Source organism: Manacus candei, unplaced genomic scaffold (assembly GCF_025592945.1).
Source record: "Manacus candei isolate 608988 ecotype Guabito, Panama unplaced genomic scaffold, ASM2559294v1 h1tg000043l, whole genome shotgun sequence".
Taxonomy (NCBI): Eukaryota; Metazoa; Chordata; class Aves; order Passeriformes; family Pipridae; genus Manacus; species Manacus candei.
This window is the reverse complement of record NW_026138091.1, coordinates 5,750,977-5,823,065: the sequence shown is the minus strand read 5'-3', so window position 1 is coordinate 5,823,065 and position 72,089 is coordinate 5,750,977. Positions and strand designations below refer to the sequence as shown.

General features: G+C 41.4%; 1 protein-coding gene across 3 annotated transcripts; it reads left to right on the top strand.

Moving 5' to 3' along the window:
* Positions 1–34,183: 34,183 nt before the first annotated feature.
* Positions 34,184–49,607, top strand: DYRK2 (dual specificity tyrosine phosphorylation regulated kinase 2). Of its 3 annotated transcripts, XM_051795800.1 has the most exons (4): positions 34,187–34,228; positions 34,662–34,721; positions 35,435–35,571; positions 43,891–49,607. In XM_051795800.1, exons 2-4 carry the CDS (start codon positions 34,667–34,669, stop codon positions 45,490–45,492), a joined length of 1,794 nt encoding a protein of 597 aa, XP_051651760.1. In that variant the 5' UTR covers positions 34,187–34,228; positions 34,662–34,666; the 3' UTR covers positions 45,493–49,607. The 3 variants fall into 3 exon arrangements, with proteins under 3 accessions (XP_051651761.1, XP_051651760.1, XP_051651762.1); XM_051795801.1 differs by lacking the exon at positions 35,435–35,571 and having other exon boundaries at positions 34,184–34,228; XM_051795802.1 differs by lacking the exons at positions 34,662–34,721; positions 35,435–35,571 and having other exon boundaries at positions 34,198–34,228.
* Positions 49,608–72,089: the final 22,482 nt, after the last annotated feature.

The window sequence follows — 72,089 nt, the reverse complement described above, 5'->3', positions numbered from 1 at the left end:
AATAGCGACTGCTTCCAAGTATGAAATAACATTGCAAAGTATCACTGGGTTTGCTGCTTCTGCTTGTGTACCTTCCCTGATCTCAGCCCACACCACCCAGAGCCCCCAGTGATACACTGGAGGCTACATCTGGGGATCCCCACTGCCCTCTCACAGGGAGTGGAGGCCTGTGTCGGGAGGAAAGGTCTGAGGAGCAGCCACAGTGTGCCAGACACTCAGGCTGCACTGGGGACATCCAGGGTGTATTGATTTTCCCACGGACCCTAAAAGCAGGAGCTGACATTAGGACCACAGCCAGCCTCAGTCTCTTAGGTGCACATACTTTGCTTGCACAGTTGTAAGCTAGAAAGTGCATGGACAAGCCAGAAAGCCCCTGTAACACAAGATAAGCTCCCAGGATGGGACTAAACTTTCTATAAACACACAAAGAGAAATAGCTGAGTGAGAACCTGCAAGCTCAGTCCCAAAAATGCCCTCTTAGTGAGCAGTGATAGAACAAACACCTTCTTGAACGTGTTGGGGTTCTGACAATACCAGCCAGGGCAAGACTGCCTGGGATCTCCAAGATCCACCTTCATGAACACCTTGCTGCAGCTATTCGATTCACAGAACACCAACTCACACCATTGTTATGGATGTCCTGTGTCACTTTTTACTTGTTCAGGAGAAGTTACCCAGTCCCTTGACACTGTGCAGGATGCTTCATGTCACAGTGCATTGCCATAGGGAGAAGATGGGACCTGGTCCACAGTCCTGGACCCTATGGAAAGACTGGGAGTGCCCTACCTGGGAGCAGCCTTAGTGCAGGCATTGCTGAAGTTCAGTATTGCAGTGTGATTCAGGTAGAAGTACTCACTATTCATCTTTCACAGACAGCACATGTATAGGAAGGGGAAATGCAAATAAGCCTATCCAGTTCTCTTCCTTCATGGAAATTTACTTCCTAAATGCAGTGGGACACTGATTGATGGTTTGGGTTCCTTTCGAGTGAGAAAGAGAATACTGATCTCTGGAACTCTCCATAAGAAATGCAGTACAGCTGGGCCAATTTTCTTTTAAAGGCATAAGATTGCTGCATGTAAAGGATAATTTCTGCAGACACCATCGAGCATAAAACAGCTACAATGCCTCTTAGGAAGAAAGGGAAAATATTTTGCTGTGCATTTTTAATGCAATTCATCATTATAAAGAGATACACTCAAAGATAAGGTATTGTTCATAATACTTTCATATGCCATACAGAAAGGTGGACCCATTATCAAAAGACAGCTCCACTTAAGAATCTGCCTATCAGACTGTTTTCTTAGGTGAGAAGATAACAGGATATATTTTTCCTGGTTATGCTCCTTACATAAATCTGATCAATGAAATTGCTACTGACTCTGAAGGTGTCAGAGACTGAAATAGTTAATGATTTATGCATTCCAGGAGTTTGCAGGTTTTGACTTTTGCCCTAAAAACGCAAGGAGATACCCCAGATGGACAGTTGAGCCCATCCCCTCAGTGCTAAGCCCTAAAAAGGCAAGGAGATGCCTCAGGTGGACTAAGCCCTAAAAAGGCAAGGAGATGCCTCAGAGGGGCTAAGCCCTAAAAGGCAAGAAGACACCTCAGGTGGCCAATCGGGCCCATCCCTCCCTCCAGTGCTAAGCCCTAAAAGGCAAACAACCCCTCATGCCAGGGAGGTGCAAAAGCATGCTGAGGGGATATAAACTGACTGGTGACTTTGAAAATTTGGGTTCTCCTTCTTCCCCACCGCCTGCGAATCAAGACCATCGCTCTCAAGCATCAGTGGATCCAGTGGGTGGTGACTATGTCCATTTCTTTTATACTCTCAGCTTCTCTTTTCCCTTACTCTCATCCTGGTTTTCCTCTCCCCTAAAGAGTTTCTCCCCCCTCCCCTAAACAGTTTCTCCCCCCTCCCAAAAGTTATCTCTATGTTACATTGTTTTATGACAACACCCAAACTGCTAGCATGCTTGTTGATACTGAGTTGTTAAAATAAACCTTGTCAGTATATGTTTTCAAACACCGATTATTCAGTGTCGTTTCACTCTAATCCACCCCAAGGGAATTATTGATAAAAACCTGGGTTATCCCCCCTCCCTTTTTCTGGGGTGGGTCGTAACAGAAGGGTATTAAATACAGCTTTGCCCACAGATGTAGCAGCAGATCTCTGGCAGAAGAACCAGTGACAGATTAAATTAGCATTCCAATTCAAGGAAATAAATGGAATTGCCTATCAAAAAATGGTGTCTGTATCAAGAGGCTTTACTGCAATATTTGTGCTCAAGATCAAATGACTTACTGTTGCTGAAAAGTGATGGCAGCAGCTTATTTTCTTTCAATCTTGCAGGTATGTTAAACAAATTACTGATGTCAGAACACACTCTTAGGACATGTATGTAGTTTATAGGTACAGCAGCACATGTGCCCTCATCTGTGCATCAATCCTGTCTCCCTTGCTGTGCTTCATACCACTTTTCAGGTGCATACTGGGGAAAAAACAGTCAAGTAATAGCTTGCTCCTGGAGCAACTTACACAGGAAAATGAAAACTTTCTTCAGAGCTATTGTTTAGGCATATACAAGAAGGTATATGCGGCCTAACTACCCCCAAAGGCACTTGTTTTCTGCATGAAATGTCCCAGCAAGGTTAGTTCAGAGGCTATAGCATTTTGAGTGCTTTTTTTAAAAAAAATCTTTTTCTGTAAGTGCCAAATCCAGTTTTGGAAGGCTGCAGTAATGTGGGTGGCTAACACCATCCATCAGGCAGATGCAGTCGCGCTAATTAATTTAATATATTATTTATTACAATATAGTATAATATCTACAATATAATATTATAATATTAATAATTATAATTTATTAATTTTGCATATAGTGAGTCTCAGCATCAAGTGACCCACATGTAGATTTAAATGTAGATTTAAATTTCCAGATCTTATTTTGGTCAGCTGGGTCAAAAAAATGGGGACAGCCAGGCTTATCACACTAACACATCAAGTCCTTGCTCCCAAAAGCTTCAGTGGGAGTTGTGCCCAGGAAAGGACTCAGTTCACAGTGGATGCTACAAATACTCAGTAGTACTACTTGCAGCCATCCTCCCCAGCAAACTACTGTGCAGCCCTGATAAGACCTAAAGAAATATCCAAAGCCGGATTCCTGAGAGGGTGGCTCTGATTTCGTGGCTGGTGCTGGAGTGACACTGGCAGAAAGGCAAAGAATCACCACAGACAAGCACCTTGCAAATCTATAACCCAGGCACTCTACTCTTCTGTCAAGATTGTTTGAAGGTGGCGTTCTCATCTAAGAAACTGTAGAAAATGTTGCAACGATAACTACAGCTGTTTGATTAGCTTCCTAGAAATAGATGAATGCATGGATTTGGTATTATGTGTATATAAATACAGAACACATGTAACATATAACACTATATATGCTATGAATAATCTACTTATTTAGAGTTTGCAGTGTGCACAATAGTTTACAAAGGGCATTTCAGAGCACTTAGGTTTGGGTTTGATTGACACTGTAGACATGTGACAAGACTATCAAATCTTTCTTCACAGTCAGTGAAGAGAATAACACTTTTCTGGGGTCCGTTTTATCTTGTCCTAAAGCAGACCCCAAAAGTAGGGCAAGCAAACTGCACCCCAGAAGTGCCTTTTCTCTTCTTTGACTGCAAAGGGAACACAGGGTGACTGCATTAAAGAGGTCAATGCCTGAGTTAAAGGTTTAAAAATAGAGGTGCTAAATTCCACCCATGTGGTTCAGATAAGGGTGACAAAGTGAAACAGGTCAGAAAACGTTTCATGTGTTCAGTCTGGTTGGTTACTTTTTAATATCACTGAGTCTGATTTGCAGTCACTGTGATTTCACAGCACTGTCAGTAAAGGGGTTACTAGAGTCTTAAATATGGAAGAAACTTTAATTAGGTATTGATACTTCAGAGCTTAGATCTGCAGAGATCACAGTTCCTTTGTGCCAGAGTCTGTGCTAAGAAATGATGGGAAACAACAGCAGTCCCAGCCAGTTTGTAGGCTGAACAATCAGGAACTGGGAAGGGAAGAAATCCGGAGAGAAGTTGCTCCCTCACTATTTTTGAGTGGGAAGTCAGTGAAACACTGCACTGGTGAGTGCAGTGAGATGGGGGAGGTTTGAAAGAAATGCATATTGAAATTTTTTACCAGCCTGCCCTGCACCTGACAAGTCCCAGAAAGGACCTGGCCTCTGGGAAGAGACTTGCTTAAGGCTTCCTTGGGCAAGAGCAGTGTAAAAAGCCTCCTTAACTGTGCCAAGAGACTGCACTGGAGGCAATGGTGGCCATGTACTGTGGAAGAGAATGAGATTGATGTGAGCAGCAGCTGTGGCGTGAGCAGGGCCTGGCAAGCGAGTGAGAAAGGGTTTGTGGGGCTGAACTAGTGCCGCGAGGACCAGGTATGACAGCGGGGAGAAACTGCTTACAGAAAACACAAGGACTTGATGGACCTCATGCATACACCTCTGGGAGCCTAAAAAAGTTAACAGGTATGGTGTGGTAAGAAGCAGTTTTGGTAGCAGAACTTTGGGCTGCGCTGGAAAAGAGTGAAGTGAGGATGTTACAGAGGAACAAAGCAGTGGTACTTGGTGGAGTGAGAGGCTGCATTTTCAGGCAGGTACTGGTCATGATAATGTTGATTATGAAAGCCAGAAGAAAAGCAAATACACACACACTGGTGGAGAAGCCTCCACACTTCTGACAACATTTCCTAATGTCTTAGGAAGTCTTCAATTCAAAGCACAAGCAGAGCTGGAAGGTGCTTGGCTGCAGTGTCACATGGCTGCAGGCTCTATCCTGCTCTCAGAGCCATGTCCCTGTCCCTGGCGTACCTGACTTAGTCACTACTACCAGGAGGGACCATTGCTCATCCTTGACACTCCAGGACCACATTTCTGGTGAGGCTGCTGAGTGCAGTACAAAATCCAGCATCTGCTTAGAAATAAAAATAAATGGGATAGTGTCAGTAACGCCAGCTCCAGGACACACACAGGTAGGAGCCCTGTCGGGAGAAAGTACACAGAAAGACCCTTTGATAGAGTGGGGTATTTGACACTGGTATCCCACACCCTGAGCCAGTCACCCAATCACTAATGTCACAATAAAACAGACATATTAACAGTGTTTTCTTAAAAGGACGATTACTTGATGTGGCTTTGTAAGTGACCGAAAGAGAAATTAAATACATGGGATCTGTTGTGAACGTGTAATTATTTTTTAGTCCTGTTTTGGTGAAAATCTAGGATTCATTCCAGTTTGTAATTTCTTATTCTGATTTTGCCATTCAGTTCTAGAACCAAAAAGAAAAAAACCTCCTATTATTCACACAGTCCTAAAGTCTACCCTTCATATGCCTTAGAGAAAATATAGCTTGAGAGCTTGTTTGATCTCTCTCAAATCCCCAACACTTGATGTCTGCATTATGGTCTCCTGATATGTTGGAGGTGACTAATTGTCTTTCATTTATTTTGCAAGGATGCTTTTATTGTTACATGATGTTGCCATCTGTCCATTTCGAAGGTGAGTCCCAGAAGATTTTAATCCTTAATAATTACATAGCTTCAGGTGCCTCTCTAAAGGACGAAGATTGGCCTACTTTCCTCCCTGTAGTATGCAGAGACTTCTCCATCAGGCAGCTTTTGAGCGAAAGACTCACCCTGAATTGCTAGATCACACTTCACCTCCTCTGAGAATGGGCTTTGTGAAAGATACATTCATTCAGTCAGATGGCCAAATTTAGAATATCTGACAAATTTAATATAGGGTCAGCTGCTTCCTTTTTTTCATTAGTTTCTTCTTCTGCACCATAAATCCTTTTTCTTAAAAAATAAAACAGATTGATAATAATGCAGATTTTTTCTTTTAAAATGAGAATTTGAAACACTTCATTTTGAAAATGTCTAAGTAAGGTATTTGGGCTTACCAGAAATTTTCCTTCTTTTTTAAAGTCAAGAGCAATTAGCTTAACTGGAACCATATTCGTGAGTAACATCCATTCCAACAGAACGAGCATTTTTCACCAAATGTTACATATACATATGCACACACAAAGTCATGTGAATCCCCAAAGGTGCTGCTTATATAGGGCGTATTTGCCTTCCTTCACTTGTGCATGGATAACTGCACTATGGGATTTTTTTTGTAATTGGGATAATAATTATAAGTAGTTTCCATCTGAGTGTTTTGCAACCTTTGCAGCCAGAACTAGAATAAGAAGGGGTGTGGTTTGGAGTGACTGCTGAACACGCCCTCCTGTTTGTATTTTATGTGCATCAGTGCAGACCTTGGGCTCTGATTAAAGCCTAAGATTAAAAGCATTTTGGACTGATTGGCTCAGCCTCACAGCTCTCCAGGTTCAACTGACCTCCCTATAGCCAGCACCAGCACTGCCTACCCAGCAGAATAAACTCCAATTGAAAAAAACAAAGGGAAAGTCCCTCACAGGACGGATGAGGAGATCCAAGACCATCCATAGGAACCGATTTAAGTCTGGCCTGGCCTGGCAGTGACCAAAAAGCCAGCACCATCTGAACAGCTGTCCTTGACTGTGAGGGGGATTACCTGTGTCAGCCTGGCTGGCTGATGGGCCCAGGGGGCAGCCCTGTGGCACCATTGATCCAGCTGGACCCTTTTATCTTGCCCTGGCTGATGCCATTCAAAGCATCCTGACATGGCTGATGGCACTGGTGTGTCACTGCCCCCTGAGCACCATCCTTCATCTCTGGCCAAATTCAGATGCTAAGAGTACATGTGTGAAGTGGTGGGGAAAAAAAAGACAGAATAAAGCAACATAAAGTACATAAAGAACTCTCCACGGGAAATATAAGGCAGACAGGAAAATTTTAATATTGCCTAATGTCAAATTATTATTGCCCAAGCAGTCCTGAAAAAGTACATTTCTAGACTGTCATCTTGGTGAAGCACACGCTCTAATTTATGAAGGCACAATCAGTACATTCCAATACAGAATCAAAAATGTTCACTGATTTCGCTGATAAATCTTCAATTGAGACAAATAGTGTAGAAATGAGACAATTGGCAAAATTCTGGCTGACTTAAATGACTCAGTTCAGCTACAGCCTTTAAAATGGACTTTGCTGAAGTTGTCTGCCTTATAAATCAGCATCCAAATCACCCATATGCTTCTGCCACAGGAGAATGGAAGGTCTAGAAGCAGAAAGCAGCACCTTCTGTGCTGTTATAATGCTGAACTGCATCAGCAAAGCCCCACTATCTCACTGCTGTGCAATGCCAGCCCATTGCCCTGACCCTGGGCAGCAGCATGGCCATCCATGGCTGGTGCAGACGAATAGTGACAGAGCTGCCCTAAGCTGTGCCTTGATGACAAGATGATCATGCTGCTCTAAATCCAGCCTGCTTAAAAACTGTGCTGCAATAGAGGCCCTGGGGATAGAGCACAAACACCGGGTGCTCAGAGCAGGTAGCTGGAAGAAGGCTGCTGATTTCTCCTCCAGCACTGCTCTGCTCCAGAAATCTCACTTCTCTGTGCCTCAATTCACTCATCTGAGTGTAAGAATGCTTAGCTACCTATAAGGGGTACTGGCAGAAGAATTTCATATTTACACAGTGTTGAGAAAAATGTTACAAGGGACTCAAGGTAGAAAACAGGGCTCTGGGTTTCCTGAGTTATTGAGTTCAGACAGGCTCTGAGTCACATCCAGAGAGAAAGATCAAGCTCCAGCTCCCAAAATGCCAAACCAGTGCAGGGCTTTGAGCTCCTTCCAGACCACGAATCCTAGTGTAATCATTCATGTTACTTTTACTTCCGTCTGAGTCCGTCCTGCTCACCCTTACACACATCATTTGGAGGAAGAGCATCTGAAATTTGGCATCCTAAACAAATTCAATAGCACAGCTTCAACCTTAACAGCCTTGAAGGTTGTGTACTATTCCTTGTGCTTTAGCCATACTCCTATTATAGAGACATTTACTTGGTTCGCTGGAGAGAATATGATCAAGTTTTACTCCAAGATACTCAGTAATTGTGACAGTGCTAAACTGAAGGGATTTCACCCAAGAATAAAAACAGATTCAAGCATGGCAGGAGGAAAGAGAGAATGAAGGGAAGAGAGAGAACAAATTTGTTGCCACAGCTGATCGCATATGCTGTCTCAGAGGACATACTATGAAAAAATGTGGAATATCATTTGCACTAATTAAAAGAACAGTGTCAACACAATGGATAGATTTCAACACATGTACTGTAGAGGTCTTCAGCAGAAGGCCTAAAGAGAGGAACATATCACAAGTGGAAGTGGCTGTTCCCACTCTGGTTTTCCCTGCAGATAATATAAATGACACTGATAGATTGAGCACCCTTCAGGGAAACCTTTCAAAACAATTTAAAAGACAGAAGGAGAGAAGACGATGAATTCTAAGACAGTGAACAAGTTCAGAGAGGAAAGTTTACTGTTACCTGGGAACATGTAAGGGCCAGAAGAGGTTACTGAGGCTGGTCTTTGGCAGGTACACTTCCAGCAATGGAAAATTAATGTGCTCCTTGGCATCTCCTACCTCTCTACAACTCATTATTTCTGCCTGTTGCTGATCAGAACAGCCTGTTTCAGGTTTTCCCCTTGGCACAGCCTACTCTATGTTTTCAGTTTCTCTTCTGTAAAGCACTTCTATCCAGCTTCCTCAGCACCACTTCTCAGCTAAATGCCAATCATTAACCCCTCTTTTTTGAATGTGGGACACATAACCACTTCAGCTCTAAGACTGTTTCTAGCTAACCTGGTAAAGTGGATTTGGTTTTACAAAGATTTGCCCAGCAAAATAAAGGACAGATGCAAAAGGCCAAGTTTTTGCCACATAGGTTTCTTTGTTACATTGTCCCCCACAGTTTCTGCCTCCAGCTGAGCCTGTTGCTCCATAAAAAACCAGTACTCCATAAAAAACTAAAGTTGAGGGATGGGAGGTAAAGTAGTCCACAATGGGTGAGGGAAGTAGATATCAGACTAAACAAATTGCTGAATCAAGTCCCTACACCTGTCTTGGCTCTATTTCTCACAAAACCCAACCATTGTTCATTAGCTTGCTTAGCCCAATGAAACCCCTGAAGAAGCTGATGCTGAAGGTGTGTGGTGAGAACACTGAGCTTCTACCCAGGGCTCAGTGCCCGACAGGATGCGCCCTGTCCTGCCAGCAGCATTCGTACAGCAGGCAGGGAGAGCTTTAAAGCAGTGTTTGCTGAATACCCATGAGGATACTTGTGCATCCAGCGAGGTCAGTGCTTATCTGAGGGCATGCTCCCTCCCTCAGGTGCTACAGTACATTGAATCCCTCCACCTTACTCATCTTAACACAAACACCAGAGTTGCCCTAAACAAAGTGTTCTGCATGGCATGGGTCTGCCAGCTACCACAGACATGGCAGAGGTGAAAGAAAAAGACTGAGAAGTTGAACTGGCTATAACTGGAAACTGAATCTAGGAAAGAGAACCAGGGTGTCTGTTTTGGTAGCTAGAATTCCCCCAAAGTGCAAGGCACCTTACCCCTCGAACAGAGAAATTTTTGTTTGTTTCATCAGCACTAGGAGAGACCACAAATATTTCTAAATCATGCAAAATCAGACAAAATAAAACTGGAAGTATGAGGAACAACCATGTGATTTCTGGCAGGTGTTTGTCTCATCGATTCTTAAAAACAGCAAATTATGGCATTTGCATAATCTAGTCTGACACTAAATTATCCTTAAGATCAGATAGTTTTCATCTGTATAATGCAATTTCTTTCTGTTGCAGATTAAGATTAAGAATATTTCCTTGTCTGTTCTTTTCTTTTTAATTGTGCATGTGGAGATTGGGTTTTCTTTTTCTCTTTGCCACAACTGATGGAAAATCTTCTGTTCTCTAAATAAAAACCAAAAAATTTCTGAACAGATGTTCTCTGTGTGCCTTTTTACCTTCCACAAATTGTGAAGAAAAATATACCAATTAATACATCTATTTGTAGACACAGGCCTGCTTTGTAAATGTGGTGGGTCAAGCACATGTTGCCTGCCTCAGCTGACTGCAGTTTGAGAAGGACAGTTATCTGATCACTTTTCATCATGTGAAAATAGGTTGTTTGGACTGGATTAGATCAAGTTTTCTCTGTTTCATCTCGGCTGTTACTCACTACTTTGTGTTTTTTGAGGTGGTCACAAAGACTCTGATTGTTCACTTTTTCCAGCTTGACAATTCAGTAGCTTGCTTGCCCGTTTGAGTAGGTGTTAACCTTGCCCCCTTTCAGTCTAGTGGTTGCTCACTGCTCTGCCACAATTCTTTTGGAACAATTGAAAGCAGTTTTAAGGCTGTCTCAGCCAACTCCTTCACTACTTTGGGGCAGATTTCGCCAGGCACAGAAAATCTGAACATATATAGTTTATCTAATTATTTTCTAACCTGCCATTTTTCTGTTTGAATTTGAGTTGCTGTTCCATTTTTTCCCCCCTGATAGTGTTCATTCTATCAGTCAGTTGAACAAGCAGTCTCTTTTAATTTTACTTAAATTTTGTCTTCTTCAGTGTACTGCCTAAACATCAGCAGTGTAATCCAACAGTCTAACACCCAGGCCTCTAATCTGAACAGTGGCCAAGGTGTAAATTGCTGAGACCTGAAATAGAACCATGCATCAGTCATTTGAACTATGAGCCTCGGATAGCTGTCCTGAAGCTAAACTTAACACCTGAGGTTCTTTGACTTATTGCATAAGTACAAAACACTTCAAGAGCTCACAGAGTGCAATATGTCTAGATGGCAAGTTCAGAGGAGGTCATACTGGCAGTTTCTATCTGAAGCAGCCTGTCAGGATCCAATAATTAGGCACATCTAAGGTTTGCCATATTTAAACCCTGAGAAAATCCAAATATACAGCTATCATAACTAATCCTTTTGCTTCACTGCCAATCTGTGTGCAGTTTCTGCTGACCTTCCCCAAAGCAAGGGCTTCCAGTAGAGGACACACACTGTTTTTCTGTCCACAGTACAAGACACACCTGCATCTCCTGTCTCCTGGATGTGGGTGGTCTTTGACCCTTGAATTCTACAGGCCATAAAGATTCCACGAAAGATTGTTCTATTAGAGTTCTTACCACAATTTTACTTCATTACTGTATGTGCTGGTTTAAAGGTAAACCAGCAGGGGAAATGAACTCAATTCAAAAGAGAGATTATAAGTCGGAATAACAATTTAATAAAATAATACAATAAATACGATTATGCAGACAAACAATTGGTTTTAACCCACAAACCCCAAATATACAACCTAGCACCCCGGGACACGAACAGAGTGGTGTTCTTTGGGCCCCCTGAGTCCAAAGGAAAAGGAGAGGGGAAAACCTGTTGGTGAGAGTGCTGTTGCAGTCTGGTCAAGAGTGGTGACTGCAGTCTGGTTGAGAGTGATGGTTGAAAAGTGGTGGTTGCAGTCCAGTCGAGAGTGGTGGTTGCAGTCTGGTTGAGAGCGGTGATCTGTAGTCTTCCTCTGGATCCCACAAGTGGTTCAAAAGGTCCCAAGACTCCAAGATTATATATCCTCCAGTTCAGGCAGGAATGCTCAGTACCTCCCTCAGGGCAGGGGGTTCCTTAATGGGTGTGAGGACAAGAGCAGGTCTCTTAGCACCTAGTTTATAGCCTGAGGAGTCAGACTCTATGTGCAGATGGTGTAAATGGTTCATTGATAACAGTTTCTGGGAAATGGCATGGAAGGCTATAGAATACACAGTTTTGGGTTACACCCATCCAGTGATGAAATGGTCTCAGCTGTCCTAACTAGGACACTGTTACATTATTACCTTGCAAATGTTTGGCACTTTCCCTGAAAGCAAAAGCATTCGAAAGAGCACCTAGATATCACCACTGATATCACCACTGTCTCTCTCTGCTACAATGTTCTTTATTATCACTCATACTTCTTTATCTGACTTGCTATGTGTAAGGGCACAAACACTGTTCATAAACAGGATCCCCTCCTCCCAACACAGTACTAAAACCACTAGTGAGAATATATCACTTTCTCTCTCCCTTGGGCCTTGAAGCAGGGGAGCGTGCAACGAAAGTGGAGTGGGTAGAGAAATTACGAAAGAGAACTGATTGTATGAGTTAACTATAGGTACAAAGTGTGGCTTCTATTTGTTTGAAAACCTTAAATGCACTGGTGGACAGGTCACCTGAACTATCCCTGATTCTCATCATATTCCCTTTAATTATTTACAACAGTGGATTGGATATAAGAAAGAAAAACTAGCAGCCATCTGGTTTGGGCTCTCGGTGTGATAGCTGTAACAAAGTCACAGGGACCTTTGCCAGGGCAAGTCAGATGAAAGGACACTCATGGCTTGAGCCCATTTAAAATAGAGATGACAGATGTATAAGGTAAAATGTGCTGATGAACAAGACCAGGTAAGGAGAGAGGAGCAGAACCATGGAGCATCTCAGTGGTGTGGTCAAGGTGCAATTTTTAGTGTAAGCCTGAACTTCAAGGGTCAAACACACATCTTTCTGCCCCCTGCAAAGGCTACTTTGGAAGTCAAGTATACAGATGCCTGTTACCCTGGGGTCTCCTGCTTGTTCTAAGAAGGCAGAATGAGGTCCCAGTTCTGAAACTGCAATCTCATAGACTCTCACTGCCAAAAGGGAGTGTCTCTGCTGATGACAGGGCTGCTTTGGAGGTGACAGGAATGAGTCAGTTTATTCAGTGGGGCTTTTTTGAAGGCACGTGAAACCATCAGTTACGATGTGGTCATATCTGCAGGCTCTAGGTTATACCCAGAAAAGCTGAATAGGTCTTTTTAAAATAGTTGTTTACTTCTCTTCTTCTGGCTTTGGTAGCTGAAGACTCCTGGTATGTAGGCTTCTAATAAATTCTTTTGGGCAAGTCCTAGTCTGTCTTGGGATTTTGGCCAACAAAAAAAGATACTGATCGTGATATCAATTGTTTCTACACATGAGATTTTATACAGAAACTTTGATGTTGGTGGATTAAGATCCAGTAGAAACAAGGCTCAAGACTGTGCAGTCAAGAGAAAAACACAAGCAGTTTCCTCAGAGTAGTCATCCCTTTGTGGTCAGGCTTCTAACATTAAGTCATTTCTTTTTTCTGAAGTAGTAGATACTTTTTTGGCAGCATTCCTGCAATCCAAGGAAAGGAAAAGGTTGTTGCCAGAATTCTGGCTGAATTAAAATGGGATTGGCACAAAAGTTAGGTTGAAATAACCTATGTGGATAACTTGATTTGGCAGCAAATGAGGTGTTGTTTATAGTCACATTAAGAAGCGTGAGAATGCAGGGGTGGAGCTCCTCAGTGGATTTTGTAGAGAAAGCAAGAAATGCAAGAGAAGAAGGCTTGCCTCTTGCCAGCCTCAGGCAAGGAGTCAATCTTGTGAGCGAGCAGACTGGAGAATAGAGCTGCTGAGAAACACCCAACCTTCTGCACAAAGAAATGCTCATATGTGTTCCTCCTTCTTTCCCACACCACAGCAATGCCTGTGAAAAATTACAGCATTTTGGCCACAGCACAATTTTAAAGCTGCATTTGACACACTTGTACTGTATTCAGCTGAGCTTTTTTTTTCCATCTAGTAGTAAGAGTTGTGAAAATCCTGGGACCCCAGAAGCTATCTGCATCAATTCTTCTCAAAAGTTATATTTTTAGAAATAATTTATTTTTAAAACATACTTTGCCAGCACAAGTAGGGTTTGGAGCCTTTTTGGGTAGCCCACAGGTATGAAAACCCAAACCCTGCCTCAAAAAAATGCAAGGGCTAAGGGAAAGACATGACATGAAAAGGATTTAGAAAAATTTGCTACAGCCAAGTCTATATGATGCATACTTACATGCAAAGGTGTAATTTTTCTCCAAAATAGATTTGGAACAGGCAGATAAAACTGGCGTGCCTTGCCTGTGCTTCAAAAAAGCCTGTTTATGTGCCCAGAGAGAACCAGGATGCCACTTGTTTCCGTGTGAGAACACAGAGGTGTATATATGCCTATGAACACGTGAAAAATAATATAAACACGTTTATATATGTAAGCCTTGTGCCTGTATACATATTTACAGGTAAGCAGGCATTTACAGTCCCCTGAGCCGTGAGTTGCGATGCCTGAGGGCAGCCGGGAGTTTCCGAGGCAGGAGGAGCCGTGGCAAAGCCAGCTGCTGGAGGAGGAGCTGGCAAGGGGCAGCGGCAGCTGCTGGGGACAGGAGTAGGAGGCTGCAGCCACAGCTCTGCAAATTCCTCACTCGCATTCCTGGCTGGGCAGGGAGAAGTGGAAAACCACTTTTTTCCCCTCTTAGAAGCTGATGGACTTTATTTCTTCTTGACTATGTCACTATAACAGTGAGAGAAAAGACATGGGCAAACAGATACGGCAAAAAGACATGGGCAAGAGCTTTTCTCTGGAAACGGAACCCCACAGCTGGGATCATGCTGAGGGGATGATGGGGTTGGCAAGATGTGGAAGGAAGATGATATTACCAGGCACAGTTTATTTGAGTCAGAAGAGAATAATAGAGGTATTACAACGCAGAAAAGATGAGGACAACGAACTAATGCTAAAGGAGAACACAGTTCAGCAGTCCATCTCTCCCTCCTCCCTGATTTCTTTCATCAAAGGAATCAAGAGAATCTTACGGGAAGGAGTGAGGGAATCAGTACAAAGCCATATTGCAGCAATTATATGGATGGCTGTGGTAAAAGAGAAGGGGAAAAAAAAAAGAGGGGAGAAAATGCACAGAGGAATAGACCTGATGAAATAAGAATGAAGAAGGTGTCAGAGGAGGGAATATGGAAAGTCAGCATAAGAGAGAGAGGAGGACAGTGGCAATGAAGTCATAGATTTCTGTGATTTGCAAACTCAATGTCTGAAAGAAAAAAGACACAACTCCCAAAAGTTGGAACAGGAATGGCATTTAAGGCATTTGAGTACCACAAGCCTGTCTGGGATCAACTGAGGAGTAAAGACCATAAGCAGATTGTTAACAGGTAGTAGGGATGTCCTGATGAGTGAAGTCAGAGATTATGATAGAAGCTACACCAGAGATACAGAAGAATCTGTATTTTTTGCTGCTTATTTCTAGATGCACCTCACCCCCATGATAAAATTTTAAAAAGATAATAGATTTTAATCATTGAGAAAAAAATGGAATTTATCTTAAGTCTCAGTCCAGAAATTACATATCAGGGACTTAAAATTGAAATCACTGGTCCATATTGGAAGGCCAGACCAAACTGCTAGCCTCAAACACTCTGGGATAATAAAAAATACGGTTCACACGACTATCAGGCTTATGCTTTAATATGCTTACACTTTTACATTTAAATGTGGTTTGTTTTTTTTTTAATTCAAACCTGCACTGTTATGTTTATAATTTTATGTTTAAAATAACTATGCACAAAGGTATTCAAAGCATTCTGTGCCTCTGAGATCTTAAACTGACATTCAATGCAGAATGAGCAGAACGAGAGAATTATGAATCTAATTCTTTTCTCAGGTGGCTATCAAGGAAAACTACCTGTAAATCCAGTGGAATTGCACCACTGTAAAATATATGTGAGTGAAAGGAGAGTCAGTTCTGGATGTCCACAGAGAATGGTTGTAAACAAGGTGTCAACACATTTCCTCCTGATGCTGATATGAAGGCCTTGTTAACACAGTGCCATGACACTTCAATTGTCGTGAAGCCACGTTACTCATTTTCAGCAGAGGACAGATATGTCAAGATTGTAGACAGGATGAAAGTAGCGCTAGATCTGCTTATAATCATGCATGACCAGCTGCTCTGAAGCAGTAACAACTCTATGTGTGGAAGCAGTGCATGGAATTTATGAATGTGTATAGCAGTCTGCAATTGGAGTACATTTAAATATTGACCACAGGCTAAACAGCTTGGACAACTGTTATGCTTTTACAAAATTGCTATCATAATGGGGAAATGGCTGATAGTGTCTTGCTTATCCATATAGAACAGTTATCAAGAATTTACATGCTACTGTACAAAGACGGCAGGACTGGAAGAATAGGTTTAAATGAAATGTCCCAAATAGCTTGTCCCAGAAAACCTACCTCAAACTTTAGATGCAATATGCTTAGCCTCAAAAACACAGATGAGAAAGAAAACAGTCTTCAAAAACTTTGTCAGAAACTTCATATGCAAAAATAGAAACTTAGAACTTCAACAAATGATTACTAGTTCATGATTTACAAGCTAGCAGCTTTAAAGAAAAAAATGCATTGAGCTAAATATATACTGTGATCTCAAACTCCTCAGCTAGCCTACTGAAAACCTCTCAGTAGTTTAAAAAAATTTACCATTCTAGGTATATGCCAAGAACTACTTTATCCTACAAAATGATTTGCTAAATTTCTTCTAATTTTTGATATTTAACTCTCTGAGGAACTGCTACCTTTATGGCTAGCAGACATTTCACTATGTCATGCATATAGTGCTAGAAGCAGTGCCATTTTCTAATCTTACAACCTCCCTCCAAGCCAACAGCAGAGTTATATTTGCAAACATTTTTTATTTACAGACTCTATTTTATATAGTTACCCATGAAGCTCAAAAAAGAAGACAGTCCTGTCATAAACAAAATTAAACCAACCTTTTCCTTCAACCTGCTGTTTGGAATGTCCTGATTCATTATACCTGCAGAGCCAGACTGGTTTGTTCACTACAAGGGAAGTTATCTGGATTTAGCCTATTGATTCTCTGCAGATACAACAATAGAAAAAAAACCCCAAAACAGTTCCCCCCCACAAAAAAAAAAAACCAAAACACCCCCACACTAAACCCAAAAAACCACCCACTTCTAAATTAGAAAAACACAGGCACTGGAGAGGTCCTCTAGAGGTGTCTATGTCTCTTCGTTTAAAAGGATAGAAAAATAAAAGATTCATTTATACTGGGAACCAAACTTTAAGTTGGCTAATGCTGGCAGAGAGAACTACTGCTCCTAATGACTAAAACTGCAGCTCTCCCAGCACTGTATCAGGAAGGTACAGCATATATTCCATGCAAAATTTTGCATTGTTGCTCAACAACACAGAAGCAATAAAAATAAAATTATTTCCTGCAGAAGAATCTGGAGAGAAAATGGTTTTCAGTAGATGGTGTCCATGACAGCCTGTAACTGTGACATTCTCAGAAAGTAGCTGCATAAAATCACAAAGCTGAATTTTGTCTATACCCAACTTTTTATACTTAGTGCCAAATATTTTTGCTTTATAAAACTAATTTCAATTATTATTCAACCAGTGTGGTAGGCTGACCTTGGCTGGATGCCAGGTACCCATCCAGCTGCTCTATCACTCCCCTTCCCAGATGGACAGGGGAGAGAGTAAGGTGGAAAACAACTCGTGGGTTGGGATAAGGCACTTTATTTAAAGCAAAAGTAAAGCTGGAGCTTGCGTGCACAAAAGCGAAGTGAAGTGAAAGATAACATGGTTTATTCTCTACTTCCCATCAGCAGCGATGGTTGGCCTGTGTGAAGCAGGGCTTCAGCACACGTGACAGTTCCTCAGCAGGCAGCCATTGGAGACAATGAATACCTGCCTTCCTGCTCCCTGCCTGAGCTTTGATATCTGAACTGACGTCATATGGTCTGGAATATCCCTTTGGTCAGTTTGGGTCAGCTTCAACCTTCTTGTGTCCCCTCCCACGATCTTGCCCTCGATTGAGGGAGGAATGTTACAGTGCTGATGCTGTGCTGAGCAGTAGCCAAAACACCGGTGTGTTATCAACACCCTTCTAGCCACCAATGCAAAGCACAGCACTGTGAGGGCTGCTATGGGGAAATTAACTCCGGCTCAGCCAGACCCAATACAACCAGTTACAAACATACTACTGCCATGCTCCAGTCAATCATGCTGGTTCTTCAAGCAGTGCCACTTTGTACTGACTGACCTAGACAGACTTTGGCACCACAAGAACCAAGGAGAAAGAAATTCCCTAGTCAACAACTAGAAAAAACTTGAGACTTGATAGCCATAGCCTGAAGCTGAACCATCATTGCTGTATATGTAGCTGTGATAGCTTAATCAGGCAAGATTTTAATTTTGTATGGTTAGCTTCTAGATATTAAACAAATTTAATAATACATAAAATGGAAGTGATCTCCTTGATAGTCACTAGTATCATCAGTGTGCCCTCATAATACTCTTCACTTTCAAGTGCAATATTCTGATGTCAATTCTATATTTCCCTAATTTTAGGACCACATTTTATCTACTTCTTCCCTGGATGACTTACAAGTGCACAGGGACAAAGCCCTGAGGACTAACTCAATGCTGAGCAGAACATCTTATCTTCCTACCCATCCCCAACAGACAAAATGACAGAAGTGCAGTACATATTTTTTACCTGAATGCCAACTGTCAGAGCCCATTACCACTTGCACTGGAGAGGAACCTACAATGTGCCATAGAAAGTATTTGTGGCAGTCAAGCAACTCATGTTCATCTTTAGACAACAAGGAAGCTGCCTTGGTGTACCCCTGGCTTGAGGTTTCTATCCAGAGACATATCAGAAAGTCTGGCCTGTGCACCACCGTAAAACAAGGCCTTCAAGGCTGTGCTCCTCAGTACTAAAACTCCTAGACGTATTTTCCTCTTTACCCCAGGAGCACATCCCCATAGACTTTCTGTGCCCATCTGCCAGAATGCCTCCAGGGCCCCCTGAGGGCTGAAAAGCCCTGCCCTGTATCCCTACCAAGCCTGGTTAGACCTGGACAGGCTCAATAAGAAACACTGAGACCTTTTAAGAGAAAACATGAGATTCCCTCCAGGAGACCTCTGGATCTTCTCATGCGACAAGTACCCTCTTCGTGTGTTAGCATGCATCATGCTCCATTCCTGCTCTCAGCCTTGCCTGAGGGTATGAGAAGCTCAGATGGGAAGCCAAACAGGTTCTGGTGCCTTTCTACATCTGAGGGTTTGCTGGTGCCTGGCCTATTGATAGGAAGAGGAAAGCCTGAGCAATCAGGAGACTGTGTTGTTTTTATCTATTTCCCAGTAAAAGATTGAATAGCCAATACCACATTACTAATTTGTAACTACCTGATCTGAAATGCTTTGTAACGCACCCATTTGTTTCTCTTCTTCGCATATCTTATTTCAACTCATGTTTTACAGTATACCCATGGCTACTTGCAAGCCTAACTCCCATTGATATTAATCTGTCTGCTGTCTGTGAAGAAAGGTCTCAATAAGGTAATAAATAATGGTTATAGCCTCTGTGACATTCTTTCTCACTGCTGTGGTTGTGTGAAGTCACGTGAAGTGGTCTCAGTGTACCTTGTCTGGTCCCATTCATGTCCACAAACACTGGCAAGCAATCTTGGTGTGCTAATCTATTGTTCAGTTGTGAGGCACTTGGTTTTGAATTTCACCCTTCTTTTAGTCTGCATTAAAAATGCTTCTGGAAGCATGGAGGGTAAATATTCTGTATTTTTGTTGCTGCTGCTGCTTTTGAGTGTTCTTAGCTTGTGTAAACCTACAGAGAATGCTTTTCTTATATTCTGATACTTCTTTTTACCTAAAACTCAGTGTTACATAGAGATTTTTCTAGAAGCAACGGAAAATCCCCTCAAAAACATAATACTTAACATAGAACTTAAATGTATTTTGATTTATGTTCTGGTGTTGGAAAGATGCTTGTGTCACTTATGTGCTCTTTGGAAAGATTTGATTTCTTCTCATTGGCTGGAATTTTAGAATGTACATCATCCAATTACATAGCTATATCATATACATCACATATCTTACACCTTTACTCACAGCATCTTTGTAGTCTGACTGTGATATATAAAATTATAAATACAAAATAGATACTAAACAGATACTTTATTTTATAGAAACAAGGATTTTATTTCACTGGTGAGGTAAACTGATTTAAAAGAAAACTATATCTAAACTCTTGACCTGGACAATATAGAATTTATGTATTTTCCACTGTTCAGCCCTGAGCATCAAACAAGTGAATTTACTCACTTTTTACCACTGCACTATCAAAAGTATTTTTGAATCATCCAGAAAAAAAAAAATAAATTCCATAACAGTCACATTTACCTGAACATATCTCACTTCATCCAAAAGAATCCAAAGTAATTTCAGAAGATCCAATTTTATTAAGATGGTTACATGAGCAATTCTACTGGTCTTGGTTTTGCTCTGCCTTGCATTTTCTGTAGCTGTTTTTGTTTCTGATAGAGGCTGCAAAGTGCTTCTCCTCTCACCTGGGAGTATTTTAATGCAGTTCCTAAACTCTTCAATGTTGTTGTCGCTAGACAGCATAGAATGGAATAGGATCGGACCTGGAAAATGGGAGGCACCGAATGGAATCAGTTGATTCTAAGTTGCAGAGAAAACACCCAGTACACATGCAGAATATAATAAGCACTTTTGCCATAACTCTATCCTAATAAAATGATCTTTTCCAGCTACATAATGCTACATGTAAAGGCAAGGCAAATTAGCTTGGATATAAGGGTGAAATTAGCTACACTATCATACATTTCTTTTGAAATCAAATTAAGGGTTGCAAAAATAAATGAGGTTATGCTCAGAACTAAATGGCTAATAGCTCTGAGAGGCAAGATTTGTGTCTCTTGTTATTTTCCGAGTTACATATTTATTTTCTGCTATGGATGGTGAAATATAATCTAGCAGTCAGACAAATTTATGAGGTTTTTGACTTGTGTTTTTTGCCTTTTTAGCTTGCATAATTTTTCTCAAGAATTAAAACAATCTGATTTTTGCCATCAAGAGAAAAAATGTCAGATTGTTCTAGACGGTAGCAATCACTATACAAATTGCCAGCAGTAAGAAAACTCTGACCTGTGCAGTCTAGGAGAGAGGACTGTTAATGTTCATTCTGAAAAAAAAAATACATATATCCTGCAATATGTTATTAATTGGCCTTGAAATATATATTTTTAATATATACATCATAAATCTTTCTTTCTATCTCCTGATCACATGAAATGATATGCAATATGAATGCAAGAGAAGCCTTTGACAATCTAGGTGGGAAGCTGAAATTTGGTAATACAGGGCAATCAAATCAGACACAAAGTGCCTCAGACAGGAACTAACTGCTGGAAGCTGAAGATAGACCAATTCAGATCAGAAATAAAATCGAAGTATTGTAACAATGACGATAGTTACTGAAGTTCAACACACAGGGCTTACGATGAATTCTCTACGTGGGAATATGACTGATTTTTTTTAATACATCTTGTATTTCAAATACTGATGTAGGGGTGTAAAGAAGGATTTTTTTTTTAGTGAGTCCTAAGGCATGTATAACACAGGACTTCAGACCAGGTGATCATCACAGAGCCATCTGAATTTAAAATCTATGAATCTGCATGTTGAAACAGCTTTGAAATCAGTGTGCAGATGGGCACTTTTCGCAGGTAGATGCTGAGAGTTAATTTACTTTTTGACCCACTTCACAGATTTAGAGCTTCTGCTGTAGAATACTCTCATGACCCACTTTTGTAGTTGTCTCCATTTCTGACAATAGCTGCATTTTCTTATATCCTTTTCTTTTGCTTGCCATTCAGATGCCGTTGTGTAAGGTGAACTTTGAAGAGGCAGTCTAGATTCAGAAGCTGTCTAACAAGAAAAAGACCTGTGGGATGAAAATAGAATGGTTGATCTAGATCTGATAGATTTGTTTAATATCTAGAAGCTAGCTGATAGATTGGTTACACTAAGGATATCTCAGCTGAATTTCAAATACAGAACAAGGACAAGACTCTGATAAAAGAGCATTGATGAGGAAAGTTTGCAAGGTGAAGGAACAGGTAACAGAAAGGAGATCAAAGTCACCAGGTAGCACAGTCTTGACTAATTCTTGTTTACAGCATCTTGTGGGTTTTGTATCTTTTTGACAGATGGTCTAGAAAGACAAAACCTGCAGGAGGATAAATTACCAAATAGAGTTGTCAACTTTTTGGTGTCACTCATGTGTGACTGGAGATTCCTGGAGATCCAAAAAGTTTGTTTCCTTCATGCTAAAAGTGAGAATGAGTCTCACTGACCCATTCTCACAGCTTGTAGTGTTTAGTGTATCAATCTGTTCTACTACAATGTAAAAATTTCTTTCTGAAGAAGTTGTTTGTGCCTGCCAGATTCTTTCATATTGTATATGAAAAGGGTATGCTCTATGTTGTGAAAAAGTCTGCAGGAACTGAGAAATGGATTAGGAAACCTTACCTGTAGTATCAGTCTATTTACCCACAGAGAGATCCATCTTCCCAGAGCTCTGCTTCATAAGCATGTCCACCTACGTCTTCAGTCCACACCTCTCTATCCACACTGTACACTGACTTGATACTGGCAGGCCATGGCAAATACTGAATTCCCTAGTTTACCTCTCAATCTCAACACATCCTTCTTCCTTATCACATCCCTCCCCTGCTCCTGGCTTCCAGCACTGTCTGTAACAGTGTCAAAGTCTGCAAAGCCTCAAAAATGAAAAGATGGCGCAATCGTAGCCTGAGGGGGCAAAGTCACAGACAGCTGAGAAGGAAAGATTAGGGCTTGTCATGGGTGTGCAAAGATGCTCTCTCCACAGCATTACTGAGGAGAGAGCCTCATGGAGGCTTGCAGCACTCATGTTATTCTTGCCCAGGGCTCTGCTGAAATTAGTGTCAGTCTCAAAGGAAACATGCAACCCTTAAAGATACAAAGCTAAATTTTTTGCAAGCACCAACTACGCATCCTGTGAACTAATGATTAAGAAGCAGATATCAAATCACTGCTTTGACACAGATTTTAAAGATATAGAGTGTAGAAATGTAGTTCCGTTGATCTTGTCCAATATCACTGGGAACAGCACAGCAAAGTTGTGTTTCCTAATTATAGCTGAATGAAAAGCACATTTGATTAAAGGTCTACCAGAACTGTGCTGGTACTGAGCATTCCCATTCAGGGCATGGAGAATTCCATGTTTGCCATAATGTCTGGTACTTATAAGTTAGTCTCATATCAGATTCTTCTTCTGCTATGAAAAAAGCAATATCATGATGTTCTGTCTACTTCTCCAGGACCTGTATCAAAATAGAAATTGCCTTCTAAATCACTTCAGGAGAAGAAAATGGTAGTCTTGACAAATTATGAGCCATATGGGAAAGAAGGGCTTAAGCGAAGTGCTTCTGTTTCTTTCTCTTAATTGAAGATGACAGTAGTCTGGTTGTTTTTCAAATTTCTACATTGAGGTTTGCTTATATCTAGATGAAAAAAAAAGAAAAAGAAATCCAAAAGCCAAGCAACCCTTGTATGACATGTCTGGCCTAAGCTGACAAGCATACTGCATGGGTGATTTATATTTAGAGCAAGGCCCAGAGGTGTCTACAGCAATCTACTTTCAAAAGCAGAAGTTGTCATATTCTAAATCTGTTCTTAAAGAAAACTGGACCTCACTGTTATTTTCTGGATAAAACATGCAACACTCAGAAGAAACGGCAATGTTTGAGAAAAGACATGTGAGGTCCAGAGTTCAGTGAGGCATCTGATGTCAGGATGCTTTATGCTTTTAGATGAGTGGCCAAAGCAATTCCATTTTAGTAATTGAGTTGTGTGAATAGTGTTTATGCAACTGATAGACATTCTTACACAAGTTACTGTAAGTGCATTGATTGTAGATGGCTGGCTTTTCGGGAATCAGCTTTGCCTTCTTCCGTTTGATGCTTGTGGCAGAGGTGCTGTGTTGGGTGCTGTTTTCTAAGCTGATGCTTCCCTCACAGCTGATGGAGCCACATCATATCCCTGGGACATGTTCTATCCCTGAGCCCCTGTCTTCTGCAGCTACTGTCATTTCAAAGACTTCACATCACAGTGCTTGGGGAACATGGGAAATGAAAATGCCTCCTTGTGAGAGATTTGCTTGCTTGAGTTTAACTGTTGGTTTTTTTCCCTAAGTAAATATTTCCTGGAGATGCATTCAAAGACTGTCATCTTTCATGGCTGAGATATTCTGTTGATCCTTGGTTATCCACTCATGTAGGTCATGGAGGATTTTGCTCCACAGTGGAAAAGAAAGGGTTTAAATTTTCAAGATAGGTGAAAATAAATTGAGGAAGTTTCTTCTCTCTGTAATAATTTGCATAGCAAAACTTCTAAACATTTATGGTTTTCTCTGTACAGACCATGAAGCAGTCAGATGTCCTGCCTGATGTTGATGGCCTCTATGAATAGCCTTCTTATCAAACAAGTTCCTATCCACTGCTATTAACTCCCTAAAAGTGAGCATGGGTGGTCTGCTATATTCGACTGATGTTGTTTCAGCACATCTAATGCTATAACAGTTGAATATTCACTCAAAAACCTTATCTTCTCAAGGGATCAACATGTTTTGATTATTTATCTTTCCGTATGAAAAAATAAATGTGTATATATATGAAACAATGTGCATACTTCTTTGCAGTCCAGATTTCAGTCTGAAAAGAGAAAGCTCTTCTGAAATGAATACCATGGGTAAACTCTAGGAAATGCACCAATTTTGCATTCTTACAGGATTTGTAAAAAGCTGTGGAGCAGTGTGGAATTTCTAATTTCTACTTTAAGTCTTGGAGGCAGTAACTACAACTTTTTCTCAAAGCCAAAAGAGGAAAATTATTTTAAGAAATACATTATAAAAATAATCAGCTATCCTTGTGAAAAGTGTACTCCATTCTTATCAGCTCCTGTGTCTCTGGTCCTCTGGTTTGTTTCCTGTGGTTCTGGCACTTTGCCAAGGGAGACTTAATTACCTAAAACAAAAAACAAAAATGAAAATGAAAGTTAGTGGCACATATTTATACTGCATTACTTCATTAAAAGCCAGAGAGAAGTACTTGCTATGAAAAAAATGTTTTCACTTTCATTTTGGCAGTATATATATCACCTCTCTGTTCAGTGGCACTCTCCAGGCACTGAAAATGTCTTAGACCTATGTTGTAACCTCACATCACACATGGCTTGTGTTACCTTTCAGAAATAGATGACTTAGTACATATTCTTGAAACTGTAATTTATGTACAGTCTGGCAACCCATTACAACTTCCAAAAGAAGATACCTTTTTGCTGCCTGAATGAATCTTTATCTACCCAGTGATTAATGAATTCATCCCTTTGACCATGCCATTTTGAGGCGCCATTAGAGTCAGAAAACCTGAATTGCTGTCAACTTGCAATAAGAGTCTCTCAGGAATGTGGAGTCCTTCACAGTATCCAGGGTATCTCACAGTGACCAGAAGCTTGGCGTGCTTTACTGAGCAATTGAAGTGCAAGTTGAAAATCTTATCCAGAAAGCTAATTGGGAAGATGTCATTGCCACCATGAACACCTGGCTGCCAAGATAACATTCATTTTATAGTCCTCCATGCCAACCAAAAGCACAGCAGTGGAAGCAGAGGACTTCAGCATACGGGAAGAACTTACACCTTCAATTGCAGACTGGATAAATCTATCAAGTTTGGTGTGAGGGAAGGAAGGACCTAGAAATAAATGTACAATAGGATAAAATAAAACATCGATTTAGTAAAAATTGATTGACCTGAAATTAATGAGCTTTTAGAAAGTCACTTTCTTAGAAAATTTAAATTTTTTAAGTTTACCAATTCCCTCCCCAAGAGGCTGTCACCACTGGGTTCCCATTCCCCTGTGCCTACTTGCGCTGCAGCAACACTCATGGGAAAGTGCCCAAGACACAAATTCTTCAGCTGAAGGGGTAGGACTAGCACAGAGCCCTCAGGAAAGAAACTGAACAAGCAGTGAGTTATTTGCATTAGGGAAAATCCCCTTAAACTTTACTCAGCACTCTTAAGCCCACTGATCCTGTCCAGTCATTCTCTCACACTTCCAGCTCTCCTTTCCCCTAGCTGATGCCCTGCAGACAGCAGGATTCCAATCATCATCCACTCTGATTCCTGGAAGGAAATAGCACTGTAACGACATAACATATTGGGAGACAGACAGACGTGGTCCATCTGCAGCCTCCTACTGATTGAAGGACAATGTTAGGAGAGCAAAACAAGACCAGAAGAAGTAGGAGAAAAAAGTTGACTTAAAACATAAAAGTGAAAACAGCACTGAATGGAGAGATGGAAAAAGGCAAAGGTCACTCTACCAGGAACCTAATGTCAGAAAATAAAAGATGATTGTATTTTGCTTCATCCTCTTTTCTCTTTCTACATGGCTTTCCTTAATCTTTTTCATGTTATCTTTCTTACCCTGTACTTTCGTCCTTTCTTGCCTCTTGGGTTTTTACTGCCCATTTTTCAGTGCATTTTCTGTTTACAGAAATAGATCATTAGCCTTTATAAACTGAAGTTAAACCCTTTTTGAAAATGCTCATCTGAACTCAAAATGCTCACAAAAACTTTGCATATTGCATGACTGGGGAGACAGAATATTACCCTGTTTTCTGTAACATTTAAAAAACACTTTTAAAGTCTAACCTCACAGCAATAGTCTTCTTTTTCTTTAGCACTTCTCTTCTGTAACACTTCGTCTCTTTGGCCCAGTGAGCAATGAACTCCTGTTTCCAGATTCAGCAGCTTGTAGTTTGTTACACACCTTCAGAGACTTAAGGTCCAATGTACTGAACTTTGCCAAATGAGTGCTTTTGCCATTAGTTTATTGTACAGAAGGGGACTCTGTGATGACAGTGACTCTTTTTCTCTAAAGAATATACAGACGGCATCTTCAGAAGATATTTTTGAACCGGTCAGCTCGTGCAAGGAGAAATATCCGGGGTATTTGTATCACCTGTAGTTTCTGTCTATCTGCTTTGACACCACTTCACAGCACACTTTTCCAAGCACAGGAATGGGCATTGGCACCTATATTTTCTGCCACATGTGATTTCCTTTTATGGACTAGGCACTTATTAAGCCTAGCCCCACATGTTCAATGTTACCCATTTCACACACAACTAAATCTGTTCATAGAGAATTACCTGTAGGTAGCAATCCCTGCCCTTCTGCAAATTAAAATTAAAATTTCAGCTAAGCAAAAGATTTGTTGTATAATTTAAAGCCCAGATTCTAATCAAAAGAGGAACTGTGTGCGAGTGGTCTTTTTGAAACCACTGGTATTAATTTTACTAATAAAGTAGCAAACATACTGAAATATCCCTTGGGCCTGCTTTCTCTTTTTCTCTATTTGTAGAACATCTGCAGGAATTTTCCTTTATTTATTTAATTTTCCAAATTATACAGTGATTTTAAGTTTCAATTTTCTGAATCTATTCTGAACTGTTTGTGTGTTAATGTGCACATTTATTCCTTTGGAAGGAGATTACAAATGATGACAGTAAATTAAAGCCTCTGTTTCATTTTCACATCATGTATTTTCTATTTTTCTTCTTCTACTCTTCACACCTGAACAGACACATCCACCAAGCATTCACACAGCAGTGTAAATGATAGGCTGGGCAGCTTAGGGTACTTCCACACGAAAGGACCAGTAGCGAGTTAGTTATTGAACGGGGCATCAAGAAGATCACTCTTAACTTTCTCTCCCCACTATAAATACATGCCTGCACATCCCTTCTTGTTACTCAACTAGCAGTCAGACCATGCTCACTTAAAACCCTTTTCACAGAGATAAACGGAGAAGGGTAAGGAGGGTCATTACAGAAGAAAAAGTACTGTGTATGTTGCACCTACTGTCCTTAGAAAACATGGTCAGGGGCTCTTCTTATTTTGTGCACTCAAGAGATTTAGTCTGTTTTTCCCGTGGTAAATCCATGTAAGGCTTGCACCTTGTAAAATGGGGAGCTGAAGAACTCTTCACAGCTATCTGATATCTTTAGTTCCCACTCAGTTTAATTCAGCACATCAGGTTGGTTCTTTTCTTGTTGCCTAAAAAACCTTGATTATATTTTAATGAGAAAGTTCTTTCCCAGCATATAACCTTAAATTTGCTTTTCAGCAAGTGGCTCATGGTTTAACTTTAAAGTTCCCATGTAAATCCTGACAGTATATTATATTAGTTAATAATATAACACTCGGGCTGTGGGACCTAATGATTCATTTTTCTGTTATTATCAATAAATTCTGCCCAGAGAAAGCCTGGGTGAGGAAAAGAACTTGGTTGGAGTTCTTTCAGGATTCTGAGTTCCTCTGACCTTTTAACTATGTCTCAGTTTTGTGCTTTCATAGAGCAGTGATTTTAATGAGCTTATCACAATTGAGTGAGGTGTGTCATTTCTCAGACACCCTGTGAGATACTGGGCCCATTGACTTAGGGGAGCTAAAACCTCTCAGCACCTGACAGAATTAAATCCCAGCTTCCATGAAACACTGCTGTGGAGAGTAGCTGACTCCAGTAAAACCTTTCAAGTTGAGTCTCTTTTTTTTCACATGTGGAATTGGATGAGCAAATGTTACCAGGGTTTCAACAGCTGGGACTAACCCCATGCATGAACAGCTGGTTCTGAAACTGAGTAGCCCACACAATGAGTGCAAGAAAGATTACCCTGACCTTCCACATATTGATTTTCAAGGTGGTTAGAACAGGAAATGAATTCAGAAATGACAGAAGGTTTAACAAGTTTGTGGTTTCTCTCTGAAAGAGTTTGGTAGAAATCCTAACTATCATTTGCACACTAAACTTGCAGTAACAGTTGTTTTATAGGACCTTTTTTAGGAAAGATTAACATTCAAGTGACATGAGAGACAGTAGTTTTAATTTATGTCTCTGCAATTATCACATCTTCCTTTGTTTGTGTAGCTGCGGAAACACAGGAGCTTCACAACATGGTGGGAAGTGTCCACAGGAGAAGAAGGGCTAAGGACACATAAGTAATTTCCTGCTTTTCTTGTTCAAAAGGTTCACTTTTTTCTTGAGTATATAAAGGAGGGTGTGCCATCAGCTAAAAGAATCAGCCAGCATTAGGCTTTTTCCCTAAGATTAATTTTGTATTAATGCTACTCCATGGATTCCATCAGGATTGCTTCTGCTGTATGAGACAGGAAAACAGGAATATTTCTCCTTCCATTATACATGCTGGGAATATACACAAAGGAATAAGTCTAATGTTCTAATGAATATTAATTCTATAAGAATCCAGAAATTAGATAGGAAATATATAATACAGAAATTTAGAAACATTGGCATAGTCTGGTGAAAATATGAAAATTGCATATTCTACTTAATATGCAATTTGCCAGCACTAAAATACAAACATGCTGTGAGATAGTCTCTCACAATATAGCTGTAATAGCAGAAGAATAAAAAATTACTTGTGTGCTTGTAGACTTACAGGATCTCAGAGATTCTCTTCAGGGTGAACTCACTGACCACTAAAACATCCTTAGTTTGTCTTAATACGGTAAGAGAAATTGTGAATTATGTGTTCTTAAATAGCAGTTCTTAAACCCTTGAACACAGAATAAAGTTTAACCTCAACAGAACATACACTGGAATGAGGGCCAACGAACAACCGAACTTGGTAAGCCAGTTTAGCTTCATATACCCTCATGTCCGTATGAGTATGTACTAGCAAGCTGACTTGTGGCAGTAACTCTCTACACTCTTGCTCTGAATAGATAACCTCATTTTTTTATAATTGCGTTGAAATACAATTTTATTCTAAGTTGCAGGTGATGCTCCACTGGGAATTTTTTGTTTCTGGGAATGGTAGAGAGAGGGTAGAGTCGCAAACCTTACACATGTGCCACACAGCGAAGTGCATGTTTGAGAGCCCTGACTGGTGCGCTTTCCATCTGCAATGCTATTATTTGTAGGCTGCTGTATTTTGAACTGCCTACACTGTTCTCAGCATGAACTGCTGAAAGACAACACTGTAGTGTACAAAGTCCTGCTCATGCCTAAATTATCCACAACAAATTAATGAGAACCTGGTGCTGATTATGTTCAGGCCGTCCTGAGGCAACCACTTAGTGGGCTTAAGGGTTTACTTTTAAAATGCATATTACTGGCTGAGACAACAGACTTGGACCCATGTTTAATTGATGGTGAGACATATTCTAAGTGGTTTAATGCCTCTACCTCAGCATCTAAGGTTTGCTACACAAAAACAATGGGGGAAAAAATCATGTATTTTTAAATAGCTTAGGTCCTAGAACATTTTAAAAGATGTTGAGAATGAGTAAAGATTCTGCTTAGTATGAGGGGACAGTTAAAAGATAGCAGAAACCCACATTTTTTGTTCTTTGTTCTAGGCTTGTCTTACCTCTACTTTTCATAGAATCATAGAATCATTTTTAGGTTGGGAAGAACCCTTAAGTTCATCAAACCTAAAAATTAACCTAACACTACCAAGTCCACCACTAAACCATGTCCCTAAGTGCCATGGCCTCCAAGTCCATGATATTCAAGGAGTCTTGTATTTGCTTTACCTAGAGGTCATTTATCTAAAACAAAAATAGTTTGCAGTGTCTGATGAGAATAGTCAGAGCATAACAAGGTGCTGAGCAACGGCTGCACCCGTCACTCTGGGAGCTCCACAGTGTCATCACTGCAGTTTTGGACATGCATGGCTTCTCAGGAATTCCCTGGTGTCTGACCACATAAGCATATGCTAATACTACAGTGGAGGAGATGCTGTATGACTGACCAGCCAGCCTCGCTTGCCCTACAACTACATACCAAAGACCCGTATAATTAAACCCTAACCAGCACCCACTTTAGAGAGGTAAGTGGACAGGCATAGGAGATCTCATAGTGATGCTAAGGAGATACAGTGTTCTAAGAGGGTAACTAGATATGAACTGGGCCCCAAGGCAGCCTGAAAAAACAGACCTCAGCAGCCCCTCACAGTCTGCTTAGAATCTGTCTTGGTCACAAGGGCCCTGACTGAATGGCTCAAGAAACACAGCATGTTCTGTATCACTCTGTATTAGTATATTATCGTCAGTAATGCATTTTAATGTACTATGTGGGTAGGAATACTTTTAGACAAGGTTTTACAGATTACATACTTTGTTCTAGACTGTTCTGGTTCTGTTGGGTTTTTTTTAATGACTTTTAATTTTCTTATTTAATGGTTATGATTTCACCACATAATTTTTACCAGACAGTTGTTAATTTTTTTCTAGAACACTTGGTATAGTTTATCATGGGAGGATAATGTCTGTAACAGACCAACCCAAGTCTCTTCAAGACAGCTGTGGCAAACAGCCTTCTGATTCCATCAGCACTTCCAACTGCTGCCTCTTCACCTTCTTCCTTAGGTGTTCATTGTGGTACAGAACCAGTACTGCCTGTGCCCCACTGAGCTGGTACTTTCCAGTCTGCAGGCCTCTTTGGGTACCTATATGGAAAGAAAGCTTTCAGGTATTTCTCCTAAAAACAAGTGCTTTGATGACATTATCTTACAAGCCCCTTGCAAGTACCTGTTTGACCTGTTGGAGTGGGTCCAGAGGAAGGCCACAAAAATGATGAGAGGACTGGAGTACCTGCCCTGTGAAGATAGGCTGAGAGAACTGGTGTTGTTCAGTCTGGAGAAGAAAAGGCTCCAGGGAAACCTTATTGTGGCCTTTTGATACTTAAGGAGGGCTTATGAGAAAGATGGGGACAAACTTTTTTGGTAGGACCTGTTGCGATAAGACAAGAGGTACTGTTTTTAAACTAAAAGGGGGTAGATTTAGACTAGATATGAGTGAGAGATCTTCGGCATAGGTGGCGCCATCAGAGAGGTGGTAGATGCCTCTTCCCTGGAAACATTCAAGATCAGGCTGAACAGGGCTCTGAGCAACCTGATCTTTTTGAAGCTGTCCCTGCTCATTGGAGGGGGTCGGACCAGATGGACTTTAAAAGTCCCTTCCAACCTAAATTATTTTATGATTCTAAGTAATCTGTCACTCATGAACACTCACTGGATTTGTTTGCAAGAAAGGGAAGACTAATCTTCTATCATTACAGGTTAGTTCACACCTTTGGGTAATAAAAGCTGCGTGAGCAGGAAAAAGGATCAATAAAACCCTAATTCATTTTGCTCTCTAATTTCTGAGAACCATACACTTTCTCCTGTGAGATGCTTAATACTTATTTCTGTCCTGGGAAATGAAGTCTGTTGATCTCATCCTGTGTAGCGCTGCTCTGGAAAGTGCTGATATGTTCAGTATGGCCAGTATTAGAAAGAAAAAAGTTTTGTGGCCACTCAACAGGACATATTTCAGATTCCTGAGGGTAAGACTTGGTGTGAAAGAATTAACCTTTCCTTTGTCTTTGAGTATTTAGGCTTTGCTTTCTTCTTTTCTTTATATATCCGCCTCTATGATTTTGAAGAGGCTGTTAAAGGCATTGCTATTTGCAGCCAAGGTATTTTACAATTATATTAGCACGTTCCTCCTCTTTATCAACCTAAATCCTGTATGAAAGAGGCTTTTAAACTGAAGTTGCTTGCACTGCATTCAGAAGGAATCAAGATGGGCTTGCCCTTATCTTGAGTTCCACTTCAGACTCCATCAGGTACTACTCCATCTTTGACAGCAGATGGGTTGCAGATGGAGAAAGTGATGGAGAGAGAGAAAGAAAGGCATCCAAACAGGCCCAAGGACACTCACAGGCTTCAAGATGAATGCCTACAGTGCACACAGTTTTAGAAAGAGGACAGGTACCAATATAATGTGTTCCCACTGAGTTAAAATACTGTTTACTATGTGATAGACTAGCTCAATTTTTTACATAGTATGCATAGCAGTCCAAGAGTGTTGAATAAACTGTGCAAGGTATACTGTAGATAGTGTACCTGACTGGAAAGGAGTTGAAACAGGGCACTTAGTGGCTTTGTCTTATCTCAATGTTACGGTGTAAGTAACCCCAGAACGTGCATGAAACCATCTGTGACATCGACACTCAGAAAAGGCACATCATTTAAGATGAAAAACTCCCGCAAGCCCTATGGAAAGATAATTGATATCAATTCTGGCTTTTCTTATCCAGCTTGAAGGTGAACAAGCCCTTCCCCTCTTTAGACTAACTAGAAAAGTATTTTTTTTTCATTCCTGAAACGTTTAAGATATCTGAGAACACTAATGTTATTGCAGTGTTTGATATTCAGATAGCTTTGATGTGCATGTGCAGCTTCTGAAAATTATGAGAAAATACAAAAAGTAATCAGAAAACACCATTTATACACCTGGCAGCCAATGGGAAAAGACACAGGGAGGGCCTGCAGACATCTACAGGGATATTGAGGAAGACAAAGCTTTTTTTCAGCTACAGTGAAGGAAAAGATTAGGTGGGTGTGGATGGGAGAAAGTATGATTGTTTTCTCTGCATGACAGGAGGGGTTGGGGAAATTGTTTATTTCTTTGTACCAGTACAGGAAATGTCTTTGCTTTATACATGTATCTGTGGCATGGGAAGAGGCAAAAAGCAGATTTTTTTTTTTTTTTTTTTTGCTTAGGCATAGGAAAAGGGGAGATTCATTTTTTTTCTCTTCTGTGGAAGGGGATGAAGGGAGGTCTGTCTACACATCTACCAGCTGTTTCAAAAAGGAAAACCTGCGAGGTCTGCATGGACTTCAAAAAAGGTCGGGCATAGGTAAGACAGTTCATTTCAATGCTGTCCCAAGCAGAGCAAATGTTTAGTCATCTATTTTTGGCTGCAGTGACGTTCAAACGGACAAACCAGGAATTCAAAGCATTGTACTCCACTAAGCACGTCGCGCAGTTTGGAAAACAAGGCCAGTACCGCCCATCGCACTCTGCTTTCCCTCGTTCTAGGCTGAGGCACTTACGCCTCCAGGACAATCCCAAAAGCTTCTTTTACCTCACTACCATTTTTTTAAGTTTTCATCCCTCTACACATTTCAAGTTATTTAATCTTCCTCCTACGGGGCCACCTTTGTCCTTCCAGTCCGGCAGAGCGAACCCCGCTGCCTGAGGAGCGGGAGAGGAGCTCCTCTCCCCTCCCCGCGATTCCCACACACGCCGACTTTCCCGCCGGCATCTCCCCCTTGCCCGTGACAACCACGGGCCTTGTCGGGGCGGGGGCTGGCCGGGCGGCCTGTGCCTGTGCCTGTGCCTGTGCCTGTGCCTGTGTCTCTCCCTGCCCGGCACAGACATGGCTGTGCCGCCGGGGTGACCAACGGCCGGGCGCGCGCCCGGGCCCAGCGCGGCGGCCGTTGTGCGGGCGCGGGGACGCGCGGCCGGCGCGGCCGTTGTGCGGGCGGGGGCACGTGCGGGGCCCGGGGGGAGCCGCGGGCCGCGCCGCCTCGGCGGCGGCGGAGCGGTAGGGAACGCGAGGGAGCGGCAGGGAGGGACGGAGGGAGGGGACGCGGGCGGCGGGGCGGGGACTGCCGCTGCTGTGCGCTGTTTGTCCCCGCTCCGCCGCGCGAGGAGGAGGGTTCCGTCCGGCCGCCTGCTGCTGCTCCCTCCTCCGTGCGAGGGGACCGGGGCGATCGGGGCGGGGGCGGGGGAGGTGATGAGCTTGGGCCGGGGGCTGCGGCGGCGGCCCGGCTGCTGCTGCTGCGGCTGCGGCGGGAGGCGACGGCGGGCCGTTGGAGGGTCTGTCCGTCGGGCCCGGAGCCAGGGGGATGCAGCGCAGGACGTGTCTGGGCCTGGGTGTAGCTGATCGGAGAAGAGAGGCAGACACCGCCCGGAGAGGCCGAGGAGCAGCGGAGGAGAGCCACCCTGACATGCCTTTTCCTCTCCCTCCTCTCCAGCGGCCATGTTAACCAGAAAACCCTCAGCTAGCGCCGCCGCTGGTGCTGCCTACCCAGCTGGTAAGGAGCGAGTGGGCCGCCGCGATAGCCACCGCTGGGCCGGGCTGCGGAGGCCCGGCGGAGGGGGGACGGAGGACGGGGGGCTCGGGCGCCCTGCGGCTGGCGCCGCAGCGGTGCCGTGTGTGCCGAACACTGATCCACCCACCCCCCCGCGGCAGCCGAGCCCGGGGGGGGCTGCCGGGGGCTGCACGTTGGGCTCCGGCGAGCTGCTCTCTTGCGGGGTGGCGAGTTTGTCTCGGGGGAGAGAAAACACTTGGGGAAACGACCCAGGGAGACCTGGGGGTCGCCGCGAGTGCCAGAGCGGCCGCGTTTGACAAGGGGCAACGGTGTTCGCCTCTGCTTCGCGCTGCAGACTTGTGAACTCCCGGCAGGTCCCCGGCGGCGCCGGGATTTCGCCGGGCCAGACGGCTGGGGGGGACGGGCAGCCGTCCAGCCTCGAGGCGTGCGCGGAGCAGAGCCGGCTCGTTCTCCCGGTTAGGCGCCTGCCGGTGGCGGGTTAATCTCGGATGAAGGGTTTAGCCGGGCGAGCATGGCCCGCCTGCGCTATTAGCCGGATCGGTGCGTGTGTGCGCCGCGGCGGTGATTAGCTTTTAATGGCTTCTGCCCAAAGCAAGACGGGCGGCGGTGCCGGCCGAGCGCCGGGGCCGCCGCCGCCCCGACGAGGCCCGAGGGGCCGCCGCTGCCCTCCGCGCTCACCCCTCTGCTCTCCGCAGGCAGGGCAGGGGACAGCGGCCGCCCGCTGCAGTCTTCCCCAGGCACTGGAGCCGGGGTCTCCCGGGCAGGAGCTGGGACCGGCCCGCCATCGCCCCTCGCATTGCCGCCGCTCAGGGCCAGCAACGCCTCCCACACGGTGAGCCGGGGTACAGGGCGGGGGGTGGATGGGGTGCGGGGAACGGGCGTCTGACCCCGGGGTTTCGCCGCGCCGTCGCCGCTCGCCGCGTGTGCCCCGCGGAGGGACCGAGTGCTCACGGGCACCCAGAGGCTCATGGTGCTGAAGCAAAGCGCGTTGAATTTCTGCAGACTCGGATGAAATGTGCATGTTTGCTGTGAGGCTGGGACCCTGTCATTGCACACGCTGCTTTCTCTTGCCCCAGCTCCCCTTTCAGTCTGATTTTATGTCTCATTTTCAGTGACAAATTCGATCTTTCACACTCTCGTAGACGAGCTATTCTGGTAAATGTATTTTTTGAGATGACATTGTTTTGGCAATGAGGTTAGTCACTGTGATTAAAGGGTTGCATGAACTGTGGTGAAAAATGAAGACTACTTTCTCCTTTATATGTCTGATTAGCTCAGGCCGATCAGTCTCTTCCCTAGAAATAGCTATCGCTGTGCTCAGGGACAATGATTGGATGAATCTACCTTTATTGCTGCAGTAGTTTACCTATAAAGAAATAACCGCTGATGGCATGAAAAGGATGTTATTTTCTGGTTCTGTGATATCTCACATTGTCTCCCACTTCTAGTTAATCTACTAGGAATGAAACTTCCTAAGTATGACACTATATATGGATAAGAGAAGATATCTCTGTCCTGAAGTCATGACAGAGTAGAGAGAGGGGTCTCTATGCTGTCATGTTAACACTAAATATCTGAAATTTTTATTGCATACATTTCCTTTTAGACTGTGAAACATTTCATACTGACCCTGAAAGGCATTGATGGCATACTTTTCATGGAATAAATGAGTTCTTCGTGGAAGCTCACATACTATCTTTGTAAACATATGGCAGAACTTTAAATGGTAGTGTGACTATGGGCTAGTGGAAGGTAAAACTATGCATTTAGATATTAGTGTTTCAGTGACTTTCCATGTAGCTTCTGGGGTAAAAGCATCTTATTCAAGTCCATTTATAGAAAGAATTGGCTTAATTCAAAAAATCAGTATATGTTGGATATTCTCAAAAGGAATGATGAGTATTCTGCAAATTCAAGGTGGAGCTGCATGCTTGAAATCAACATCATTGTATATTTATGTAGCTAGGGTGTATGTCTGAATTGTTCATTACTATGAAAGGCCAGTTTTTTCATATTTGTATGCCAGTTAAGTGCTGCTTGATTTTAGAGTTGGGGCAACAGCTTAGGGTTTTTTTAATAAAATTATAGAAGAGGGAATATAGTACAAACAGCCTGGACCCCAGTCATGGAAGTGCATTTACAGTAGGGCCCGCAAATATCAGGGGCCCACATGTAGCAGAGCCCAGACTTAATTTAGAATTTGTGAAAGTGTGGTGGTTTAGCTATTTATCTGTGACTACTTACTAATTTTGGAAGTATAGAATTTTGATATTTTTATACATAGATTTTTGTGTATGTGTATTATATGGTGTCTGTGCATAAATAGATACATATGTAAAAATGAAGTCCTTATGAAAGCATTCAGGGAGTGTTCAAGTGTTATATTTCTGTCTCAAGTATTTTTATAAGTACATTATTTTGTATGGATGGATATGTTTATATATAGCATATGTATGTATGTGTGTAAATAGAGATTAAATAATTATGGAAGCACACAGGGATGATCAAGCATTATATGACTGTGCTTCATGTCCCTCTAGATTCTGACTGTTCCAAACTCTGCCTTGCCTTTGTGATACAGGGCCTACTCTACAGTATTTATTTAGCCTTGGGTGCTATTATGGAAACACCTCAGACTGCCTTTCTGAATTTCATTGGTGATTATTTTGTGGTTGGCTAACATAACTTTTTGCGGTAAGGATCAGATATGACATCGGAATGCTGGATTTTGCCCTAAAAAAAAAGGGCAGTATCTGTTATGTGATCTTACTGTAAACTCAGTCCTACTGACCTCAGCTGACACTGACAGATTGAAACCATTGGCTTTACATCCCACCACTTCATTCAGACCTAGCTGAAATGAAACATTTCAGTTTTCTTAAATGATTTTCCTTCTTTGTGTTCATTTGCTTATTGTCTTTTCATCTCCATTGTATCTATGTGACTTCTCTAATAGCTAAAAATTGAGTATTTGTGTTCAAACTTCCAGAAGGTACAGCGTGCTTAAATGGGTGAACTTGTTGATGTTTGGGTATAAGTGTGTGCATTGTGTGTATACTAGTTGTGAAGAGAAACTGAGATTGAGCTTTGTTTAAGCTGAAAAGTTTTTCTTTTAATTCATACAGAGAAGAAATCTACTACCTATCATGTTCCTTGCAGTAGAGAGTTGTGTCATCTAGCCTCTAGTGAAACTGTGGTCTCCTAGTTTCAAGTGAAATGTCATTGTTTGGTAGATTATAGTAGCATGAGTGGAAGGGGGGGAATATGCTGTTTTACACAGGCTTCATAAAACCGGACAGAGGTTTTGGTTGCAGTCTCTCCGAGCACAGCACCCTTTGTTGCTAAGCAGGCAGTTGTGTGTTGTACCAGGGAAAGGTTTTGCTTATTTTTTTTTAAGTCTGGCTTCATCCTAGGCTTATTTGTGTCTACTTCCATCCTTGACTATCTTTTTTGCCTTATGGTCGAAATCAAGAATTTATTTCCAACATGTCATTCTCTTCATTTTCCTCTCCAAAGTCATTGCTTTCTCTTTTGAGGGCTTAAGTTCTTGCCTTGATGATTGGAACCTTTTCCTGTTCATTCTCTCCTGTTTCACTGTGGTGTTCTAACATCCACTTGACATGCAGCAGTAGAGATTATATTGCTTGCCTGCTGCTCTGTTTGTGTAAATCCCCACCCGTCTGTGAGTCCCTCTTCAAGACTTGTCTCTGTCTTCTACCTACCTCCATCTCTGTTCTTTCTTACTTGGCATGTATCCCTGCATTCTGCACTCTAACTGTTTCTTTTGCAGTAAAGCAGTATTAATGTTTTTATCCTCTTCTCTAGTACTGTAACAACAACGCATTTACAGTGCATGATTCAGTTCCCTCCCTCTTCAAGCCTTTTCTAAGATTTCTGTATGGCAAGCCTATTTTCTTTTGCCACCACAGTTGAATGCTCTTTCATGTACTTTTGCATCAATCATTCAGTATTAATCTTAATGTTTTTAAATTTAATTTTTAAAAATTAATTTACATTATAATGGAACAGATTCCTGAACGCTGTTAATATGAGGATCTGGTATGTCACATGCTGCAAATTTTTATTGTGGGCATCTGCTTTAAAGGAGGTAAAACCCCAAAAAATACCTTCCTGTTGTGGTGTTTTCATGTATTAAATTGCAACAGAAATGCTGTCACGTTAAGTGAAATAACTATGCAGTCATGACCTGGATTTCACTATATCTAGTTTTCTTTGGATATTTCTCCTTCTATATAAAACTTGAATCTAGAGGGAAAATGAAGCTATCTTTTAAGGGTGAGGAGGGGTGGGCAAGGAGTCTCTGAAATTTGGGCTCCAACAATTGGTAACTGTGCTTGCGGGGACTGCAGTACATCTAGGCACATCTCTCATATTTGTATACTTCAGCTTATTTGCGTTGTCTGTCCTTTTGGGTTTCATCATGTGTAATAAGTGCAGGGTGTCCCAGAAATGTTCAAACTCACTGTACCCTTGGAGTCCTAACAGGATGAAAAAAAATTAAGAGTTGGTATCATTCTTCAGCCATAGTTCTGTCTGTGAACATATGTGCTGTCTAAAGTTTACTTTTCAAAAAAATGAGTTTATATTGACCAGATACAACAACAACAAAAAATCCCAATGGTGTGTTTTTTCTACAGCTCTTGTTGAGCCACAAGCTCAACAGGGGCTTAATCTTTTTTGGTGTATAAGATTCATACTCCTAATACAACCATTATGATAATCCAGCATTATTATGGTACTAATTAGCAAGTATTTCCTCTGAGCAGAGGAATGCTGCTGATTTAGTTTATCAAGGAAAAAGAAGGCCTTTTGTACATTTCAGGCTGTAATCAACAAAATAGGCAGTGAAGCATGCTACACCTGATTCCATATGCCTTTAGTGTGTTAGACACAGTAGGGCTGAAATTGGCACACCCAGAAATGCTGTAAAGAGAGGGGTATAGAGTGTAACAATTATTCTTTAATTAAGTTACTACTTTAGAACACTCTTTCTCCCTTGTCCTCATCTATGCGAAATAATAGCAGATAGTAACATCTTATTCCTGTGCAGTATTTCAACAGGCCATCATGATTGCTTTATTATTAAGATTTATTTTATTTTAGATTCTGATTGACAGCAAAATCTTTTTTTCTGTGGTTTTGCTCAAAATAAAAAGATAATATATAGCTGAATCATGGTCCTACCTTGGATGGTTTTATAGGGTGCTAATAATCACAGCAAGTGATTGTTACAAAGCTGGAATGTGATACAATTACATAATATCTTGATGCTTTTAAAATTGAGAAGAGGTATATGCTCCAGTGGTGTTCAGTCCTATAGGTATAGTCTTGTAGAAGGTCTTGAAACAGACCAATGCATTGGCTGAGTGTTACTGCAAAGGAATTGTCAATGGATTTGCCTTCTTGTTAGCAAAGTGGACTCATCTTTATGCTACTTCTGTGTTGTTACAGGTCCGTAGTCTAAGTATAGTAAGTTACTGTTCTGTCTCTAAACCCGTTTGTGCAGACAAAGCAAAAAAACCAAACCCCAAGTACTCCTACCCCCCAAATAAAAGTTTTGGGGTTTATTTATTTATTGATTGATTTATTGATTATAGTTTAGGGCGTATTTTTGCTTTGTTTTGTTTTGCTTTGCTTGATGTATCTATTTCAAAGAGTAAGTGAATGTTTTCGGCATAGTCATCAACTTCCATAAACTGAACAAACCAAAGTTAAAGTAAAATCGTAACATCAATGTTGAAATTATGAAAAACTATTGAGAGAGAAAAAAACATTCCATTGTAACACTTACTGTTATGTAATTGATGTTACCAGAAGATTCAGGAAGATGAGTTCTTTGAGTTCAAACTTACCTGTTATTTCAATATGTTTTATAGACAAGTGTGTACATCAGTTTTTGAAGATGTGTGCTACAAAAATGTGTAAATCTTAGAAGGTGTGGATGGGTTTGAGCACAGGCAATACAGCATATAATAAGTAAGCTTCGTAAGTGCTCACAGGTGGTCAACTGTGTAGGCTGTTGGTTCTGCAGAAGCAAAATGGAAACGTGTTGTAGACCTCTTAGCCTTATGGTTTTAGTTGAAAAGCTTCTTTGTATTGAGAACAGTTTGGTACTGGACTAAGAAGACTATAATCCTTTGTAGCTTCTCAAGCCCATTAGTTGTAGTTCAGGAACTTACAGTGTCACTGGTGAAGCCTATGGACCTTGTAAGTAGTGCAAGCCTGAACTTGACAGCAATCTCAGACACTCAGTAGCCAGGAGTAGATAGGCAGAGCAAAGGGGTGGTGCAAGTCCAACCCTCATCCAGCTTGGAAATAGAAGATGTGGTGATTCTTGTGCAGGCAGTACTCTGAGATAAGTCCATTTTTCATATTGACTTTGTAGTTGTGATATGTCTCATAGCTCTGAAATTCCTGTCGGGCTTTTTGAAAGAAGAGCTCTCTTCTTCCCCACAACTTTTGGAATAGAGTCTGTGCTAATGTGGTGTCTTTTCTTCCACGAAGAAAACCAGTGCTACTGTCTGCATCTGCATTTGCATTCCCAAGTAGCAACTGACTGAAACTGGCAAAACCAGTCACTTTGGATTTGGATTGAAGTTGGGATAATGCTGGTGATTTCATTCTGCTGCTTAAAGAAGAAGAGCCAACTTGTCAGCAACAAAAGAAACCATGAGACTGCCTGAAGGTGCAGGAAGCAGAGCTACGTGGTTTACACTTTAGAATGTGTTTGCAAACACACTTTTAGAAAAAAGAACTCTTTAGTCCCTTTTGAGAGGGAATAAATATTTGGGCTTTTCCCAAGCCTTGAAGAAGTTCTCAATGCATATATTGACATAAACAGTGCTTAGGAAGGGTAGAAGATAGTTAACTCTGAAAACAGGTGACTGGAGAGAAAAAAAAATTGATTCAAGGTGTGAACTGTGGCAATGAGTATTTGGATTAAGAAATGCTTAAAGATGGTTTTCTCTGCTATACTCTTTCTACTCATTGTCTACATTAGTGTTGTCTACTCCCAGTTTGTGCAGATATGTTCTGCTTTGTTGTTCAACTAGTGCTGCAGAAGACGTATTTGTACCTGGAATTTCCTAGCTTGAGTCCTTGTATGGTTACTCTGCTGCTTCATTGTGCCTTTCTTACACAGTTCTGCAATGCTGCATGTGCTGAACCTCTGACATCTTACTAAACTAGATCTGTTTCTGAGATGGGTGATTTAGCAGCTCTTGCGGCTGATTTTTTTTTCTTTGCAGTAACTGCTGTTCATATAGAGGATCAGGGCAACCTTCAGGAAACTGCTACTACAGTGCACCTCAAACTTGACCTGAAGGAATTGCCTGTAGGCTTGATAAGCTGATTAAGTCTTCCTGATGATTTAATTTCTGGTGCTTTTGAGACATCAAACTAGGAAAGGAATTCTTGTTGATTTCCTGTATGTCTTCACCCTGCTTAAATGTTACAAACGTCTTTGCTCTGAATTATGATTGTGTGGTAATGCTTTCTGTGAGATTGATTAAATTCAATAGTGTGAGCCTAAATTTCTCTGCAAACAAACATACACAGTCAAACTGCAGTGGTGAACTAAAATGAACCAGTTATTCAACGTGAGTCAAAATGGAATCAGAAGAGCAGTGAACAAGACAGAAGCAATCTCTGAGAACACGTGCTCTTCTATTATGTGTTTCAGAGCCGCAGATTTCAAAATATTGTCAAAGGTGAAGCCTGTGTCCAGCTGGCAAGTCTTTGGGAACAAGTTACTGAATTTGCAAAAACAGACTTCTGCCATATCAAACTGATGCCTTAACAGAAGCACAAAGTATGCTCGAGTCTGTGTTGCGTGGCTACGTTTTCTCATTAGGAAGCACTTCTGCTGTTGTAGCACAGATTTCATTGCCTTATATTACAGCACACAGCTGTCATTTTCTGATTTCATTTCAGCAATCTTAAGTGAACGGGGAATGTGTTATCCTTAGATGCCTACTAAAAATAAGGTTTGGATGAAAAGTGCTCTCAGTCCTGGCTTGATATCTGTCTGACATATCAGTGAACTTTTCACTAGTAATTTGGCATAAATATTAAGACCGGTGAATCAGCTTGAGAGACAGCAGGGGAATTCTTCCCACATTTGTATAAGACCAGACATAAGACAAATTAATTTTCCTCTACTTTAGAGCAAATGAGGAATTCTAAGGACAGCTATTTTAGTAGCACCTATATGCTTGTAAATTTCTTGTTTCTCCTTAAAAATAACAGGTTTAGTGTAGTAGTTGTTTGCTGGAAAATGCTCAGTGCAGGTATTACGTCTCTTGTGAACACTGTCAAGAACAAATGTAATTTCTAAAATCAACTATTGTTTTTTTTCCATTCCTTTAAAATAAAGTTACTTGTATGTTCCTTAAGGCAAAGATTTCCTTTCTACTCAAGTGTGCATCAGGCCTCAAATCTCATCTTAGTTAAGAGTTATTGTAAGACTGGTGTGGGAAAGTGCTAAAAGCTGTGCTTATTCTTCATTGATAGGAATGTTTTGTTGAATTGTGACTGTCTCAATTGCAAGCAGTAAATGACATTTCTTGAACTTCAGAAATGTTCTTTTTCTCTTTGTGCATGTCACAGCACATTCCTTATTGCTTAAAAATATATCTGGAACTTTTGATATATAGCAAATTTAGGGACAAGTTAAAATCTTGATTTCTGAAAATAGGTGACTGGGAGAGCCTTAGCCATGTAAGTTCTAGCAGGCATTGTATATTGATCTCCAGGGTAAAACTGATACTGTTTTCTACGAAGTCTGATGTCCCTCAGGCATGCATCTTGATGTTGTAGGACTGCTGCCTTGAAAATTCCTTGGAGAAATTGTTAGCTTATAACAGTAGCGCATTTGTGATTGCCTTGTTGGAAACATTTTGGAGAGTCATGAAAATAGTATTTGAGAAACAAGGATCGGGAAATTTAATAGCATCCAGCAGTATCACAGTGTATGTGCTGTATTTCTTAGATTGTCTGCAAACAACTGACTTCTAAGAAAATACTTCATTTTGAGGTTATTTAGGCAGAATGGTGAGTTGCAGAATGAATGTTGAAGCATAGAGTTCCTGTCTTTCTTGTTAACTGGGTATGTATTTATTTTTGATTCTAGGTTGGAGGCAGTAAGCACACAATGAATGAGCACCTCCATGTTGGTAGCCATGGACAAATCCAGGTTCAGCAGCTCTTTGAAGATAATAGTAACAAGAGGACGGTTCTGACAACACAGCCAAATGGACTTACAACACTAGGCAAATCTGGATTGCCAGTGGTTCAGGACAGACAGTCAGAGAGTACTCACAGACGACAAGGAAGCTCCAGCTCTTTAAAATCTACAGATGGAACCGGCAAGGTGAAAGCCTCTGTTATCACACCAGAGCAGGCCATGAAGCAATACATGCAAAAATTAACAGCTTTTGAGCATCATGAGATTTTTAGCTACCCTGAAATATACTTCTTGGGTCCAAATGCAAAGAAACGGCAAGGTGTGATTGGTGGTTCAAACAACTGCGGCTATGATGATGACCAAGGGTCTTACATACAAGTACCCCATGATCATATTGCATACAGGTATGAAGTCCTGAAAGTTATAGGGAAAGGAAGCTTTGGGCAGGTGGTGAAGGCCTACGATCACAAGATGCATCAGCATGTGGCACTAAAAATGGTGAGAAATGAAAAACGTTTCCACCGCCAAGCTGCAGAAGAAATTAAGATCCTGGAACATCTCCGGAAACAAGATAAGGATAACAACATGAATGTTATTCACATGTTGGAAAACTTCACATTCCGCAGCCATATCTGCATGACATTTGAGTTGCTGAGCATGAACCTTTATGAATTAATAAAGAAAAACAAGTTTCAGGGCTTTAGCCTGCCTTTGGTTCGCAAGTTTGCCCACTCAATTTTACAGTGCTTGGATGCTTTGCACAAAAACAGAATCATTCACTGTGACCTTAAACCTGAGAACATTCTGTTGAAGCAACAAGGTAGAAGTGGTATTAAAGTGATTGATTTTGGCTCAAGTTGTTACGACCATCAGCGTGTCTACACTTACATTCAGTCACGGTTTTATCGTGCACCTGAAGTCATCCTTGGTGCTCGTTATGGGATGCCCATAGATATGTGGAGCTTGGGCTGTATCCTAGCAGAGCTTCTGACTGGTTATCCACTTTTACCTGGAGAAGATGAAGGAGACCAGCTGGCTTGTATGATTGAACTATTGGGCATGCCTTCTCCAAAACTCTTAGATGCATCCAAGCGAGCCAAAAACTTTGTGAGCTCTAAGGGTTATCCCCGCTATTGCAGCATCACAACCTTGTCTGATGGCTCTGTAATACTTAATGGTGGACGCTCTCGGAGGGGAAAACTGCGTGGCCCACCAGAGAGCAGAGAATGGGGTAACGCATTAAAGGGATGTGATGATCCCCTCTTCCTTGACTTCTTAAAACAGTGTTTAGAATGGGATCCTGCTATCCGTATGACACCCAGCCAGGCTTTGCGACATCCCTGGCTAAGGAGACGGTTGCCAAAACCTCCAGCTGGGGAAAAGGCCTCAGCAAAGAGAATTACAGAGAGCACTGGTGCTATAACATCAATTTCCAAGTTACCTCCGACTTCAAGCTCAGCTTCAAAACTGAGGACTAATTTGGCACAGATGACAGATGCCAATGGGAATATTCAGCAAAGAACAGTGTTGCCAAAACTCGTTAGCTGAGTTTGAAAACCCAATGCTGTTAATATGAGAAATACAATGTGGCTGAGCCTTATTTGTATGAAAAATTAGCTCAGATATACATTTTTATTTGCTCAATAAATCTATTCATTTGTATCTTTCAGCACTCATTTTAAATGTAAGAAATGTTGATTTGTTTTTATAAAAACACGGGGACAATGCTTTAAGTTTTTATACTTATTTTTTAAAATGTTTGTCTTCTACAGTACGATTAGCCTTACTGTAACTAGTGTGACACAGTAATAAACATCAGTGGCAGGCCACTGGTTACAACATGACTGTCATGCATTGCAGCGTGGTATCAAAGGTATTAACCTTTCTCTTCCATGACTCATACTAGTTTTCACCTGGGGTAAATTTGGAAGACCACTTTTTGGATTTTATGGGTTTGGTCTTGATTCTGTGAACACTTACACCTATGACTGGCTGGACTCCAGGGAGAACACTCAAAGAATAGTTAAGCACTTGTAAACTTGTCATTTGAAGTGGAGCATGTTACATTGCCATTTTCTGTGTGGTAACCCAGAGAAAGTAGTGGGATCACTAATGATATGATCACCTCCTATGGAATGCTTTCTCTATTCAAAAGTAATGAGCTTTGATTAAAACAAACATTTAAATATGTTGCAAAAAATAAGAATGCCAGGGCTAAAATGACTGTCTTAATTTGCATGCCATGTGGTACAGTGAGAGGAATGGGCAGTCTTGGAAAGCATGAAGATGGCAGTGTGTCTGTTCCTCTGAATTTGAAAGTGACAGATGATTTGGTAAAGCAAAATGTTCTGGACTTCATTTCAGGTCTATAACATTGAGCATTCACACTGAGGTTCTCATTTTTTTTTCTTTCTTCTCTTCTGTTTTTTTCTAATGTGCAGCTTGGTCTCCCAGAATCACATAGACAGAAGTACTCGTTCTGTCAGTTTTATACTGTAACTTCCAGACTGTTATACTACATATATTGCAAGATTGCTTTTACTTCTTCTGACGGTGTTTGTGTGACTGTGAATTCTCTAGTACATTTACACTTCAGATCAAATCTACATGTAGGGACAAACAATGTTACAACGTTGCTTCCTGTAGAGGAGTACTTTACCTTAGACAGCTTAACACTAGTGGGAAACATCCTCAGTGGATAGCTTTTCAGTTGAAAGACACCATCCTAGATAATTTCTAATAAGGGACAATTATCAAAGGAAAGGTAAATGCTTGGAATTTGATTTAATCTTTGGCATCTGTAGCTGAAAATTAACTTTGAAAGAACAGTTAGAGAGATATGTGTAGATTTGTTCGTGTGTGTGTGTGTACTAATGCTTGGTTTTTCTTTCTTCTAACTGCATTCATGGAAGAAAAATGGTCTTTACTGAGGAATAGTACCTAGACCTAGGAAAGAAGTATTCACACGTTGTAGCATGTTTTCAACAGGAACAGTTTGAAATCTGAGATCAGTATTTTAATACGTACAATGGCTGTGGACTACATTGGATGTATAAAACATATGAAAAGGGAATTTTAAACAAAGTAGAACATAATCTAGAAGGGTTTATGGATGTTAAAACAGGACATACTAGAATGGATTGCATTAAACGTCAGTAACTTTGCTTATAAACAACATCTATATGCACATATTTTACTGAGTTACTTGTACAAATTATGAAAAATACTTAAAGCATGGTCCCCTGAGAGGCCAAGAAAGTTTCCGGTTAAGTTCTCCTTCATGTTCATTCATTTACCACTTACAGCTTAATTTTTGTTTGTTTGTTGATTTGTTTTATTTGTAATTTAATGTAAGACTGGGGGAGGGATATTAGGACAAAATGACAGAATTCTCAGGAAACATATCGCTGACCTTCTTGCCAAAAAGTCAACACCTAAAGAAGCTCCAAAAATAATTTCTGAGTAGAGGATGGTATTTGTTGATTGATAACTGTAAAAATTAGACCGTCAATCAACCATTTTTCTTACTTTTTTAAATAGAAAGATAATTTCCTGCCTCTAGTCAAATTAAATTATTTAGTGTTAAATGTTCACAACTTTATACAATGTGTGTAAGTGCAATATGTAAACATGTATGAAATCATGTTAAAAATGAAATATAATAATACAGCTAAGAGAAGTGGATTTTAGCATATGAATACCCAGTAAATTATGGTCAGTAAATTCTGAGTCTGGAAAAGAGATATATTAATTCTCATGTAAAATTAACTGACTCTCTTGACTGTGGGAATACAATATTGTGTATTTTTCTACAGTAACAGGGAATCTTTACTTTCTCCACCACCTACTTGGCTTTACTACTCCTTTCTACCTTAACTCTTCCTGCAAAAGTTAGGAAATAGGGATGCTGATGTTGAGTGAAAGAAGAATCACCTTCCTTAATATATTTTAAAGGAGATATTGATACATGTTCCCGCCTTTCATGTCAACTTAAGGTAAAAATATAATATTCATGGATCATTAATGGGCTACAACCACTAAATTTTCATGTAACCTGTTCTTAATGCCAATAATGCATTTATGATCCACGTTGGTCATAAATGCTACCGGAAACTTAAAGGCCAAAATATAGTATGCAGAGCTATTTTTTTAACTCAGATACAGTGGAACTTCCTCTATGCTAAAGGAGCAGCTACATCATGGTTTTTATGTGATGCAACTGCTTTTTATTGTAGCTTATTTATACCCCTAAAAACAGAGGGGGGAGGACATTGCCTCTTGCTTTGATGTGATTTTATTCTAAGGGCTCTGATAATTAGGCTGATAGAAGTTGGCTTGGAAACAGTGCTTAGTCTCACATGTTACCATTGTCTGGAGATGTCTGAGCTATTTTCAGATTTAGTAATAGCACAGTGTTGTCTTTGGTTGCAGTCTCACTTGGCTCAGTTTCTTGCACCACTGGTTCATTACCACTTAAGTGTGTTGGAACAAGAGAGTGATGCAAGATATGTAGATTAAGGATAGAGGATGGATTGTGCCCTTGGTGTTAACAATGTGCCTTTTGTTACAAATGCCGTGTTGTAGGGCATGCGTCTTGGCCTCTTTAACCCTTGGAATACTGGTTAATAGGGATGAAAACTATTTTTAAGTGCTATACCTGTCTTAAAACATCCTGTAGATGATCCAGGCCTTAATAGAAACAATAAGGCAATCACACTGCTAGGGTGAAGAGGAAACTGTTCTTGTAGTATGTCTCATTAAGGGGTTAAAGATGGCCCTTCCTCATTGGTTGTATTTTAACATCAAATTAATTTTTTTGAAATAAGTTTTTGTTATAGTGACACTAGACAGAAGTCAACTGTATTTGTAAAAATTTACCTCAAACTCTTTAGTTTTATAGTGTGATTTAATCCCAGGGCATTTGGTATGAACCAAAGTGCATTCCTTTTATATGTGCCTGGCTCTTATAAAGGTGGCCAGGGATTTTTACAATTTGGGTGCAAGGCACTTAAGCCACTTTTAACTTGGTGGGTGGTTTGGAGTTATAAATGACTTCATGGGAACGTTGAAAACACTTAAGACATAAGTAGCATCGGGCAATATTAGAATCTTTAGGAAAGGGTGTGCATTGTTTAATGCTCTCCATTTGTTAGTATTTTTTTCTCATCAGTAGTATTTCGGATAAGTACAAAAAGAACTCTTTTTCCAGTCAGCAAAGATTAGAATATTGCCCAGTATAATGCTATGGTAGCATTTAAATAAAATAACATTTGTGAATTATTGTTTCTAGGGGCTTGTACATCTCTGCTACAAATTGTAATTACTTAGTTCAACTGCTACAACTACGTCTAAGCTTGGGTTTTTATTGGGCAACGACTTAGACACGTGACTGTAATATGCTGCAACTGTGTGTACTGAAAACATGTGAAAAATGATTGAATGTGGACTGTGTATATATTTATGTATAATTTTCTGTGAGATGCTGCTGTTGCCACTTAACATTAAAGATGTTGTAGTGGGTTTTAATCCTAGTGGCCAGTTTTATGATACTGTATGTATTGTACAGCTGATGACAGGAGTTGAGACTGTTCTAGTGAATATTTGTTACATTTTACTGTTGTGGCCAGAGATCATTTCAGAATAAAATTTTATGTCCTACTTTACTTCTCTCCACTGGACTTTCGTTTTTTTTCTGGTCATAAAGAGAGCCCTTGGAGTGCTGACGTTTCTTAAATGTGGAAAGGCCTTCTCCTAGCCCGCTGCAGTCAGTGGCAGCAGTGCCTTTGCCCCCCAGCGTGCTTACTTGTATCTGTATATAGTAATTACCCATTGCTGGAGGGTGACTTTTCTGGTGCTTTATGTGTCTTGACAGCCTTGAATATTGCCCAAAGGTTACTTTTGCCCTGAGGTTTCTATAGTTCTTCTCAGGGCTTAGTAATATAATTTGTATTTTTATTTACCCTGTGCTCGAGAGCAAACATCTTTGGCAGGAATTTTGCAGGCATGGGTGTTCTAATTTTTTTTACCTGCTTTAGAAAGATTTTTTAAAGTAACAATAGATCTGGTTTTATAAGAAAATTTGATTGAGAAAGGTGCACCGTGTGTTCTTTTTCTTAAAACTGCTTTAAAAAGACACAGATTTCTGCACTGATATTTGTGTCAGACTGAGTTTTCAGATTTCGTCAGACTTTGTAAAATCCCAAGATAGTGAGAACATACTAAACAAAGCTGTTAGGCTGGACTGAGCTAAGTTCTTTTCACAAATACATCCAGAGTAATTTCACTGTCTTGTAAGTGATTAGCCACATTCTCTGCTTGGTAATATCCATGTATGCCCAGAGCAGTTTCACTGGAAAGCTTTCTGATTAAGGTGAACCTAGGCTGAAATCAAGGGATTTTAATTACTCTTTAGGTTGCCTATTCAGCAGAGTTGGGAGATGCCAGAGCACAAACCTCATCAATATTAAATACAAATAAACACAGTTTACAGCCTCAAAGAGCAGCCAGCCAAAAGTTACAGCTATGTGGCCTATTTCTTCATGACTATGTTGTTCTGAGGACAAAGGCCTTTTTCTTTTTTTTTAGTTAGTTAGCTATTTTGGGGATTTCTTTTCCTTCTAATCTGTCTCTCACCATCTCCTCCAGCCACCTATCCCTCTTGCCATCTCCTGCACACTTCTGTCATACCTGGTTTTTCATTTGAAGAAGGGTTGGGGCCATCTCACCTGATTCCGGTTGACTGGAAGTTGGCTTTTGGCCTGTGCTATTTACTGAGACTCTCAGTCTGGTGGGGAACGTGTGTTGCCCTCTGCCAGCTCTCTAGTGTCTTAAGAGCTCAGATCTGTGCCTATAATGTGGCCCTTGGTATTCCATCGTGAATGAAAGTCTGTAGTTGCTGTTATCTCCACAGTGTTCCTTTTGTGAGAAAATTGTGTCTCCCTTTGGATGTCAACTGTGCATCTCTTGTTTTTATAATGGTGATCAGTATTGTGTTATTCACTTATAGATGCTACTACTTTTCTTAAAAATACAGTCTTGTTCCATTTTTTCAAGATCTGCTTATTGAAAGATCCAACATGAATTTTACTCTTGCTCAAAACTTGAGAAATGAAAAAGGTAGATCCTATGTAATGTATCTGTTTAGGTCTATGGTCATGAGTTGCTATATAAAGGGGGGGGAAAAAAGCACCTGTATTACAAATGAGGCTATGTTTCAGGTAAGCATGATTTTTCCTGGGTTCAGTGAAGGTTTAAGAATTTCAGCAGTATCAGGCTGAGATTGGGGAAATCTTAAATGCATCTCAGTATCTGAAACCATTGATAGCCTATTATTTCAGTGGAAAAACTCCTTTGTTTGAGAGCCTGTCATTTTAAACTCTATGCTGATAATTGAAGGATAACATTAAAGAATCTTCTGCAGCTAGAACTTTAAAAACATTATTATACATTTCTTTTTAAAATGCAATTTATAGGGCTGTTACACTGCTAGCATAGTCTTGTATATTTTATTGTTTCTGAGACGAAGAATATTCCTTGTCTTTTTCTTGAGTGTGTGGTACTAGACATCTCCCAGCCTTCAGATATGCTATAGCAGAGTAAAAGTGTCATTTGTAGAACTGGTTTCTGTTCCTTCGCAGAAATCCTCTGCAGCTCTTGGACCTGGGGTTTCTCTGTGTCATTTTCCCTATTTGGTTTTGTCTGTTTGTTTGTTTGCTTGTTCATTTGTTTGTTTTTAAGAAGTGCTTTCCAGCCTCTGGCTGTGGTGAGTCTTGGATCTCTGCCAACTATCGAGCACTTTGGAGTAGGGCATACTGCAAAAACAATGTTTCTTTAGCATTTTCCCCAGCAAGAAACAGAAAGTCTAGCTTAGTATCAAACTCCAAAGACAGGGAATGTGCATTCACCTCCAGGTGCTGGGTCCCAATCTCCACACCAGCCGTTAACCTTGTTTAACTTCTGCGTGAGGTTCAGCAGAAATGTGGGGTGCTGCAGAATGAAATGGCTTGTGTCCATCAGTTTGAGGGGGGAAAAAGAGACTACAGTAGAAGGTAATGACATCTTTTTTGAGAAAGTTGAGGATATAGATGGAGCTAGGAAGGGTTCTGCTGAGAAAATCATGGCTGAGAGCTCTGCATAACACCTGGGATGTGGCAAATATAGTGTTCCTGCCAACAGAGTGGGAAGTGTTTTCCCTGTTTTGTAGACTGTGTTTTCATTTTTTTGGTTTAGTTTGGTAAGCTGCACATGACTGTGAATACTTTATATACCTAAAGATACTGTCTGGAGCAGCTGCAAACAGTGAGATTATTACTTTCTAACTAACATTGGCACTGGGAAGTCCAAAGGTTCTCACTCAGAGACGGTCTGACCCGACAGTGCTCTGTGCATAGCACCCATGAAGTCCATTTAAAACTGTCTAAATGCAAAGCATTGCAATGAAGTGTTAAATCTTGACTGAACATAGTATGTGTGAGAAATGTCCACAAACAGAAAAGCAATTGACATTGTTTTATAAAGACTTTTGACAAGTTTTCAAATATAGTGCTGATTTAAGACAACCTCTTTAATAAAAATGGTCTGGATAAAGAGATAATAAGATTTTATTTCAGCTTCGATGTGGCAGTAAAAATTCCACATTTTTTCCCCCAAATGTAGGATCTTGCAGATCCTACAAATATACTTTGCTCAAACCATCTAGGTATAAAGATCTACTCTGATGTCTCCTGAGGGATAAGTAGGACCTAAAATTAAGGAATATGCATGTGTATGCGATGTATATATATATATGTACATATGTGTGTACATATACATGATTCTTTGAAAAACAAACCCAAAAACTCTGCAGGCATTCTTTATAGTGCTTTACAAAGAAAAGAGATGTGGCTTTGTTTTCCCTTTGCCTCTTTGAAGGTTCAGTGTAAGTCCAACATTTTTGCATTACACACATGGCAAAGCCATTTCTCACTGTTGTACTCCAGTTTCACTGTTGGGGTGCAGAGAGTGAACTTAAGCTTTCTGGCTGGAGGCAGAGGGTGCTCGGTGAGCAGGAGGCAGGTGCCACCCCAAGGACAGGTGGTGCTGTCACATTTTCTGAAGTGGACCTTCAGCAATGAGAGAGGTGTTTTGTAGCTTACCTTGCTTGGCAACTGAAATTGTTCCTTTGGGATTAAAGCCTGAGTCCATGAGCTTAGACTGGATTCATAAACTTGAGCTGAGAAAGAAATCTCGAGGCAGAGTTTGTAAAGTCCATAGCTGGAATTAAAAATGGATTTCTAGGCATCCTAGTACTTGTCACATCTAACTATGACACTTATAAATAGGCTTTAAATTTAAAAGACTTTTCCAAATGTCTGTGCAGAGAGTGCTTTGCCCAGGACAGCCCTGGACTGATGGCCCTGTCTACCCTGGACACAAATGACAGTGCTTTTGGCTACTCTGGGAGCCTGGTGCTCCTCCAGCACTTCTGGCTTCCTCAAGATACAAAGAATACTTCATGGACAAAACTACCAAGAAACATTGCTAAGGAGAAAATAAACATTTGTGTATCAAGAGCACACTGCACAGGAGGCTGCACTGCTCTTTGCCTGAGTGTCAGTCCTGTGAGCTGTTCTGTCTCGCTGAACCTGCTCCTCCACAGATGTCTCCCAGGCCTGCCACCACCCATCTCTCTGCCATGTTAGGGTGGACCATCAGGGCTCATTCCTCCTGAGCTAGCCTGTCACTGCCTGCAGCTCTGCCTGCAAAACGCTTGCCAAAGGCAGTGAACAGCTGGTTTGGTGCTTCCAAGATGAAGTTGCTGCCATAGGGTACGCAGCAAGGTACTTCAGCCCACCAGTGGGAGCTGGCCTCAGCTGCAAGGGTGGCACTGGCTCTGCTCCCTGTGGGGTGCTCCTGTCCCTAACAGTGCGGATGCGGCAGGGACATTTCCCCATTCCTTTCCTGCATGGCAGAGCCAAAGGGTGGTGCTTAGGTAATGTGCACTCATGCTGCAGGAGGAGGAGGGAGATTCTCCCTATCCTGGGACTGGTAGCATTAGGCAGAGCAGCTTAGCACCTGTCAGGGTGAGATGTAAGGAAGCTGTAACACGCTGTTCCATTGGCACAGGGAGGAATGTTTCAAATCACAAGCCTTTGCAGATGGCCTGTCTTAATTAGCTTTGACAAGTACCTAAGTTCTTTTAAGTTACACCACAAATGGGATCCCGAAGCTTTCATTTTTTGTCACTTTTAAATAAAGCTTTTTCCCTTCTCCTTGTACAGCATTTCCATGTTTTTTCCATGTAAGGCTCTTGAGAAGAAATGAGATCTTTACGTAGCTTAGGAGCTATATTTTGATTGACTAAATGATTTACAATTAGGAGGTAGCTTTTGCCAGTGCTCTTTGTATGTTGATTGAGACTTGCCTGCAACAGATCAATGCAGGCAGATCTGACAGCAAAGCATGCTAGTGCCTTCTCACAGAGAATACCTTTCAAGCCCAAATTTCCTCATTCCTCTGGTACTGACTCAGACCAATTATCTTTATGGCCAATGACTACAGGAGTTACAGAGTTGCACTCCAACGGCCATTAGTGGTGTTAAAACAACACTCGTGCAGTTATTGATGGTCTGTTGTGTGGGAGTACTGGTGCTGGCAGTCTTGTTAGAGCCTGTGAATGAACTGTGTTTGAAAGGAAGCTGAAGACAAGTGTGCCTCTACCTTTGAAGGTTGTGAAGCAGAAGTCCTTCCCTACCTAGTAGAAGCCACTTGTCCTGCTCGCCATATGAACTCAGGAGATTAAAAATAAAAGCTACCAGTGGACTACTATTTAATTTTCTTCATGGATCTCAGCTTTCAGATTTTTACATTTGTATATTTCTTTTCTATCTTCCAACCAAGACAAGCAGAACTTTTCTAGGAGCATAGGTCCTAAAGGACATCCACTACTGCAGCAGATATTGTGTCATAAAATCCCTTACCTTAATGGACTATTTTTCTACTATACAAATAGTTAGCTTATTAGCATCTACTCCTTCTGTTGAAAGACTGCTATAAAACACTGTTTCTCTGATGGTTAGAAATGTACTTTTAGCTTAAAATAGTTGATGAATTTTTTTCATGCTATTTGTTCGTGCCAGCATTGTCTTATAGCTTGAATGATTCTTCTGCCATGATGGTATTTGGGCATATATTTATAAAGTGTAATCGTATCCCTCTCAGCGTTTCTTTTGCTACGCTAGTGCTATTAAGCTATATTTGTCTCACCAGTAAAACTGATGCCCCATTCCTGTCCTGCTAGGTCTCTGCACCTGTTCTAGCTTCAGTTCAGCTTTCTTAGAGCTGTGGTTGGCATCCTGCTTGTAGTTCCACCAGGGTTATTCACAGTATGAAAAACAGCCCTTCCTGCTTGCTGCAGTACTTCACCCAGTGCTTCCCAGGATTTTTGTCGTTTGTGTCATGCCAGCAACTATGGGACATTCCTCAGTCCTTTGGCTGCTCCCCTACCTCTCCTTCCTTGTACTGTGTACAGATGATGAGATACAAGTTATTGCTAAATTTCTCTTGACTGGTATATATCTACTTGGCTTTGTTTGATTAGACTTCTGCTGCCTTATTGTGAGAAATTAAACCCCATGATTCTCATGAGTATATGTAATTTGAGCAGCTGGAACTTTTAGGAAAACAGTAGAAATTATGAGACTATAAGAAAAAATAATCATATTCAGCATTCATTTTTCCGAGATACATTTCAGATATGATGCAGTTGGCTCTAATCAACATTGATGGATCAAGGTGTTGCTGTTACACCCCAAAAAAAAAAAGGTAAAGATGTTTTGACTACTTTGCTTCCAAGTCTCATGACTTCAAGTGGTGTTTTTGCCCAAATCCTCACTCCTAGAATTGTTGTTACACAATTAAATTTTCTGACTTTTACTGAAATAAGAGTTTCTAGTTTCAAAATGATATCTGGAAAGAAGTATTTTGTAAACTTCAAATCCAGAGAACAATTACTATGAACTTAAAAGGAATAGATTAGAAAAAGAGAGCAAGTTTAAATCCTAGACTTATGAATTTGCAGGGCATGTAGCAATATGGCTAAGGTTTTCAGAGTGTTTAGAGTCCTCAGTGCTATCAAAGCATGTGAAATAGTGTGATTTGAACTAATAAGCCCATTTTTCTACATATTTAATTGAGAGTTGCTTCATGGAGAGACATCAAGCCAGATGTGGTGGGACTTCTTGTGCCATACCTGGCCATCTTGCATTGAAGTGTCTTACACTGAGTGCTCAGGTACCCTGTTCTAACTAAGATAAAAAGACACAAAGAAAGAAGATGATAGCAGTAAATAAAGCAGCTGTAGAATGCAGGGAATATTTAAAATTACTGGGGTGAATTTAGTGCCTACAGTGAGGCTGAACTTTGCAGTGCATGCTCTTTTCATGGGTCATAAGGAAGCCACATAGGGGCTGGCCTCTGCTGCTGCCAATTTCCACTTTTATGTCACTCATGGAAGGGTTGCAGCTGGTGAGAGGGGTTGGATGTGCCAACTTGCGGACTTCAGTAGGATTCACAAATGAGTTTAAGTCAAGATTTGAAGGCATGTCTTCACAGGTGGTATGATTAGACTGCATTGACCCTTAGTGCTAGTTGTACTGTACTATACTGATCCCAAATGTAGGGATTCCTCTAAAAAAAGCAAAGCCCACATTGATGACCAGGGAGGAAGTCTCAGTGTAAGTGTTCACTGCCTATCCTTTTTATATTGTTTAACAATATAAACCTGTACAGAAGAATGGAGTTTTCTTGCAAAGAAAGGATTCTGCTTGGTATTGTTTCTCTTCTTTCCTTCGATACAAAGTTTCCTGGACAAGCTATGAGACAAGAGAATGCAATGAATAGAAGGGCAAGAAAATATTATGGATGATTGATTTAAACCTGGGAAAAAAAACATTTTTCAAGCATATATTTATTTTGAAATATTATCAGATGTGGGAATTTTTAATCTTACAATCTGTTTTTGCTTCTTGCACTTTACAATTTTTTTCTTTCCCTTTCAGCACTTGCTTTTTGTTTTTTCAACAGAAACCTAGAGGGAGGGAGAAAACAGATTAAAAGTGAAAGAAGCCAGAGGAAGTGAGTTTAAACATGAAACAGAAATCACTGCAAAAATTTTGTGTAGAGCTTTCATTTTCAGACACACAGAAAATTCGCTGAAAAAAAATCAGTTTAACAAATGAAACAGAATCACAAAAATGGAGAATATCCTGAGCTGGAAGGGACCCATCAGGATTATCAAGTCCAACTCTTAGCCCTGCACAGGACCATCCCCAAGAGTCACACCATGTGCGTGACAGTATCGTCCAAATACTTCTTGAACTCTGTCAGACTTGGTGTTGTGACTACTTTTCTGGCGAGCATGTTCCAGCCTCCAACCACCCTCTGGGTGAAGAACCTTTTTCTAATATCCAACCTAAACTTCCCTTGACATAACTTCAGGCCATTCCCTCAGGTCCTGTCACTGGTCACCACAGAGAAGAGATCAGTGCCTGCCCCTCCTCTTCCCCTCACAAGGAACTTGTAGACTGCAATGAGGTCTCCCCTCAATCTCCTCCAGGCTGAACAGACCAAGTGACCTCAACCACTCCTCAAACGGCTTCTCAAGGCCCTTCACCTTCTTTGTTGCCCTCCTCTGGTCACTCTCTAATAGCTTAATATCTTTCTTATCTTGTGGTGCCCAAAACTGCACACAGTGTTCAAGGTGAGGCTGCCCCAGTGCAGAGCAGAGCAGGACAATCCCCTCCCTCGACTGGCTCTCGATGCTTTACCTGATGCCCCCAGGACATGGTTCACCCTCCTGGCTGCCAGGGCACTGCTGACTCATCTTCAACTTGCCCTCAACCAAGACCCCCACGTCCCTTTCTGTGGCACTGCTTTCCAGCATCTCATTCCCCAGTCAGGGACAAACATCCAGGGTTGCCCCATCTCAGGTGCAGAATCCTATACTTGCCCTTGTTGAAGTTCCTATGGTCAGTAATTGCCCAGTCCTCTGATTTGCTGAGGTCTCTCTGCAGGGCCTCCCTGCCTTCAAGGGAGTCAACAGCTCCTCCCAGTTTTGTGTCATCTGCAAACTTGCTTAGTATCCCTTCCAGTCCTGAGTCCAAGTAATTTATGAACATGTTGAAGTGCAAAGGGCCCAAAATGGAGCCCTGTGGAACCCCACTAGTGACAGGTCACCAGTCTGATGTTACCCCATTCACTATCACCCTCTGTGATCCACCTGTGAACCAATTGCTCACCCACCACATGATGTGTTTATCCAGTTGTGTGCTGGACATTTTGTCCAGGAGGATCCTGTGAGAGACAGTATTTGAAAGTTTTAGTGAAATCCAAAAAGACCACATAACTTCCTTCCCTTGATCAATGAGGTGGGTTACCTTGTCTTAAAAGGAAATCAGGTTAGATAAGCAGGATTCTCCTCTCATGGAACCATGCTGGCTGTGACCAATGACTGAATTGTCTTTCAAGTGTTTTTGAATACCTCACAGAAAATCTCCATAACTTTACCAAGCACTGAAGTGAGACTGACAGGCCAGTAGTTTCTAGTATCCTCCTTCTTGCCCTTCCTGAAAACTGGGACAACGTTTGGCAGCTTCCAGTCATCTGGGACCTCTCCAGATTCCCCAAACTGCTCAAAAATCATTGAGAGAGGTTTTGCCATGACATCAACCAGCTCTTTGAGGATTCTGGGATGAATCCCATCAGGCCTCATAGATCTTTAGGGATCCAGCTGGAACAGCAGATCCCACACAGTTTCAGGGTCAACTGGGAGTTGATCATTCTTGCAGTCATGGTCCTCCAGCTCAGGGCACTTTGACCCCCTTGCTCCATTATCCATGTTGAAGACAGAGGCAAAGAAAGTGTTAAACACCTCTGTCTTGTCTCTGTCCCTGTTTGTGAGATGACCATCCTCATCCTGTAACAGGCCAATGATATTTCTATACTGCCTATTGCCATTAATATATTTGAAAAAACTCTTTTTATTGTTCCCCACATTTCTGACCAGCTTTAACTCCAGTTTTTTCTCCCTACTGCATCAAGCAACATCTCTGAATTCTTCTCATGCCATTTGACCTTGCTTCCACTGGGCATACACCTTCCTTTTTTTGCCATCTTTCCAAGAGAAGATCCCTTCTCAGCCAAGCTGGCCTTCTGCCTCGCCTGCTTGACTTTGGACATTTGGGAATTGCCTGCTCCTGTGCCCTTAGGAAGTGATGTTTAAAAAGTGACCAGAACTGATGAACCCCAGCACCTGCAAAAACATTTTCCCAGGAGACCTTACTCACTAATTCCCTGAGCAGCCTGAAGTCTGCTCTCCTCATATCCAGAGCTGAGGTTTTGCTGGTACTTTTCTTCCTGTCAACAGAGATTTTAAATTCGATCCCTTTGTGGTCACTGTGGCCAAGAGGGCCACCAATCTCCACTTTACTTGGGAGATCCCCTCTGTTGACAAACAACAGATCAAGGAGGGCATCCTTCCAAGTTGGCTCCCTTAGGACCTGTTCCATAAAGTTTTCATCCAAGTGTTTTAGGAATATTCTGGCCCAGGTTGTACCAGCTGTGTGATGCTCCCAGTTAATTTCTGGCAAGTTGAAGTCCCCCATAAGGACAAGGGCAGTTGACTTGGAAGTGTCCCTTAGTTCCTCAAAGAATAATTCATTGACATCATTGTCCTGTCCAGGAGGTCCATAGCAGACTCCCACAATGACATCCACATTATTTGTTTGCCCCTTGATTCTTACCCAGGAGCTCTCAATGCTACCATTGCCAACTGTGAGCTACATACATCTAACCCTTCTGTTACGTACAGTGCCACCTCTCCACCTCTTCTGCCCTGCCTATCCCTCCTGAAGGGCCTGTAACCATCCAACAGGGCACTCCAGTCACAGGTCTCATCCCACCAGGTTTCACTTATGCCAATGATGTCAAATCTCTGTGACTGGGCCAAAGCTCAGAGCTCCTCTTGTTTGTTCTTCATGCTGCCTGCATTGGTGTGCACACATTTCAGGAGTGATACATTGTAGCCAACAACTCCTGAAGCAGATTGAGGGATCCCACTGGCGCTTGTTTCCTCAAGTTTTGCCACACCATGCCATCCTTCATCACTGATGAACCTGGTTTTGCCCCTTTCAGATCTACATTTGAATTTTCTGTGCCAAGAGGTTTTATCTGAATAAAACTCCAATCCTTCAAAGATTTTATTGTCAGTTTAGCTTAATACACATTAACAGTTTTTATTGCCAGAGTGGATTAGAAGTCATGTTCAAAGGGCTTCTGTAAAGCTTTTAATTGCTCTAAGATCTCACAATGAGGACCTGAAGCCCAAAGAACCCACTTTGTATGGTGACAATACGACAATATTATGGTCTGGCTTCAGATGAATGACAGAGGAGATGACAACCAAGGCCCACTGCTGAATAAGTCAATATTCACACCAAAGAGTTTGCTTTATTTTTCAAGGAGGGCTTAGGGAGCACGCAGGTGCGTTTGCTTCCTGAAGATGGTGTTTAGATTAAGTCAGCTTAGGAGAATACAGTTGTTTCTATTTGACAATGAGATCAACCAGATACAACTATGTTCTTGTCCAAGGCTGGGATAGATTTTGGTTTTGGCATTATTTGTCCACTTGGTAACAACACCTTTTTTTTTCTCTCTATTGCTACCTGTCATACCAAGGTTATTAAGAAATAAAATGAACTCAACTTTAGCCTTTAAAATGGGCAAGGGAGCAGGCTTACAAAACAACCTGCTGTAGGAGATGGTGGGTTTGTTGGGTAATGTAAAAAGCCAGGGCAGAGAAGGAACATGGTTTGATTACTGACAGCTGCTGTCCAGCTGATGTAATTCGGTAATAGCCAGTGACAGGCAGAAACTATAGAAGATACAAATGCTAATTCTTTGGGGAGTTCCAGACATAAATAATTCATCAAAATGAATTTTATATTAGGGGTCAAAAGAAATTGAAGACAGCCTGAGTGTTAACTCTCTCAGGGAGGAACTGACAGATTGTTTTTGTATGAACTATGCAGGGGGGAAATACAAGGAAATTAAATGTAAATGGAGAATACGACATTGTTCCTACTACCTGGAACCAAAGTAAGAGAGACATGAGAAATTAAAAAAAGGAAGGGTTATTAAGGAAGTGTCAGTAACTGAAACTGCTGCTGGGTGCCATGCTGCAGCTGTATCTCAGAGGTTGGTTTTCCAGGAGGAGGAAAGCCATCAGGCCCCATGCACCTCAGAGTTCCCCAAGGAAAAACAGTAGTGCTTCAACTGAGCAAATTTAATGTCCATTTTTCTGGGACTGCTTGTAAAAATGTTTCTTGGTGAAGCTCTTTTTGAGCTCGCCTAGCACAAGGTGACTATTTTTCCACATACCAGGCCATAATTCCGCAACTGTTTGTGTTTGGGTTTTATGTTTGCCTTAGTTTCTGAACTCTGACTAGTCAAATAGCTTCATCCAGATGAAAGTTGGTATTTGAATAAATGCTGGTTTAGGAAAAGTTTATAAGTTGTTATAAGCCTGTGAAAATGGCATGTTGCTTATGTACAGTACAAAATTTTCCACCCAGTCTTATATTTTAAAAAATGGTCTCTAATTTCGGGGATCCAAATTTAGTCACCCAGAGTCTGACTTTCAGAGGTCTTGCCTGTCCCCGGGTCTGAGCATGTATACTTTACAGTCCCCAGAATAACTTTTCCAGGCTGGTCTGCTTCATTGCAGAGAGCAGCCCTTGTTTTGTGCTATTCTGGATTCATATTTTGTCATTGTCTGAGAACTGCTGTCTCCAACATATGAAATGTTTTCCACACTGTAAGTTTTGTCCTCCCTAAATCTGGGAAAGTTTCTTTTCTAAGAACTTTAATATTGCCTTAGATCAGAGGTCTCCTTCCTATCCAGACCCAGGAAAAAACCACTTTGTTTTCCTGTATGATCACATACAGACTGCAACTATGAGAGAAAAAAGAGAGACACTTGAACTACTTCAATTATTTTAAAGCAAAAAGGGGTGAGAGAAGGATCATCCTGTGTTACAAAAATCCATGAAACTGGCTGGGGCCTCACTGTAAATGATGCCAATTGAAAAAAGTTCTGTTTGGTGCCCCTTACTCCCCGTTAGCTGAGTAACTTAGAGAAAATCTCCTTTCAGCAAAATGGGGTGGGGAGAATTAGAGAATAAAACACTTAAAATGTTACATTTTTTTGTGTGCTAACCTTGTGAAAGGCAAGGAGTTTGCTACTTTCTCTCTTTTTCCCCTTGTGTGCTTGCACCTTTTCACAGGGAGGCATTTCTCATTTTCTGATAACAAGTTAAAATGTGATGCTTTCTTTTATGTGCAGGGGTTTTGCTGTGATTTAGGGAAAAAGGATGTGCATGTGGTAAGGTACCAATTTCCGAAAATAAATAGCAAGATACCATGTTGAGTTGTGCTGATCACAGAATTAATGCTCTCTCCTATTACTGGATTCATGCTGGGTGCAGGTAGCAATAAAAGAGGGTGAAAAACCACAAGGCACTCTGTAGGGTTTGTTTCCTCTTTAAGAGAAAAAAGCCTGCCTCTCCTGTCAGTTATATGCAATTACCAGAACCAGATGAGAAGCAATGACATGACAAACTGTGGCACATGATAGAAGCAGCCTATGGCTAGAGGCTGGTGTCTGTCCTGGCTGTTTCTACAGCAGAAGCAACCAAGACACCCTTTTTAATCCGAATTTTTCAGGATCACTCCTTTTAATCCACTAGGTAATGTTGGCATCACTTCCCTGGTAATATAGAAAATAATAAAGGAGGAAAAGCTGCTGCACCGTTTTTCAGAAAGCAAGAGGCGACTGAGCCCTGTATAAGGGTTGTCAGCTGGTGCTGAATAGGAGCATGTTTTTTTGACTAAGCAAGTAGCAGAGTGTGAGAAGCAGAGTGCATACACAAGGTCACTTGCTGGGAACATGCCAGCACGGTCTTCTCACATTTTTTTGTGCAATAAACCCATTGATTGAGAATTTTGCAGATGTACATGTGGACAAAGAATGGAAATTTTCAGCCCATATACCATGTGGCAGCACAGTCAGTGCCAGGTTTTGCCCCTCTCCTGCAATGCCTGATGGTGTCTGTTTCTGTCTGCCCCCATTAATTCACTCTCCCTTCGAAGAACGAGGGATGAGGTTAGAAATCACAGAGCAGCCCTGGGACACAGGGTAGTGGCAGGACCCTGCAGTGTTTGAGGCAGGGGTCAAGGCCTCTCCCAGCTGCTCCATTGCCATGAGACTGAACACAGCCAACACAGCTCTCCTGCTCCTCAGCTTGGCCAGGGAGCCCTTGGGCTGGTGGGCACTGAACCATTGCTTGTAAATAACTCAAATGAAAACAAGCAGAAATAAGCCAGGAGTATGAGTCAGCTGAGGAAATGGCCTTCCCTCTGCATGAGACCCAGAGTGAGAAATGGCAGGCAGAAAGCTGCTCCTGTGGTTGGTGTGAGGCAGGTGTCCTCCAACCAGGACCCCTCACCGCATTTGCAGGGAATCCTGGAGGACATGGGCTATGTCCAGTCCACTGTAAAAACCCAAAGTGATTATAATACAAGCATAGGATTCCCAGCAGTGACAGGACCATGGCTCTTGCTAACCAGGACAGTTCCACTACAGAATTATAATAGAGAAAACAAGGATTTTTCTCATTTTCCCTCTCCATACTTGGATACTTTCTCCTTTACTTGTAGGGGGAAAATATAGTGCTGCTTTTTCTTTTCAGAGCCAGACGTATGGATATGTACTGGCACTCCCTAGCGCAGCATAGGATTAATCTTGTGGTTTTATGTCTCCCTTGCTCTCAGCTGTCTGACTTTCAGTGTCAATGCAGAGACAGCAGCAGGTCCCACTGTCCTCACCAAAGCTACTATAGCATTACCCACACAAAATGCCTTTGAAGTGAGACACTTCAGTCTGAGTTCCAGTACAAGAGTGCCTATCACAAACCTGACACTCCCGACAAATAAATCCCTCACGGCACTCTGCTCTTGCTGCTAGGGTAGTAAAACAAAGGGATGGCACAATCCTTTTTCTCTGAGGAGTTTAAACAAGCTGTTCACTTGCTGATGATATTTGGACATTACTGGAGGGCAATTTTTGCTCATCTGATTCTCCAGAGTGAGATAGTTATTCAATAAGTTGGTGCTAAATAGGAGCTTTCATTTTGCTTTTCCTGCACTGAGACCACAACAGCCACTGTACAGTGTTAAGTGCTTCAATCATTTTTATGGGTGTGGCTTTTCTCCACACATTTGTCAAACCTTTTAAAAATTAATTTCCATTATTTCCTCAGAAAAATGGGATTAACCTGTAGCAAATTTTTATAGCTAGAATTCGATCCAAGAACGGGATGTCTGCTCATTTAGATATGAATGCAATGGCAACGTGACAGGCTGATATGTATAATGATGCAATTGCATGAATTGCTCTCCAGAAAGCTCGTATAACCTTGTACTCTTTGTATCAATCCTGGGGGTGACAACTTCTATCTGAAGAAGGCAGCACTTTGAGATATTAAAGTGTAATTTATGGATTCATTTACTAGGGTTCCAGAATTGATTTCCTTAAATGTTATGGAGCATATCTGATGCAAATCCCCTGTGATTTGGAACAATGTAGTAAAATATCATCAGTTCCTAGTTCCTTTTGTAATCATTTAATGAAGACAGAATGTCCTTTGTTAAATGGGCCCTTTCATCCTGTGGGTGAAGTAGGTGCAATTATAATTAAACTTTTGTTTAGAATTGGAACTAAATTAAAGTCATATAAATAACAGAATCTTCAGGATTGCTATTCCTAATTAATAAGAGCAACTGCTCTTGCTGGAATAGGCTTTTGATGATGCATTAATAACTCTGAATTCCTATTGCATATTTGTCTAAGGCAATACATTATATTTCAAATGTTTAACTGAAGACTCCCATAAGGAAGGCTCTAATAAAGTACTCTAATAGATATTGAATAGTTTTAACTGTACCACAGAGTCTCTCAGTGCCTCTTGCTGCTCCTGAAGGCTGATACAATAAAAACCACATTGCAATGTGGTGCAACATCTTATATGAAACTGTGTTCTTGGAGTGCCTTGGGGAAACTGTGTTCTTGGGGTGCCATGCAGAGTGCTAGCACACTGGCTTGGGTGACTTGCATACATACATACATGCATACACACACAGAAAAACACACCCACCCACCCACAGTAGGATAATTTCATTACATTTTTCTTCCTCCCAAGGGCTGGTTTGATATGTACTTCAGAGACTTTGTATGTCATTCTGCAGAGTAGTCAATGCCTAAGTTTTAGGGTTCAGATTGTGTTTCAGAGTAATACAAGCATTACTCCTGTGTCTTATACTGAACTGTTAGTAAGTATTTATCTGTTAAATCACAGTCCTCCACAGATATCATGCTCAGCATGTGCTTGTTTTCAATGTGGAAAGAAACTGCTTCATGAGAAACTATAACTGTGTAACATCCAATTACTCTTACCTACTTCTTCATCTCTGTAGTACTGCGACCAGCTTTGGAGTCCATAGTGTTCACTGCCTCAGGCTGACAGACAGCATGGAAGTTTGGACAGGCTCCACTTGATCCACTTGCAACTCTCCAAGCCCAAGCATTTACCTTTAGCTTCCCTGAATCCTTCCAAACCCAACTGGGTGTCCTGGTTGCAGGTCACTCCAAGTGACTTTGGCTTCCCTAATGTAAACGTAAGATGCAAAACAACAGCAGAAGTTGTGAAAATAGTCATCATTAGGACATAGCAGTAAGAAGTGAATATAATCCTTTCTTAGGAGAGCATAAGAAAATGGAAAGCAAAATTAGGGAAGTGTTAGCCACTTTTTAAACATTGATGGTAAGGCTAGTACAAAAAAAATTTGTATGGAATGTAACTCTCTGCTGGCAAGAAGCAATTTGGGACACCTTTCTATCGTTCAGATATCTAATTGCTCATGACTATCATAGGTAAAATGCAGCATAGGTAAAATGTTGTACAGTCTATGGGACTACACTTTTGCAATCTGCCTTGATTTTTTCGCATCAGAAATATTAGACAGTCAGCACCAATAAAGCACTCTCGGATTTACCAAAATGTATAGAAGTATAGAATTTTCATTCCAGAATATATCTGACAAAGTTGTTTTTCACCAAGCTTAGACCTTCTTATAGGTAGACCAGTACAACATGAATCCAGTGAGACTGTTGCACAGAGCACCTTTGGGGTTTTATACTCCTTAATTGCAGAAGAAAAAAAATTCTCTAACTCTTTGAGCACTGCAATAATTTCAACAACCTAGCTGAATCTTTTGAGGGTGTTGAGTGCAATAAAACACTTTTGTGGTTTGCTTTTAACTGCTCAGATCAAGGTCCCAGTCAGCTTTCTGGCACAGATCTGCTGTAATGGATTTCATCATCTAGGGGCTGTTCATGCTGTGTTTTGTAATCAAGGCATTTAGTAACTATAATTCTGTGAGTCCTGTATATAATTTTAAACACTTTGTTATAATACTGGCATTGCTGGTGCTTAACTTTGGAGGTGGGAAATTTTGGCCACAAGGAGAGGAGAAAAATGGGCAGCGGGCATAAAACAATCCCTTTGATCAAAACCAAGTAGCATTTTGCTGTGCTTTTTGCACCAATGTTCCTCCATGACTATAAATTGTCATATTCATATGCAGAGGTTTGAGTCAATTATACATTTTTTAAAAACTAAAATGAATTCTAACCCTCCTTTCAAATTCACTAACTGTATACAACACAGGCTTTGTACTGAAGGTGCAGGATGTCTCTGCTGCTTGCCCTTTGCAAACAAGAGAAGTCATGTCAAGATGTGCATGGGCTTTTAAAAAAATCTTACTATGTTTCCCTCTCATATTGAACATTCCAAACACCCTCCCTCCCCTAATCTCCCTTTATTGTGGAAAATGGCAAAAATCAGCACCTGTTTCATATTCCCTTAGCTTTTCTCCAAACTAAATAATTCACAAGGCTGATTTCCCAGAGGTGTCGGGTAACCACATTTTGGCAGAATTTGTGCTTGGTCAAATTTTGTAACAAGCAGGCACCTCAGAGTGGGAGTGGGAGGTGTACTCCCTGGTTTGGTGACTTGTTAAATCTCCTCTCACATGGAGTCTCATTTCAGCATCCTAAACATGGTAGCTGATGTAATTTCTTCCTTTCGGGACCCTCTTCTTTTATTCTCTTTTTTAACGAGAGGCAGTGACTTACATGGTGAATACAACATTGAAGGCACTATCCCAACAGCATCCACACTCTGCAATAGCATATTTTTAAAAATTATAATTCTTGTTTCTCCCATGTAGCATAACTTGTATTTGTTTTACTGCAGTTGCATGATGATTTTTATTCATCCGTTCCCAGTGCACTCAAATCTTAACTATGAAATACTAAAAGCAGACAAAACCAAGTTGGTTTGGGGGAGAATAGTGCAAAAGCTTCAGCACAGCTGTGAACTTCACATTTCTGCTGCTCTTATGGTATCCTGCATTTACTTATTCACAGAATAGTACCCTTCCCCTGTCTCTGTAGAAACATGGAGCACAGTTGTGCACTCCATCTGCCCTGGCCTCTGATGAGAAGAAGGGGAGGAAGCTGCCACTCTACTCGGATGTTCTTGTCACATGTTCTTGCCTTTTAACTGGATAAGGGTTCTCCAATGCTGTGTCTATCAAGAGGAACTTTCCTGCAGGAGAGTCCTAGTATCCCCAAGCTGTATATTTCAAGCCTGGGTAATTTTATCATGAGCCTTCAAGAAATTATAGAAGAATTGCAGAATCACAGAATAATTTAGGTTGGATGGACATCGGGAGATCGCCTGAACCAATTTCCTGCTCAGAGCTGGGTTAACTTAAATCACAAGGCTGTGTTTGGTTGAGCTTTGAGTATCTTCAAGTATGGAGACTCCACAGCCTCTCTGGACACCTGGTCTAGTGTATGTTCATCCTAGTGGTGAATTTTTTTTTCCTAATGTCTAGTTGGAATTTCTTTTGTTGCAACTCATGTCCACTGTCTGGATAAACTTGCTGGACCTTCATGCAATGTGACACTAGGCTCCATTTGCTGCGTCTGTACTGTTGAAATTGGAAGTTCTTAAACTATAAGGCTACTCGGACTATTGGAAATCAGCTGCCGGTCTCAGTCCAATAATGGCACCTATGTCACAGAGCTGCCAAGATCATTTGAACAGCTTGTCAACCTTTCTAGCAGACTGGATGAAGAAGATAAAGGCTGAAAGGACAGATAAAACCATCCCCTTTGTGCCCAGTGATCTTTTTCCAGACAGGCTTAAAAGATACTTGCCAGCCGCCACCACCACTTTGGTAATGTCTGCCCTGAGTTTCATCTCTTGCTAAGGAGAAGGGCCTTTTGCCAGGGCAGTCATTGCAGCACTTGTTGTGAACACCAGAGGCTGACTCTCTGCACTCACCAAGCTCCAATGACTGCTACCAAACTGGTGCTCTGTGACATGGCCTGTTCTCCCAGCCCATCTGTCTCTTCTGTCAGGCCCAATGCTGGCCGTAAACTAGCACGATGTTGACCATACACTCCCCATCCCAACACACACCTCTATGCAGTGAAGGGAACAGAACACTTGCAGTACCGGTGTGAAACCCATCTAACATCAGCCCACCTTCTGAGAATCATGGATATTCTCGTTTGTTCTTCTGAGGAGTGCTTGGAAGAATACACCGTCAGATCTTGGCCCATTTTAACTATTGCACTCAATTTATCTTGCAGATCACTGTAAGGTGGACCTGCCTTCTTGGCCCAGACTTTATCTCGGTATTTTCACCTTAACTGTTTGGACACATGGGGTCCCTAGTCCCCTGCGACAGCTATTGGTGCAGAGTCTGAAGTTCAGCTGTATTTAGCTCTAGACATAATTTTTTTTTATTTTGCTATGATGAGTTGGTTCGCGTTTCTTTGCCTTTTAGCTTCCTAGTTCTTGTCTTGATGATAAGAGATCCTGTAGTGATATAAAGCAGGAAACACCCTCATTATGGTAGCATAGCATTATGAAATAAATAAATAAATACAAAAAAAATATGTAAGAAATATTCAAGGGATATGAGAAAATAGTATGCCAAGAGCCACTGCAGTACACTAGGCACACGGGAACATCATAGCTGAGTAAATGTTCAGTGCCTGTACAGAAAAATGTATATCCAGCAGAGATAACCTTCTTATCCAGAATAAACTGAGAGTGACTAGAGAGATGTTCATCTGCTCACCTATAAGGCTTTCACCCCTAAGGCCTGATCCTGGGCAGATGCTTAGGGCAAGCTCTGACAGCTTTTTGACAGGCTTTTTTGTATTGAAGGTGCAGGATATCTCTCTGCTGCTTGCCCTTCTGCAAACAGAAGCATGTCCCATCTTTCCCAAAATGGTTGACACCAGCATGAAAGGTGGCCTTTCTGGGTTGCCTGGAGATAGTCTCCCACCTCTAGATCCTTTTGAAAACCTCTCTGGCAGATATTGTTGGGGTCTAATACCCTTTGATTTGTGTTCATTGCTGAGTACTGAGACAGAGACAGAAATTGTCCTTGATTTCAGGCATCACTTTGTTCATAGACCTGTCTTTGAAGACCTGAGAGAGACTCTGCTGCTGCCTTGTCAACCTTCAATCCTCAAAAATGATCAGAGCAATTTCTTTTTTTTAGTAAGTAATACCTTTTCAGAGGTAGGGAATTTTCTCCTCTTAGTGTAATGTTTTCTGAAAACAGGGAGGAAATAATTGGATACAGGCTTTCTCAAGTCTGCTTTTGTAGGTTTTGGTTTTTTTCAAATCCTTTCTCTGACAGGTATATGGCAAATCTATCTTGGTAGCTGCCAGAGTACTCTTTTAATTCTTTACTATAGTTAATGCTTTCCCATCTCTTCCCTTTCCCACCCTCTGTACTTAAAGTCCCAGGGCTGAGTCTAAAACTTGACCAAGTCTGAAACAGAGACCAAACCCTATATGCTGACCATCAGCGGGGATGGACAGTTCTCTGGGCAACAAGGGCATGAGAAAGTCTAGGGACTCTTTTCACTGAAATGCTTCTTTTATTAGGGAAGGGAACAAAAACATGATGGTTGCCCATATCTTGGCTGAGATTTTTAGCTAAGGGCTCTTGCATGCCTCTGAAACACTGAAGAGCATTCTGGACATCTTGCCCATGCTGCCAGACCTTGGCTCCTACATAACTGGTCTGACTTCCAACATGCTTGGAACACACTCTAACTTCAAGGGTGTTGGTAGCTTGAAAATCCAGCTGCACTTCTGAAGCTTAAACACAGGCTCAGGAACCTAACTTAAGCTTTGATTTTTTTTTTTTTTTGAAAGGTATGCCTTCAGTCAACAAAGCAATACAGGACTTGGCCTGGCTTTCCTTCAAAAGCCAGAAGTGCATTATTCAACTCATGTAGTCTCTGCTCTGATGTGAGCCTGCCTTCCAAAGGCTATGGCTTTCTCAGATAAATGGAACCTTATCTAATTAGTTATTTATATCAACAGTCCTCACAGAGTGCTGAACACTGCAAAATTATATCATAGGTATAAGGAGGAAATTAAGCTTCATGCTTTGAAATGGAAGAAGGCATTGGCAATTCTGGCAATAACTTTCACTATGTCCCTTCACACAGGCTCTCTTTGTGATCTTGTTTGACCCCTAGGCTGAGCTCTGGAAAATAAATGCAAAAGCCCCAACTCTGCATTTTTTTCAGAAGCTGTTACCTTCCAGCTACTCATTGGACCCCCTCATAATAGAGGTGCAGCCCAACTAAGCCAAACAACCTCATCTCAGTTTGGAGCAGTGCCTCCCTGGGAAGGAGCCAGGGAGATATGGATTGCAACCCTTTCACAGTGATGGTGATCTGCCTGATACAGTCCAGACAGCTGTTTGCTGCAGATTTGATTGAGTTCACCAAAGACCTCCACAAGCTACTCATTTTAGATGACAGTCCAAAGGGCAAAGGCCCTCTGTCCTGTTTGCAATCATTTCCCCCCTTTCTTTAAAGGTCAAAATTAAATGAATATTTCTTTACCACTTTACAGACAAATGCTTTGATAAGTGACTGCTCAGTGGCCATGGGGATGAATGCAGAATGTGGCAAATATCCTGATAGACAGATGAGATTTTAAAATATAGGATTTTGTTTGTAATATAGAAAAGGGGGTGAATTTTCTGATTGTTAGATTTGGCAGAGGTGGATCTCTTCAAGGTATTACCTTCTGTGCTGAATGAGTACTGACATTAGATAGTCAAACTGTATAACACATGGAGATTATTAGTAAATAGATATGCTTGCAGCTCTCCAGCCCTCAAAATCTGCAGTGAAACTGTTCCCTCTGTCTAAAGAGGTTCCAGCTGCTGCACTGACAGCATAAGCCAGAGGTGAGGTCAAAGTATCACTTAGACCCAGTGTGTTCCCTGCAACAACAGAGACTTCTCCAGGGACATAACAGCCTTTTTTCCCTGAAAAGGTTCCTTAAACTGTATCCAGAAGAAAAAATCACAGTCCTTGGTCTCAAATGAGTATATGTTCCCTCTGTATTTCCATAGAGATCTGCTTCCCACTGGACAGTAGTGAGGAAGGAAGAAGCTGGATGTTTGTTAGAGCCACCCAGCAATGTTGCAGGAGAACTAAAAGCTTTTCATAAATATGTCAGCAAACCTCTGCCAAAACACAGCCAGAAAGCTGGCAGCCTTTCTGCCAGGCTGCCTCAGCTCTCCTAGGATCCTGTGTTTTGAAAGAAAGAGGAACTCAAATTGAATTTAAAAAAATAGTAAAATTGATAAACCATTTTTATAAATCAAATTAAACACCTCATTGTATACACTAGTTGGGTAATGCTGACACAAACCAACCTGGGACATGCTGATGCCGGGGTGTCCATAGAGCTTGTTCAAACTGGTAGCATGTGCATCCTTATATACTGCTTCCATAGCAGACCCTGAGATGAAAGCCTTTACCCTGCCTTTCCCTTCTTAGCTTTCTAGAGGGTGATAAAGAGGGAAATTCAACACTCGGAGCTCACCTTCCCCGGTTCTTTCACTTACTGGAAGATTTCTGCTATTTGAGA

Coding starts and splice junctions, on each gene's coding strand:
- DYRK2 (XM_051795800.1), top strand. CDS start 34,667: ATGTTAACCAGAAAACCCTCAGCTAGCGCCGCCGCTGGTGCTGCCTAC. Junction 34,722..35,434: donor TGGTGCTGCCTACCCAGCTG/GTAAGGAGCGAG, acceptor TGCTCTCCGCAG/GCAGGGCAGGGGACAGCGGC. Junction 35,572..43,890: donor CCAGCAACGCCTCCCACACG/GTGAGCCGGGGT, acceptor TTTTGATTCTAG/GTTGGAGGCAGTAAGCACAC.